This window comes from Rhinolophus ferrumequinum, chromosome 10 (assembly GCF_004115265.2).
Source record: "Rhinolophus ferrumequinum isolate MPI-CBG mRhiFer1 chromosome 10, mRhiFer1_v1.p, whole genome shotgun sequence".
Classification (NCBI taxonomy): Eukaryota; Metazoa; Chordata; class Mammalia; order Chiroptera; family Rhinolophidae; genus Rhinolophus; species Rhinolophus ferrumequinum.
The window spans coordinates 52,171,022-52,228,054 of NC_046293.1; the positions used below are offsets into that span (position 1 = coordinate 52,171,022).

The window sequence follows — 57,033 nt, forward strand, 5'->3', positions numbered from 1 at the left end:
TATCTGTCTTTGTGTCTTGTCTCTGACAAACTATTCCATATTTTCAACTGAGAGCTTACCTCTAAGTTCTTAAAGAAAAACCACGACATTTGCATAAGATCAGTCATTGCACAGATAATGATCCTATGCCTTCCCCCTCAAAGGCAAGGTATGGTATATAAGGGAAACTGAAGACACGTTTAGACCCACCCCTTTCCGCCTCTACAGACTCAAGGGAGGCAACAGAAGCCTCAAGTCCTGCCAAGTTCCCTCTCAGATGGTGGACTAGATAAGGGGCAGAGAGCTGATAAGGGGTAGAGATCCGAAGGCTTATCTTGAAGCAGGAAGTTGCTACACACTCTTCCAATGGAAGCAGAATTAAGGCTCTCTCCCTAGCTCCACAACCTGACTTTCTGCCTCCATCCACTTCCCTCTGAAACACCCACAGTATGTCCCTGGAGTGGCTTGAAACCATCCTAAGAGGCTTGGACACCCCAGCTTTCTCCAGCAGCTGGCAGATCCCACCATGCCTCGGTATAACCCTATTTCTGTTCCATGCTCAACTGCAAAGGATCAGAGTAGAAGATGTAGCACACTACAAGCAGCTCCCAATTTCTCCCTTGTATAGAAACCAGCCATGAAGCCCTTCTTTAGAGGACCCAGACATCCACCCGTAGGACATCATGGGCTCCAAAGTGGAGAGGGCAAGGTGGGGACAGGCTGCAGACTCAGGGAGAAGAGCCAGAAAGTGAGGAAGTGGGGGCTGGTGGGAGAGAGAACAGAAGGGTGATTATGGTCAAAACATGTCACTACCGTGTTTGTTTTTTCCTCTGGTGGAGAAGTGGGGCTGGCGGAAGGCATCCCTGCCGTCTTGAGCTGCCCTGAGCACCTGTGCCTGTGCCCCACATGCACCCCCAGCCTGGCCCAGGCATGCAGTGGGCATTTAGTAAATGCACACTAGAGCTGGTGGTTATGTTGATAAGATGACGGCACAGCACTCAGTCTGCGAAGTCCAGACTTCTGTCTCTCCCACCCCCTGGGAATTTCATAAATAAATCCCTGGATCAGTTCCAAGAAGAATTTCAAGGCTTCTCTGCGTGTGTGTGTGTTTCCAGAAACACAACAATTTTACATGCTGCCTGGTGTGCAAACTCCTAAGTAACTCAAGGTGGGGGGTGATGAGGGCTGGGCACAGCAATGAGAAGGTGGAGGCCGCATTGGGCCAGACTGGGTCAGGCAAGCAGCGGTTTACAGCGTAGGTTCCAGCTGGCTCTGCAGCTGGCTCCGATAACCTGCCTCCCAGACGCCCCGTCGGCCCCAGGCTCAGGTTGCTCAGCCTTCCCTCCCCCACCCTTTGGCTCTGGCAGTATTCTCCACCACGTTTTTTGCAAAGTGCTGGGGTCTTAAAATAGCATAAAGGCACACACACACACTCAGGCTATAGTGTCAATTCCTGTACCACAGAATGATCAAAAAGGATGGAGAATGGAGGGTACAGTGAGAACCCCAGGGCAGCTTCCTGAGCAGAGAGCAGTGTGAGTGTGAGGAGAGGCAGAAGACAGGGCTGGACACTTGGTGTGAAGAAGGGGAGGGAGGAATGGGGAGGACAAAATGAGACAGAGCCCATGTCTGTGTGTGTGTGACAATGTGACAAGGTTAATAGCCATGTCTGGAAGTCTGGAAGTGTGTGTGTGTGTGTGTGTGTGTGTGTGTGTGTGTGTGTGTGTCTGGGATCACGAAACCAAAGGCTGTGTTGGTGTGACCAGTTGGTCAAGGGTAATCTGGACTTCCCTCCTGGACTGTGAACTCCTACAGGGCAAGAAGTAAGAAGTTCATCTGAACCATTTCCAAGGCCCACTCCAGGGCCTGGCACATAGACGTTCAATACATGTGCCCAGGATAAATAAATGGTAGATGGAGGTGTGGATTTGCTAGAACATAAAATGATGGCAATAAAGATAGTCCAACTTCAGACGGTAAAATTAGAAGTAGGTGCCCCAAAGTCAGAAGATTCCATCAGTCAACAAGTATTCACTGAATGTGGGGAGGGAAATGGAAGCGGTGGGGTTGCTGATCTATAGCTGAGGAAGGAGAGATGAACATACCGGGCGGGGATGACGAGGGCACTTCCTGAAGGAGTCAGACCCTGAGCTTACTCTGAAGGGTAGGCAGAGTTCCTTGAGCTGGTGTTCTAGCCAGGGATCCATTCCTAGGTTACAAGACAAACACACTCAAACCAGTGAAAGTGAAAAGAGGATTTTCTGGAAAGATGCATGGGAATCTCAAAGAAACCAGTAGTGGAAAATACAGCCAGATCTCACAGGATCTGAGAAGACACTGGGCTGGGTGTGTGTTGAGGATAATTTGACTGTTAGAGTGGGTGAGGCTGGAGGGTGTGTGTGCGCACGCACCAGCAGGTACACCTGGGTAATCCCTCTCGCCTCTGCCTCTGCTTCTCCCTGTCTATGCACCCTCTCCTCTCCTGGCTCACCCTGCTGCCACATGGCCCAGCATGGCTTCCAGGTACTACTCTGTAGCATCTGCCACCATCTAAGTAACTTGTATTCCATGCCTCGTTAGTTCAAATGCTCATGAAAGAGCAGCTGAATAGCTTGGCCAGTCTATTTATTGCTTTCCCTTGGTTCAGATGCCCAACCCTGGTGCAATCATCTGTGGCCAGAAGGCAGACTGTGCACTCACCTAGGAGCAGGGGGTGTAGGCAGGTGAGAGTCATAGACTCTTGTGATCCAGATGGAAAAGAGGGAGCAGGGACTTTCCAGGCAAGGAAAGACTATGAGTAAGGATTTGGGGTGTGTGTGTATGTGTATGTGTGTGTGTTTAAGGGGAGGGGGAGAGATAGAGAGAGAGAGAGAGAGCGCCAGAACAATAGGAGAGCTGCCGGGACTGGGATTAGCTGGGTGACCTTGGGTCAGTTATTTAATCTCTCAATGCCTCAGTTCCTCATCTCTACAATGGGGTGAATGGTAGTACCTGTCTCCTGGGTTTGTTGTGAAGATTAAATAAATAATCCATGTAGAGCTCTTAGGAGAGTACATGGTCAGTCTCTGCACACTATTTTTTTTTATGTGTAGGGGAAGTAAGTCTGGATGGATATCACGTACAGGTCTTGACTGCCAGTTTGGGTTCCGTCCTAGACAAATCACTTATCATCTCTGGACCTCTATCTGTAACACAGACTAAATCGTTTCTCAAATCTCCTCCAGATTCAGAATGCCATACATTGGGCTGGGTGTTATGGGGCAAGAGGGGCCTGTGTGTTCTCAAGAAGTCAGATAACAAAATGATAGGGGCCTTCCCACAGTTATGCAGGGGCGTGCCTGCTGATTGCAGGGAGGCGTGGCCACGAGGTAGGGGGGTTGTAGGGCTAGCAGTACCAGAAATGTGTGGTATAAGGCTCTGGACTGTGGCCTCACTGAGACCATGGTGGTGGTGGTGGGGGGGGGGTGGGGAGGGGCAGCCAGATAGACAAAAGCTCAGAGGTCCACAACAAAAGGAGAATGACCAGGAGAACCATCCTGCGTGGCTACTGGGCATGCCTGGATAGAAACTGAAGTATGAATCATCAAGGCTGAGGGCACTGAGCCTGTTTACTAAGAAGGCGCTGGGGTAGAACAAGGTCAGTGTGAGGGTTAAAGAAAAGAAAGAAGCCTTGCCTCTAAGATCATGAAATGGCTTCTGGAGCAGAAAGCGAGAGAGAAATGCCTGGGGAGGGCTGTCTTCAAGAACACCCTCGCTCAGCACCATCCCAGGGGACCACTGGGCACAGACTGCATGCTGCTGACCACCTCGGGTCCCTGACGCTGCCTGGGTGACACGAGCATGTGGGCTGCTCAGGCCTGTAGCCGTCCCCTCCAGCCTTCCATCCTCAGCCACCGGGAACATCTCGTTCAAGTTCCCTCCATTGCCTAAGCTGCCCTCCTTTGGTTTCCCTCGACTCCCTGGCCCATCTCTTCCCCCACCAGCCCCTACACCCCACTCTCAACCCTTTCAGCCTCCAAACATCCCCTCTTCTGCTCCCACCCCGGGCTGCTGACCACTTCCAGAAGAAACTGCACCATCAAAGAGGCCTCTGCTTTCTGTCCTGCGGCCCTGGCCTACTGCCACTCTGACAATCCCCTTCTGCTTTTCTGGGTTCCTAGACACCACCCTCATGCTCCACCGTGCCTTTTACAAATTCTCACCACCCTCTTCAAGCACATCCACCATCACATGCCATCCTGTTTCCAGATCATATTGTGTTAAACAGGCGGCCATGACAGCTCCTTGACAGATCATCCAGGTGACCGGCTCATGCCTATAAATTTCTTTGTTCACCTGATTTCTCCAGCCTCTGACAAGGTCACTAATATTCTCCTCCAGGTCAAGGCTACTCCCCGTACCTCTTGGTCTGGATCCTGTGCCACTGTCCACCCGGGTTCTGGTGCTATCACTTATTCCTTCCTCTTCCTGTATTTTTGAGCAATTTTTGGCTCCCTTATAGCCATCTGAGTTGCAGTCTCTCCTTACTAAAGCAACAAAACAAAGAAAACACTTCTATGATCTTGTGTCCTTCTGGAAATCCCCTTTTCTTTCTCTTTCTTGTCTAGTCTGGAAATCTGTAATTTTAAATTGGATTATTTAGCCTATTTGTGTGATTATAATCATGGATGTATTTGAATTTATTTTCACCATCTCATTTTGTGCTTTCTATTTATCTCACTCTAATATTATCCTTTTTCTTTCCTTTCTCATCCTATTTTCTTCCTTCTTTTGGATTATTTTTTATCTCGTTCTCTTTCCTTCCCTCTCTTATCCTGGAAGTTATGTACTCTATTTCTCTTCTATTAGTGAATATCTGACAATTAGTAAAATATACATGAATTCATACACAAGTTACACATTTGTTTAGCCCTCAATTTTGTAAGACATTTTCTACGAACATACAATTCTAAGTTGACTGTTAATTTTTGGTTTTGGATTTTTGACTATGTAGATTATGTTTTTTGGAATTTTTGTCTGTGAGAAGTCTTTGTCGCCTGAGTTGAAGATGGAGACGATTTGTTCTTCTTCCTTCCAGGTACTACCAGGGGGTACTACCAGCCCAGGACCGCTTGTATATAAGTAGTGTATAGTTTTTCAGACCACCGAGGTAGAGTGAATTTGGAACGAGAACAAATCATAAAGGCCAGCTTGGGCTTATGAATCCTCAGGGAAGATATGCCCCCATTGTCACTCAGAGCCAAGGTTCAGGTCAGGAAATTTCCCTTGCAGTCGCCTCGAAGAGTGAATTATTCCTAGTTCACCCTTCGACTGAGTGTATTAGTCCCCTTGTGGGTCACAGCTTCGTGTGAAGGGTCGCTTAGTAGACAACCCACCTTGGGCAGACCTGGGTTTTGCATCCTGTCTCCTGTGTCCTGCCTGCTGTAGAAAACCAAAATTCAAGTTCACTAGGTATGTGAATATTCTTAAGGGGACAGCCAGCTTTGGTGCTTTGCTTTCCTCTCGTTGTTCCTTAGTTTTGAGTATTCTGCGCTTTCTTGGTAGTGTACTGAGCATTTTGAGTTGTTTATTCAGTAGAAGGTTTGCTCAGGGAAACTGGTCTATCATTCTGAAGAAAATCTCCCCTTTCCATCATGGCCAGGTTCTTTTAAAGAACAGATGATGCTCAGTCTTTCTAAGCCTTCACCTCCCATTCGCTTATAGCTCCCTCAGGTTAGGCCTCCACACCATTTTCCACTGAACCTGCTCAGGTAAACATCACCAATGGGCTTCAAGTTATTAAATCCTAGACACTCTTTGTTCTTCATCTTACTTGACCCCTTCTCAACTTTAGATACTACTGATTTCTTCAAACCCTCTCCCACCTTGATTTCTATGTTTCTATTCATTCCAGGTACTCTTCCTACTTCTCTGGTCCTTCTCGGTCTCCTCTTTCCTGCGGTATTGCTGTACTTCCAGAATTTGCTCACTCCCCGGAGATGTTTGAATAGCTATTATATGCTACTGACTTCCAAACCCATATTTCCAAGTACCTACAGGAGACCTTCAAACTCAGCAGCCCAACGGAGAGCTCATTATCTTCCTCCCAAACCTGCCGTTACTAACCTGCTGAATGGAGCCAAGGAGCCCATCACCCCACTCAGATTATCCTGGAATCATTTGGCGCCGTCCCATTTCCTCTTCACTTCCAATCAATCTTGTAGTTTCTATCTCTTTAAAATCTGTTGAATCTATTTCTCTTTCCCGTCTCCATTGCTGCTGCCTACGGTCTTGTCTGGGCCACTAGAATTGCCTCCTCTTTGGTTTCTTTACCACCAGTCTTGCCTTCCTCCAACCATCTGCACTAAGTTCAAGTTCATTTGGTTCAGCAAAGCGGTCTTTCTAAAACACAAATATGATCAATTTACCCCCTTGCTTACATCCCTTCTAAGTACACTGGAGAAAAGTACACTTCTATGTGCAGTTCCATGTCTATTTCTCCAACACTACCTTTCAACTCTATCACCAGTTCCCTTCACTCTGCACTCCCTGGGGGTACTGCCTTGCTGCTCTTGGTTTCCCTAAATGCCAGGCAATTTCACCTCAGCATCTTGCTCACACTGCTCCCTCTGCCAGCAACAATCTCCTGCCTTCCCTTGCCCCAGACAAGCCTGTCTATCTAGGGGACATTCTTTGCTCTTCCAACAGTCAGCTGTAGTATGGCCTGTTCGTGAGATCTTTCCCAGCTCCTCGGCTTGTCTCTGCAGAGTTGAATCATCCATGTCCTAAGTGCCCCCATGGACCCTCTACAGGTGTACACTATAGCAACACATTGTTGCTTTTTAAAATGCTTGTCTCTAGTAGATTGTAAGTTACATGAGGGCAAGGATCATGACTTACCTGTTTATATGTTGTGCTGGGTATGGTGTAGGTGTTTAACAAGTGTTTGTAGAATGGATGACGGAATATGAGCTGCTGCCTTCGTGGGATTAATGACCCTGCTGCTTGCTCACCAAGACAAACTGTGCTGGATCCCCTAGGAGGTGGGGTGTCTTGATGCACTGCAACCAAGATGGCAGCTGTACCACCAGGTGGTCTAGTCAGTGGAGCCTGGGGAGTAAGACTTTTTCCTGGAAAAGTGAGTCCTGGCAGCTCCGGGGAATCTCATGACAAAGGGACAGAACAGGGCTGACTAGAAGTTCATAGATTGTGATGTGGGTCCAGCCCTAAGATTAAAGGGACTTACAGAAATGGACACTTTGCTGAGGCCTTCAGGGATGGTAAGAGAGCCAGGCTGCACCAAGGAGCACAGGTAGATTGGACACTTTGTCCCCATGCAGCTTGGGACCTAAAAGGCAAGGTAGATGCACCACCTAGGAAAGCTCTGACTTGAGCAGATACCCCAAACTCTCAGGAATAAGATGTGAAGAATATAACAAACCTCCCTCTCCCACCCCATCAAGTCGAATTTCCCACCTTCAGCTGGCTCCTGAAGACCAGTCTCTGAACAAGCACGAGATGCTGCGATGTTGAAGAAGCACAGAACAGGTAGGCTGTGGCTTTAACACTTAATTATATGGGAGCCTGGGCAAGTCGCTTACCTTCCCTAGGTCTCAGTTGCCTCGCCCATAACTGTGCACACCCTGACATGCCTCAACCACTTCATAGGATTGTAGTGAAGGTCAAATCACCATCATAAGAATAGCAATTCTTTTTATATCACTTCCTGTGTGTCAGAGACTATGCTAGGTGCTTTACATACAATATCTTTATCCATCCTCACAGCCTATGAGATAGAACTATTATGATGAACTCCATTTTATACATGAGTGAATTGAGTTTTAGGGAGGTGAAATATCTTGCTAAAGTCAAATGCTAGCAAGTGGGCTGATGGAGGTGGCATTTGGTCTGTGGACCCAGCATTCTGGTTCCCTGGGCTGTATATTCAGGTACGCGGCTGACCTTGCAGTTTAGGAGGAAAGCTACTACAGGTGTCCTCTGGGATTCTTGGTCCTGCAGCCACAGTGGCAGCCCTTAGCAAGTTTAGGGAAGAACAGTCCCTTCCCCATGGCCTCAGAGTCATGCTCCTGAGGGGTCAGCTTTCTCTTCCCAACCACAGGGGTTGGTGAATAGACTGTTGAATAGCGTCCCCCCAAAATTCATGTCCACCCAGAACATGTGAATGTGATCTCATTTGGAAATAGGATCTTTACATATGTAGTCAAGCTATAATTACTTCAACTTGGGTGGCTGGTTAGCTCAGTTGGTTAGAGAGCAGTGCTCCTAACACCCAGGTCACCAGTTCGATTCCCACATGGGGCCGTGAGCTGCACCCTCTACAACTAGATTGAAAACAATGACTTGACTTGGAGCTGAGCTGCGCCTTCCACAACTAGATTGAATAAAAACAACGGCTTGACTTGGAGCTGAGGGTCCTGGAAAAACACACTGTTCCCCAATAAAAATTAAAAAAAAAATTACTTGAACTTGGGCCCTTATCCAATGACTAGTGTCTTTATAAGTAGAGAAAAATTTGTACAGAGATACAGACACAGAGGGAAGACGACCATGTAAAGACGGAGGCACAGATTGAAGTTATGCTTCCACAAGCCAAGGAACACCAAGGATTCTGGGAACCACCAGAAACTAGAAGAGACACGGAAGGATTCTTCCCTAGATCCTTTGGAGAGAACATGGGCCTGCTGACACCCTGGTTTCAGGTTTCTAGCCTCCAGCACTGTGAGAGAATACATTTCTGTTATTTTAAGCCAGCCAGTCTGTGGTGTTACAGCAGCTCTAGGACACTAACACCGTCACCTAGCACTGGGCCCACCACAGCTGGGAGCCCTAAGGGTGGGGTAGGGCAAAGTTTGGGAGATGAGTTAAATGGACTAGACAGAGGAGGTGCCCATGTGGGGGGCAGTGAGGGAGAACAGTATAAAAATAAGGTGTTTACTCATCCAGCTACACTGACCCACTTGTAGATAGTGCCTTTGCGCGACTTTGTACATGTGTCGGGGGGAGAAAGAGTTGTGTTTGGGGAGTGTGTCTGCAGTCTTGTGTATTTTCTGCTGAGGATGGGTGTTCTTCAATTGGTGACAGCTTACAAGTTGAGAACTCCATTTGAGAAACTCCTCCTACCACCCTGTTGTCATCATCATCTCCACCCCTACATCTTAGACAATGAAATTAGGCTTAAAGAGGTTAAAAACTTGCCCAAGTTTTCACAGCCAGTTAGTAAGAAAAGGAGAATTCAGATCCAGAACTGTGGCTCCAAAAACCTGACCCTTTTCACTATCTCAAGCTAAAGAAAGTGAACTCTTTTTCAGAAAGATATGGTGATTCAGCTTACTTTTCATAAGCATTTTTTTCTAAATTTGAAAGTAACACTTGTTTATTTATAAAATATTTAGGAAACACTGAAATGTTTAAAGAAAAAGTAAAAAATTATTCTGGCAATAGCTACTGATAATACTGGATAATTTCCTTCCGTTCTTTTTTGCATAAAGGTAGATATTATCAATAAAATTAGGCAAATATTGTAAACAGTTCTGTATTTTGCTTTTTCTTCTTAATTTTTATTACAGTTATCAGGGTGACATTCGTTAGTAAAATTATATAGGTTTCAAGTGTACATTTCTATAATACATCATCTATATATCACATTGTGTGCTCACCAGTGAGAGTCAGTTTTCCTACCATCACCATGTATTTGACCCCGTTTTCCCTCTTCCACCACCCCCTTCCATTTTGCTTTTATGTTTAACATGCTCTCATTTATCATTATCATTCAACATTTTCTCATGTCATTAGTTTTTATAAAAATAATTTTTAATTACTAAATACTACTCCATCATATGAATGGGCCGTAATTTGTCTTGTTATTGTCTACTTAAGTTTCTAGCTTTTTACAACGATACACATGCAACAGTTAACACTTTTAGTAAATATTTGTCCTCATCTCTATTATTTCTTGAAGACAGATAGGGGATAATACCAGGTATGAATATTTTAGGGCATTTGATACATAATGCCAAGTTGTTTATCAAAAGGGTTCTACCTGCCAGCAGGATAGAAGTGCCTCATAAGCACCCTTACCGAGACTAAGTACTATCATTAAAAAGCCTTGCTATGTTCTGGAAAGGGGCATCCCATGATTGATCACACAGGTTGCTGAGCGTCCAGAGGATTGCAGGGGGAAAATCAGTTAGCAGACGGTTGCGAGGATCCCGGTGGGACGTGAAAGGGCTCGGGGCTAAGCAGGAGGGGTGAAGGGAACGGAAAAATGCACGGGACTCGTAGAACATTCGATGCGGGGGAGGGGGTCGGTGCTGATAAGATAACCTGCGCTGGGTGGGGTGCAGAGGAGGGCCGAGGCTGCGCGTTCTGCTCCGCCTCCTCCGCGTCGCGCTCACACCCACCGGTGAAGGGGGTCGAGGGGCGCACCCCTCCCACCCCTTTAACAGGGACACTCCCCTTTAAGGCGGGCGCCCGCGCGCACCCGGCCCCGCCCTTCGGGGGCGCGCGCGGCGGCCGCAGCGCCGGCTCCGCCGGGAGCGCACGTGCAGGCGCCGGGCGGAGGAGCGGGAGGCGGGAGCGGGGCCGCGGGAGGAGGGGAGGCGCCGGGGGCGCGCGCGCGCGCGCTGGGCGCTGCTGGGCTGCGGCGGCGGCGGCGGCGGCGGCGGCGGCGGCGGTTACTATGGCGGAGTCGGCCGGAGCCTCCTCCTTCTTCCCCCTCGTCGTCCTGCTGCTCGCGGGCAGCGGCGGGTCCGGGCCCCGGGGGATCCAGGGTGAGTGCCGGGGCGGGGGGCGGGGGCCGGGATGGAGAGGGCCGGGCGAGGGCAAGGCCTCACGCCGCGGCGCCTGGGCTACAGCGCGCCCCCTCCCCACGCGCACAATATGGCCGGGCGGGGGGCGCGGAGGAGTCGGGGTGACCCCCCTGTGGCTTCTCCCGACCCCCCGAGGCTCGGCTGCCCAGCCGCGACCGAGCTCGCGCCGGACCCCTGGGGACCCGACCCTTCTTCCAGATGGAGCTGGATTCGGGGAGCTCTCGGGGGTCGCGCTCCCAGCACCCTCATGTTCCACAGAAGGGAGCGCAGGCTTCCTTCCCCCAAATTTGGAGATCATGTTTCTGCCCCTCCACTTGTCCAGGGGCGGCGGTCTTCATTCCCTACCTCCAGATGCTCCTGGGGGACGCCTTTTCTCCCGCCAAGATTGTGGGGCAGGGGCGATGGGGTCTTAGCTTCTCCGAGGTACCCTGATGTTGAGAATCCTTGGGCATCTCAAGTCAGAGTGGAAGGGGTCTCGAACCTTTCCTTCAGATCCTGCACTTGGGGCGTCTCTTCTCCCTCCTACCTCCCTCATGTTCTGGGGAAGGGAGTCACATTTCCCCTTCGCGCGGTCCCTTGAATTCAGTGGGGCAAACACCCCACCTCCAGTCCACACGCCCCGTGGAAGCTCTTTGGAGGAATAGGGACGAACAGGCCCCTCAGCCGTTTTGGAGCCTGCCTTTGGAGTCTCTCTCACCCTGGGAAACCTAGTTCCAGAACGGGCAATCAGCATCTAGGTGTATTTGCTTTCCATCTTGCCTCCCCCACCGCACCCTAGGGGGCCCATTCAGTTACTCACTTCATGGATGCCTTTGAATCCTAGAAATTCTAGAACCCGCCTTCAACCCCCAAGATTATTTAAAGATCCCACCTCTGGACGGGCTGCCTGGCCCCTGGTCAGTACTTATTTGCCTTCCCACACCATCCCTCTTCCCCACCCTTCTCCCCCCACCAAGTCCTCCCCCCTCCCCCAGCCTCACCTTACATCCCCCACAGCCGGCTCTCCATACCACCAGCCGCCAGCCCACTATGGAGGTGGTTACCTTTCTGTGGGACCCTCAGCTGGGTGTGTTGAAGAGGCTTTGGGGGCCTGAGAAGAGCAGATGAAATCCTAAAATATTTAATTGAAGAGAGTCGTCCCCAGTGTGTTTTGGCATTAGGGTAGCAGATGAAGGTTATATTTGGCGGTTATATTGAAATGATTATTGACCCACAGATGGATCTGGGAGAGACTGTCAGGATTGTATTCGCTCCGATGTACAAAGCCTGCTGCTTTGACTTCTCAGCAGCCCCTAGCCTTCCAGCAATGGGAGATGGAGTGTGTGTTCTGTGGCTCTCTTCGCCACTAAAAATAATGATTCTCAGGTGGGTTCAGGCTTCTTTAATAGACCAGACAATCAAGAAAAGACATTATCCCACTTTGGAGTCTCAAAAACAAGTTCATTATCTCCAGGTTTGATATTTGTTCCCAGTGGGGTAGCCTGTGCAGTGGGGTCTTTGTTCACTGGCTAATGCTTCTGTTAAGCACCTCGTGTGTGTGCCTGGGTTTCGCTGCTCTGTGCCTGGTAATATGCCATGGGTCTGATCAACATGGTGAAGGTGTGTGAACACAGCCTGACGATGGTGGGTAAGATCGTGGTTTTTGTGAATAATATTTGCTGGGCCTTATTGTGGGCCATGTTTTTGGAAAGGGTCATGTAATGTTATTTCTCTAGTGGGGTGGTAAATAAGGAGACTCGGCCTTCAGGTTGTCATTTCATATGAGTATGAATAAATCTTTAAATTCCTTCCATAGGAATTTTTATCTTGTCTCTACTATATCCAAGATTTTTAACAGCCATTTCTCTGTTGATTTAGTGTAGTGTCTGTGGGGCTTTTCTTGTTGTGAGCCTAGTTAAGAATGTTTAATTGATAATCCAGCTGGTTCTGAATAGGGCAGAGTTCATTTTTTTTGTAACCGTCCTAAAATGGATGTTTGTTGGGGTGAGGATGGGTGGTCATAAATAGGGAATTAGTTTCTTTTTTTGGTAAATTGGAAATTAGGTTGTGTGTCCAGCAAACATTCTCGAAGCCTTTAAACTTCTTGGCCAGACACTACAGTTTTTTCCGGGACACATCTAGTTGCCAATAGTGCATGCTACAGAGACCACTGTTGCAAAAGGCTTAAAATAAAACGTCAGTTCTGGGAAAATCGAGGCTGTGGGATAACAAGAAGTTGATTGCTTTCCTCCCCTGCATTTCCTCTGTCATGCTTCCCTAGGTGGGCTGGAGGAGTGGCAGAGCCAGGCAGCTGATGCCTGGTACTTGGACATGACATGAGGGCAGCAAGGGATAGGTGTTTCTATTAATTAGTGAATTAATTTCGACTTAGGAAAAGGCCAGTGATAAGGAGAATGAGTTCCAGGTTTTAAACAGCATCCATTTGATAGATGTATCGTGTTTTTAGGCCTAGCTTTGGAATTTTCACGTTACTATTTAAAAATGTAAAATTGCGTTAGTTAGTAGCAGGAGAGCATGACATTCATTTCTTAAGACAAAAGCAACAAGGGAGACATTTGAGGTTCTGATAGGAACATTTTGAATTTCTGTGAGCAGGCTAAACATCTCATTTCAGGCCAAGTCTTGTAATTTTGTTGAGTGGACATGGATTTGAAGTACAGTGAAAGTGAACTCTTAAAGAGAAAAGGGGAATCTCTGATTAGTTTTATTAAAAGAGCTCCTGGAACAGATATGATTAAAACATAGTAAGATGGTTAAAGGTTACAGCCAGATGGAGGGAGGAGGCTGGTTTTCCGCCCCAGAACTTCGCTCCCTTACAGGTTGTCCTTGAACAAGTCACTTAACCTTTCTGTGACTGCCTCGGTTTTCCCTCTGTAAAGTAAGGAAACAGTCTGTGTCGCTCTGATTGGGACGTTTGTGAGACTGACTTACTGATAGCCAGTTGGCTGGGAGGTATTTTTAGACATAGTTTCTGACTTCAGTGAACAAGCAATGCTGGGTTACTTTTTATCTTATGGGGCAGAATAACATACCCTGGGGATTAATGGAAGCACCACGTGTCACAGTGTGGTTAATTTCTTCTTATTTGTGCATTTCTGTAGACCGTGTCAGATTTCCTCCAGTTAATTTCTATCTTTTGACAGGCTCTTACATCGTAGACTGGGCAGCATACCTGTGCTAATCAAAGGCAGTCGGGAGGGAGTGACCTGCTTTAGGCTTTATTGGTTTGGCAACGTTTTAATTCTTACGCAACTCGGTATGTTTATGGCACTATGTAAATGTTACATAAGAACATGGAGGCTGAGAGGTGGCCGGAATGGTGCCTGTGAACACAGGAAGGTTAGACTGAGGACTTCAGCTGAAAGGACCTTGGGAACCTGCAGTCAGTACAGGAAGAAGCAGCACTTCATTTTCCTCTAAAAACCTTTTTAGATGATTGTGTCTTTCAGGTGGACTGCTGTGTTATAAATAGGTTTATTCTCCACTGGTGAGCTAATTGTAACCTTGCTACCAAAATATGAATCAGAAAACGAGGAGACATGCCGCTGCTTTCAGCATGTCCTGTTGGAGCTGCTTGTTGCATTTTGGAACATGAGTTGAATTGCGCTGCAGTCTGTTCTCATAATAACTCAGGAGTACAGGGTGTTGAGGTGGAGTGGAATTCTCAGCTCATGGCGCTTCAGATCTTCTTTATTTTTGAAGGTTAAATTGGAATACTGAAGTGGCTCTTTTGTTTTAATTCTGAAGTCCTTATTGTTTACTGTTCAGTTTTTGCTCAGAGCAGCAGTGAACATTAATTCTGGAATCCCACCTCTTTGTCTTGAATTCTTGTTGCTTGTCTATTATAGTGGGGGTTGATATAAGGGGTTGATATCTCATTTTCCTCTCTGTATTTATACGAAGAAAATCCTGAGTCCTCTTTCTCATCAACCCCACTGCTGCTGGAAGTGTAGCCGGCACCCGAAGCCCATGGGTTCTGCCTGGGCTGGGATTGCTGAGACCTTTTAAGGAATCAGCTCTTCAGACCCGACAGCCCCCCGCTGTCTAACTTGCATTTCTCTCTCTGCAGGCATTGCCTCCTGGCCAGGTTCAAAAACCTGCTCTTGATTTTTGCTGGCCTCAGTTTCTCTCCCACACATATGGCTTCACCTGAGCTTTGGCTCCAGAGGCACCATCTCTGCCCAGGTCTGTTCTGTCTGCTGGCTTCTCCATCATGGATAAATGGAACACCATGCGAAACTACTATTGCAGAGTGTATCTTTCTTTCCCTTACTCTGTAGAGTTGCCAGAGTTTAGCTGTGAAGTTTCTGACCCAGGTGATGTCCCTTGCTCTCTGTGTTCCAGAGACAGTGCCACTTCAGGCAGCTCTGGGGTTCTTTCTGGTTTTCTCTCTCCACTTAACCGTAATCTGCATTTGTCTTGCTAAATATTTTGAGTTTAACATCAGGAAAGTAACTGCCTTTCCCTTTTAAAGTATCGATCACCCCTAATATTTACACGATAACTATAGGAGAATTCTTTATTCATTTGGTTGGGTACATGCCTGGAGTGGTTCTTGGCATGGGGAAATAACAGAACAAGATGGACAAAGATCCCTAAATCCCTAACTGTTATGGAACTTACAACTGCAGTGGCTGAGACCGCGGATAAATAAGTACACACAGTTATCATTCATGAGTGTTGTGAAGAAAATAAACCAGGGTGATGTGCAGAGTGTGCCAGGAGCTGCCATTTCACATCTCTCAACTTCATTGTTCCATCTGTAAAATGGGGCTAATACAGTCGTCTTGTTATTCGTGGCTGTATGTTCTGTAACGTCAATTTGAACACTGTGAACACTGAATTAGTGAAGATTGACCCATTGCTTCTGGGAAAAATACATGGTTAGGGTCCTGTGAACCACTGGTCACGTTTTCATCAACCACTCAGTATGTAACCTTGTTTTACATGTATTTCCGTTTAGACACCTTGTGTAATATATATTGTTGATTATTTGGCATTGAACTCAAGGCCAATAGCACAGTAATGAACGCCTGAATGAAGCTTGTCTAATCTACGAATTTTCTCTGTAAGGCACATACATCACTGTCTTCTTTAGCATTTCAGCACTACACTTGGGAGCCATCTCGCTCTTTTTTTTTTTTTTTTTTTTAAGACTTTATTGGGGAAGGGGAACAGGACTTTATTGGGGAACAGTGTGTACTCCGGGACTTCTTTCCAAGTCGAGTTGTTGTCCTTTCAATCTTAATTGTGGAGGGTGCTCTTCAGCTTCAAGTTGTTGTCCTTTCAGTCTTGGTTGTGGAGGGCGCAGCTCAGCTCCAGGTCCAGTTGCCGTTGCTAGTTGCAGGGGGCACAGCCCACCATCCCCTGCGGGAGTCAAACCGGCAACCTTGTGGTTGAGAGGACGCGCTCCAACCAACTGAGCCATCCGGGAGGCAGCTCAGCTCAAGGTACCGTGTTCAATCTTAGTTGCAGGGGGCACAGCCCACCATTCCTTGTGGGACTCGAGGAATTGAACTGGCAACCTTGTGGTTGAGAGCCCAGGGGCCCATGTGGGAATCGAACCAGCAGCCTTCGGAGTTAGGAGCATGGAGCTCTAACTGCCTGAGCCACTGGGCCGGCCCCGGGAGCCATCTTAAACAGTGATATCACCATCACCAAAAACACAAAAAGGCAAAACACATGGCACTGACTAGACCGTGAAACGGGCACACCTTTACAGTAGGAAGGCTGGAACAAGGCAGAGTGTGGCCTTGGACCTCCTCAGCTAGTGCATGGGCATTGGGTGACTCAAGTTTTTCACCGCTCTGTGCATGTCGGCGAATGACCGTGAGAGCACTGAGAGTATTGATTTTGGAGTTACAAATACATTTTAGCAAGTGGGCAGAGGCACAAATACGGAATCCATGAATAATGAGGATCAATCATGTTTTGTTAAAGCCGTTCAAATAATTGTAGCAGAGAGAAAATTACATGAAATTCCAAGCACTCCTAAAGGTTTCACTGAACCAGAACTTTGTATATACAATTAGAAGTCCTATTTCCAGCCTGTAAACACACACACACACACACACACACACACACACACACACAACCGTGGTGATATAAAGAGTCCTTTAACACATGTTTATTGAGCTCCTACCATATACTAGGCACTGTTGTAGGCGCTAGGGATACAACAGTAAACAAAAGGAGACAAAAATGCCTTCCTTCATGAAGCTCACCTTCTGATAGGTGAGATAGGCAAAAAAGAAATCAAATGTAAGGTGATTTTGCCATCCTTAGCCCACCCTCTGTCCCCCTACCCCCAAGATTCCTGGCCTTTAGTATACACACCTCTTCCAGTTTTTCAATCCAACATGAATCTAGGTACTACTGGGAAGGGATTTTTAGATGTAATTAAGGTCCCAAATCAGTTGACCCTCAGATAGGGAGACTGTCACGATAGACAGGACCTCATCAAGCCCTTTGAAAGCAGACAGTTTTCTCAACTAATTGCAGAAGAGGAAGGCAGAGATACTCCCACCAGCTTGGAAGAAAGTAAACATCCGTGTGTGAACTGCCCAGGGAGCCATGCGGGCAGGAACTATCGGGCGATTCTAGGAGCTGAGAGCGGTCCCTGGCTGTCAGCAAGGGGGGAAACGGGGACCTCAGGTTTTCATCCATCAGGCAGTGGGTTTGCCATCAACCAGTAGGTTTGAAAGAGGTCCCAGCCCTAGGTGAGAAAGCAACCCCGGCTGATAGCCGTCATGCTGTGCCTGCACTTCCAGCCTGCAAAAACTGAGAGAGCAGATAGGTGCCGTTTTACAACAAACGTGTGTGGGGCGGGCAGGGGTAAGTCGGACGGTGATGTGAGGAGAGGGAAAGCAGGGTAGGCTGGAGGGTGCTTGAGACCTGGCACCCGGTCATCCCATCGATGGCCCTTGCATGTGACAAGTCCTTCGACCGTTTGTGGCTTCCATCTACTGCCTGTTAAACCTTTTCTTAGATATTTGTGAGTGTTTGGAAGAGAGAGGAGATTTGGGGTGCTTTGGACATAGTTTTTTTAAATGATTGTGATGTTTGAGTTGAGGAATCGGAATTGAAGCATGTTTTGTTTTTCGTAATTGCCCCAATTTAGCCTTGTGCCAAATCTTCATTTATCATCTTGGTATATATACGTTCTACGCTTAGGGTAGGTAAGATTGAATCAAATTCAGTGTTCATTTCTAATATCCAGGACGAAGCTGAATGTTGAGAGGGATACTAAGGAAAGAGTCTGTCCTTACCCTTTCGAAGTTGATACACAAATCGACTTTTCTTCTGTTTGTTGGAACCACAAAACTATGAAGAGTTCATACCCTTCTCGTTGACTGGGGTGACAGTAGTAATAAAAGCTTCTGATGGACCAAATGTTTCCTGTGTGCCCAAGCATTATGCTAAGCACTGAGTTACATCGTTTCCTCTACAAAGCCATTCTCTGAGACACTCATCCCCATTTCACAGGTGGAAAAACGGGCATACAGAGGTTCAGCAGTAGACCTGAGATCTACCTGACTCCAAGCATGTGCTCTAAATACTATATTATATACTCTGATGCCTATTTAAGTAATTTTCTAACCAGTCTCTGCCTCTAGTCTCCCACTTTTCCTCCATCCTACTGCTGGATTTAACTTGAGAAAATCCACCTCTGCGCCTGATTCCACTGCTTGTATGTGGCCTCCAGGACCAACCCCAGAGCCCTTAGCCAGTCAGTCTAATCTGGCCTAGTCTCCCTTACTGCCCTGTCTCTCCCTGGAACCTGGTATTGTTACAACTGTCCATTCAGTGAGGACCTAACATGCCTTGTGCTTTTCTGGGCCTTGGCCGCCTCTTCTTAGCCAAATCCAGCATCCTCCAGTGTGGGCCCTTCTTTGTCCTCCTGTCTTCCCCCAGTCAATGATTCCATCCTCTCCACTTTGCTCTTTGGTCCTTATTTGTAGTATAGAGATTCACACTAGTTTATAGTCGTCTGCTCATACCATTCTCCCACCCTCGATCCCCTAAAAATGGATGCTAGGCACTGGCTTATTTTTCTTTGTATGGCTGTGTCCTGTCACAGAGCTTTGCGTATTTTAAGTACTTAATATATTTGTTTAATTGAATTCCTTCATTTCTGTCCTCTCAGCAAAATCCTAGGTAAATAATTCCAACTCTGTCCTGCTATAATTTTATTATCTCCTGTCTATACAGATTTTTATCCCGGTCCCTCAAAAATGCTACGAACTTTTGTGAGTTACTTGGAACATCATACTCTCTCTTCCTACCTCACCTCTTTCATCTCTGTTTCTTCTACCACCTACCCATTTTATTCCAGCCAAATGAACTCGATCTCAATCTCATGAGTGTTATGCTCAGCCCCGGCTGAATTTTTTTCCCCTCTTTCATTGTCCCAGTTGCCAGAAACAACCGTTCTTATCCGTTTTTTCACTCAAAACTGCTGTACACTGTCTCGTCTCCTCTGACCCATAGTATAGTAAATAGGTCAGGAAGCAGATACAAAATACCACTGATAAATGTCTTCCCCGGCCCTAAAGAGCCACAAATATGTCTGTTTAAATACAACAAACAAAGAAAACAATGCTTTTGCATGTTCGTTATAAACTAAGTAAAGGAGAAATACCGAATTCCCAGTAGATAGTCTAAATGTGGCGCGCGTCTATATGGGCTCATTGGACACGCTCTGTCATCCTGATGCCACTCGTTCCAGTTTTACCTTGCCATTCTCCTGGGCAGCAGGTGGGCCCTTGCTCGATGTTCAGGTATTTACAGTCAGCCATAAATTAAGTTGCAGTGACAGGTCTCCTTAGCATAAACATCAAACGTCTCTTTTGAGTGAGAACAAAGCTTTCATTCTCTAGACCTGAGGCTTAGGGGTGAACTTGTTTAAACAGCTCTCTGGGGTTGGGTTTGTCTCCAAGTAGAATGTCAGAAAGGCAGTTTGTAGAATAGATATAGTGTGAAGCTGGCTTTTCAAACACCTTTCTCTTATGCAAACCCCATTCTGAGACCTTTTCCCAGATTGGAATTAAATACCAAGCTTATCAAGTGTCTTATTGTTAAATCTGTGGGTTTTTTCCCTCCTCATACAAACAGCTTCCTTTATTAAGTCAGTTATATTTTGTTCATAAGTGCTTTTTACTAGTACAGTTTTCGGGGTTTTTTTTAGGTACCACCAGCTACCCATGTAAAATTTGACTTTATTGTGGCTCTTGGGTACTTGAGAGTTTTTGTTTGGTTTTGTGCTAATGTATTTTTACAATCTAATTTTGATGATTGAGAAAGGTGAAGGTGTAACTTGAGTCTTTTTTTACCAATAGCATCTGATAGCTTTACTTTAAAGCTGCAAGATGTCTCTGCTTAGTTTAGTTAGCACTTTGGCTGCTGGTACAGTGTCAGTTACCAGTTACTGTCCCCCTATCCCACCCCCACGAGGACCAAGTATTACCTCTGTTTTGTGACAGTTCAGTGCCAGACGTCTCCACTTTTTAATCTGATTCAGGATTTTCAGAAACATATTTGTAGTTGTGTAGATTAATAATTACTGAACAACTGTTTGCTTTCTTTTTAAAGCAGTGGAATCCTTTTTAAAATGAAAATGTAGAAACGTGTATAAAGTGGATGAAAGCTGACCCCCTCTGGCAGAGCCCCGTTCCCTTTCCAGTTCCTGGGCTGAGATTTATGGAACGAGAATCATGACACACAGTGCTGTTCGCTAGCACTGTGGCTGCTGGTACAGTGTTCGTTATCAGTTACTGTCCCTCTCACTTTGCCAGTGAGAAAATGGTGAAGAAAAGGGGGACACTGGTTCCCTCCTCGTGGAGTTCAGAGGTTCCTGGGACATCTTGGGGAGCCCAGAGGTTGAGGGAGAACACAGTCTGAAGAACGCTGTACTTCCAGGTTTTTTTCCTGTGCACGTGTTAGGTTTTTGTTTTATAATTGAGATTATATTGTTTTACAAAGATGTGTGGTATTTTCAAAATTGAGATTAAAACATATAATGTTTTTCACCATTTGAAAGTGTACATGCAATTCAGTGGCATTAAGGACCTTCACAATGTTATACAAACCGTCAGCACTGTCTAATTCCAGAACTTTACCCCCGAGGAAGCGCAGAAACCCAGGTCAGTAGTTACTCCCCGTCCTCCTTCGCACCCAGCCCCTGACAACCACTGATTTGCTTTCTGGGTATTTAATGTAAATGGAATCATACAACATGTGGCTTCTTTCCCTTAACATAGTGTGTTCCGAGTTTATCCGTATTGTAGTATATGTATATCGGTAGTTGATTCATTTTTATGGCTGAATAATACTCCATCGTGTGAATATAGCACATTTTGTTTATCCATTCATTATTTGATGGACATTTGAGTTTCCACTTTTTGACTTTTGTGAATAGTGCAGTTATGAGCTTTAGTGTACAAGTTTTTGTTTTCAACATTTGTTTCCAATCTTTTGGATATATACCTATAAGCGAAATTGCTGGGTTATATGGTGATTCAGTGTTGAACTTAATCCAGGAACCATCGAACTGTTTTCCGCAGTAATCCTACCGGCAAAGGCCGAGGGTTCCAGTTTCTCTGAGTCTTCACCAGTACTTGTTATTTTTCTTTTTCATTTTCTTGTGGCCTTCCTAGTGGGTATGAAGTGCTATCTCATGTGGGTTTTATTTGCATTTAAATTGAAATTCATTTGCATTTGAGTTGATGTTGAACACCTTTTCATATGCTTGGCCATTTGCGTATTCGGGAAATGTCTATTCAGATTCTTTGCCCATTTTTAAGTTATTTTTTGTTGTTGAGTTGTAAGAGTTCTTTACATAGTCTATATATTAGACCATTATTAGATACATGATTTGCAAGTATTTTCTTTCATTCTGTAGGTTGTTTTTTCACTTTCTTGATACTGTCCTTTGGTGTACAAAAGTTTTTAATTTTGTTGAAAGCCAACTTATGTATTATTGTTTTGTTGCTGTGCTTTTGGTGTGATATCTAAGAGACCATTGCCAAATCCAAGGTCATGAAGATTTACCCGTTTTCTAAAGTTTTAGAAGTTTTACAATATAAGTTTCAGCTCTTATATTTAGGTCTTTGATCCATTGTGAGTTAATTTTTGTATATGGGGGGAAGTAAGGGTTCGATGTCATTCTTTTGCATATGGATATCCAGTTGTCCAGCACCATTTATTGAAGACTTTCCCCCTGAAGGTTCTAGACATTCTTGTCAAAAATCAGTTGATCATACATATATAGGTTTGTTTCTGGACTCTCAGTTCTATTCCATTGATTTATATGCCTATACTTGTGCCAGTAGTAAGTTTTGAAATCAGGAAGTGTGAGTCCTCCAACTTTGTGTTTTTTGTTTGTTTTTTTGTGTGTTTTTCAAGATCATTTTGGCTATTCAGGACCACAGAGTTATGTAGAGTTGTGGTCTTTGTTCTATCCTAAGGAAGCTGTAGGGGGGTTGGATAAGATCCAGGGAAGAATAATTAAAATAATCATGGGTTGTAATAAGCTATTCTTATCAGTCTGGCCTGTCTGATGGATGCTGTTATCTGGGAGGCTGAGGGCTGAGAGGCAGTTTATGATCAACTTGTAAAGTCATGCAGAGTAAGGGCAGCACAGGCTTATTTGGGCACCAAATCTTAGATGCTCTGGAATCGGAAGGCTGCCTGGGGAAGTTTGGAAGTGTGAAGTTTAGTGCACAGGACACACAAGGACTAAATTGATGAAACTTATTATCCCCCAGGAACACTTCGTATAAGCGAAATATCATAAATGCTGTAGCTTGAAAACGTTTTGGAACATGCGTGGCCATTTCTCCCAGGACACACGTGCGTGTTGTGCAGTGTCCCTCTTACCTTTGGAGTCGGAGCCACCACCCTGCACTCCCCCCAACCCGGGCCCTGGGGCTGTGGTCTCAGGCCCGTGGGGCTGTGGTGTGAGTCTAGCCTATGTGGTGGTTCCTAGGAATTCTCGCTGAGCCATGGCCTGGCCGAGTGCCCTCCCAGTGTCTGCCAGTGGGTCAGAGAGGGGACCTGACCAGCGCCCTGCCTACCCTGAGGTCGTCTTGCTGAGCCCCGGCTGTCGTAGTGCCGCCCTGGCATGCAGCTACACCGAGTCTGCCTAAGCGGGGACTTGTCAGCCTTCCTCAAAACACAGCTTCTCTCAGGAATCAAATTTGCATTTACTTCCCACCGCAGACCACTTTCTAATCATACTTGGGAATCGTGTTCAAATCCTGCCAAAGTGGTTTTGTTTTTAGTACAGGTTTGACTAGTTTCTTAATAACAAAATGCTGTGTTAGTGGGAATTGCATTCTGACCACTTTGTAACTTGCTGGCGTGTAAAGTGATTGTGTCACTCCTCTGTGATTGGTTTTCCTGTGTTATTGCTACTACCTACGTAACTCTTAGGTGTGTATTGTTTATATACATGTGTGTAGACGGATTTCATTTGATGATGAGTCACTGTGAAACAGTATAAAGGGCTGTTAATGTTAATCCAGATTTAGCTTTTCAGAGACATTGAAATTTAGGTTTGTGATTTAGTGTACTAGTAAATTTATGGTAAATTCAGATGGTTTTATAATTTTATTATCACTTCTTTTGATAATACAAAAAATGTATATTAACAGAATATTAGCCGTTTGTCTGTCTTTAAAATTCAGAAAAAGGTATATAAAGTTTAAAGCAGAACATCCCAGTGTGGAATCAATGATGCAAACAGTATGAATTTAGAAAGACACTAGATTCAGATTTCAGCTGGACGGTTTTAGAGGTCATCTAGTTTAGTCCCTTCTTTCTAGTTGATCATGAGGAAAATGAGGTTCAGGGAGGTTAAGTGACTTGCCCAAAGCCGCACGGCTCGTTACTGGCAGAGCTGAGACTCAAACAGCCATTTCTTGCTGTGGTCATGCTGTAACTTGCCACTTCCTAATAAGTGTTTCAAGGGACACATGTTAACGTATGTGTGTTTGAATTTTATATCGAGAGGAGAGATGAAAATTGATTGAGCACCTATTTGCTGAACACTTTTTTTATCTCATGTAATTCTTACATAGTCCTGTGATGTAATTATTAACAGTCCCACTTTACAGATTAGGAAACCAGGGTGCGGCTGGAAGGTTCCTGACTTGCTCAAGGTCATGTGATTAGTATTAGAGCTGGTATTTGAGCCTTAGGTCTTTCTGACCTGTTCCTGCCATGATACCTTGCTGTGGCTCCAGTGATAGTAACGGAAACCTTTTCAGGGGTGTGGGCAGTGATGATGGTTATCTTCAAAAGAGGTCTTTTTCAGACTCTCACTCACTGTACAATATATAGACGTACACAGATGGGTGCAGAGAGTCTTTCTCAGAGTACCCGCAGCACTTAGTGGATGCTTGGCTCATCTTTACCCATTCTGTAAGATAAATGGTATTTTCTGGTTGGGCGGCCGAGGCCCAGAGACAGTCAGGGACTTGCTCAATTCCTTATCACAAACCCACATGGCCCTGCTCCCAGTTCCGTTCTTAGTCCTGTCTAGCATAGATTTCACCACTTTTGTTCTTTCCTGTCTTACACCAAGATTGTTTAAGTACTTCCCAAAAATAATGAGCCACGTGTGGATGTGTTCATTCTCCAGAATGAATCACTGTGAAAGGGGCCGTGAACCAATGAAAGGAGACTAAGTATCTGGAATCAGAGACTCCTGGCTCCCCTGCCTGCTAATTGACGGATTCTGAAGTGAGCCTTTTTCCCAAAGGCGGCTGTGGGTCTGGCCTGTGTGTCCCACTGTGCTCAGAATAGCCTCTTGGAGTTGTTGGCTTTCCCTTCTCGCTTCCCAAAATAGACCCAATGCTGTTCTCTTTGCTGGACGTCCTGGCGCATGTATTGAGAGGTGTGTGCTCCATGGGGAACCCTTCTGTGCCTGAGTGTCCCCGCTGACACAAAGGGGTGTGGGCATTAGCTTTCCTGGATTAACAGTCAGGACTCCAGCCTGAGGAAAAGAGGTTTGGATTGCGTAACTGGAAGGTCACAGAAGTTAATTTAAGTTAGCAACAGGAATAAAAGAGGGAGCAAATAAATGAGGAGTTTCCTTAGTCGCCCTTGTGTCTAAAAGGGTTGGAATTTAAATTTAGGAGGAATTTACTTTTAAAATTCCTTTTATGGTTTGGATTCTAGTCTAAAGGGTACCTGCTCTAAACTTCTGCCTTTAAAATGTAACACTACCCAAACCCTTCTGCAGGTAGCTGCATGTTTTGGAATTTCTCCCAGAAGAAAGGGATCTGATCAAATACTGTGAAAAAAATACCACAAGCCATATACTGAAGACGTACACTGCCGTTTACCTGTCAGCGCTGTCTCTCCTTTGTTTCCTTGGGTGGGAATGTCAAGGGATTGTGTCATTTATAGAAAGCCTAAGGAAGGAGGGGTTGGACACTGAGATATTTCAAATCTGTCTTTGGATTTGAAAGGCCAAGAGATGCCTTCCAGTGTATCGGAGGAAGAGACAAAGATAAAGATAGACTGTTTACAGCCTAGAGGGGTGCGTTGCCACAGACTAGTTTTTCGTGGGACTGGTCATACATGTCTCTTCTCTAGGGGCCTCAGTTTGCATGTAGTCCCACTTGGTATGCAGGTGGGATTCATTTAGTGTCCAGTCTGGGACCTGGGAGGGCCCTACCACCTCCATCCCCTGACGGACAAGTGCTTCGTTCAGAGCTGTGAGTCCCAGCCGAAGTATTCTGGAGGCTACAGGCCCCGCTCCTGCCCCTCCCAAGGGTCAGGGCTAGGTTAGGCTCGTGGGAGACAGCGTTGGGGAGAACCAACTGCTGCTGTCTGTGCTATTCTTGTTAGACAGATAAATAAAGGATTTCAGACTCCAGGGCTGCTGAACTAGCTTTCAGAGGCACCAAATTCATTTACAGTAATTTCCTGTCAACAGTGCACACTTATGTATAATACACACCCAGCACAACTCAGAGATGTTTAGTCCCAGAGATGACTGTGTATACTATTTGAAAAAAAAAGGAAAAAATATTTTTTACGTGTGTGTGTGTGTGTAAAATATTCTTTAAAGTGATATTCATGGGCTTTTCAGAGTGGGTTAAATTTATTGAGCACGTTTTACGCATTAGCTCATTTAATCCTCACAATATTTATGAGGTAGCGACCAAAATCCTCTTTGGAGGATATTTTTGCCCCTCATGAGAAGGGCGCTTCTGCCATGGACTAAAGGAAGAGGGTTTTAAAGGATTTGTAGGAATTAGCCAGGAAAAGGTGCATTGCAGCAAAAGAATGTAAGAGAGCATGCATACTGTGTCCAGGAAACCGGGGTGATGAAGGCTCCTGGGAACCCCAGATGGTTTGGGATGGAGTTTGTGTCTGTGTGGTGGGGGCAGAGACCTATATTCTCCAAAGAGAGGGTGCCTTCCTCTCATGCTCAGGCATCTAAATTTAAAGGAAAGCCTTGCCGAGTCACAAAGTAATTTGTAAGAAGTCTAAGTCAAAGTTCAAAGAGTAGTTTCTCTGTGTCTTATAGGCATAAAGTAGAGCACTTAAAGAAAATAGTGGGACCTAGAAAGCCTTGTTTGGGAGCTGAATAACCAAGTAAAAAGGTTGTGCCCTCCTTGAGGATATCTTTCTGGCCCCATCTCCATAAAAGCTACTTATTTTGGAACAAGTGTGCTAAGGGATAATATTCTAAGTCTGGAAAAGGACCCAGGGTAAGAGCTGATCGTTGATGTCAGTGTCTCCTCCCAACTTTCCTGCAGCTCTGCTGTGTACGTGCACCAGCTGCCTACAGGCCAACTACACGTGTGAAACAGATGGGGCCTGCATGGTTTCCATCTTCAACCTGGATGGGATGGAGCACCACGTGCGCACCTGCATCCCCAAAGTGGAGCTAGTCCCCGCTGGAAAGCCCTTCTACTGCCTGAGCTCCGAGGATCTGCGCAACACCCACTGCTGCTACACCGACTTCTGCAACAAGATTGACCTGAGGGTGCCCAGTGGTGAGTGGACACCCTTGTTGGACTATTGGCTCGGTGTGGAGGTAGGGCATTCCTGTCATTTTGTCCTTCTCTACTCTCCCCCAGTCCCTTTGCGATGATAGGTAAAGGTACCTTTTTTACATTCCCCAACAGGACAAGGGATGGGATTCCTCCCGCATCAGGTTTGTAGATTAGAGGGTGAGGGACACAGGTTATTAAGCTGGTCCCAGAGGTGAAAGCTGCATTTTGGATAGTGGCTGAGCAGCCACAGGCAGCTGTGGAGTAGGGATCCCGGGGAGGGTGTGGGGCTGGTCCTGAAGGAGGCAGCCCCAGGGCTGTGTGAAGGGAGCTGCTGGGGTGGGGGTTGAGGGCCCAACGGGAAGAGGGGCTAGAATTGGGCAATAAGGACAGTGATCAAGGCTGAAGAGTATTAGATCCCACCCCTTTGCAAATCTAGCAGTTAGAAGGTAATAGTGGGGAGATCAGAGAAGGAGAGAGACCAGAGCAGAGCTGGCAGAAGCTGTTACAAATTGAAGAGTAGAACCTGGCATCTGTCTGGGGCCCTGAGTGGGAATAGTACCATGAAATGCTGTGACATTATAATACAAAGTAGGCTGTGGGTTTGACTGCTGCAAAGGGCTCCTGACCTGAGAGGTTTGCATTTGAGAGCATGCTGGCAAAGGAGCCCAGTAAGACCAGAGGGCAAGGACGCTGCGCACATGTGGAGAAGGACAGGGCGTTTCCACGTGGAGGGAGGTGTGGGGGATTAATGAGGCCGACGCGTTCTTGTTTTTACTCTTGGTTCTTTCCCTCTCCTCTCTCCCTTGACCCAGGTCATCTCAAGGAGCCTGAGCACCCTTCCATGTGGGGCCCCGTGGAGCTGGTCGGCATCATTGCGGGCCCAGTGTTCCTCCTGTTTCTCATCATCATCATTGTTTTCCTTGTCATTAACTATCATCAGCGTGTCTATCACAACCGCCAGAGGCTGGACATGGAGGATCCCTCATGTGAGATGTGTCTTTCCAAAGACAAGACGCTCCAGGATCTTGTCTACGATCTCTCCACGTCGGGGTCTGGCTCAGGTACTGAGTTCTTCAGGCCTCGTGTCTTTTGTTGGCCTTCATCACTGCTTCCCAGCAGGATAGTGTTTACGTAAAAGGCTGGGCTTTGCACTTGTTTCTAGCAGCCCTGAGTCATTTGGTTTCATACTTCCCCTTCTTTTGGAGTCTGACATGTAATAAGATAAGATAGTGGGTTCACAGAAAATCTTTCATTCCCTGGGATTCCAAAGGTCAAATGCAAAACTCTCCATTCCAGAAACCATGCCTCTTTTCAAGTCTGTAGCCATACAGCTACTAAAATTGACCTGGTTCCACCTGAGCAGTGGCGTGCTCAATTGAAGGGCCCCTTTTGAGAAACAGGAGTGTGCCGAGTTCCTGTGAGGTGGTGACAGCTAATCATTGATCTCTGAGCAACCACAAGGGGAGTTTAAGGACACCGAGTAAAGCTGATAGCTGGGGTTTGGTGAATCATTGACTTGTACCAGTTGCCCAGGGGTTTTTGGTGGGGGGTTAAATACAGGCAGCTTGGGTTTCCAGCATGGCATCAGCACCATTTCCTGTACTGCTTGTTGGTAACCAAGTCTTTCTTAGATGAGAGGATTGAACCAAACAGTGGACCTTGATGTGAGACCAGATTTTAAGATAAAGGGAATTGGGTTGTTCAGGTCTCAGGGTATATAGCTCAGCTAGCTATTAGATGTAAATATGACTGCAAAAGAGCCTCTTTTTTGAAGATAAACAACTATTTTAGTGATGGCAGTATTCTGTTCTTGTTTAAAAAGAAAAATCATCCGCAGAGATCGTTATTGCCATTCTAGCTAAAACATATAGAATCATTTTTGTGAGGATTTTGTGTTTATGTATGTTTCCTTGCCACGTGACAAGACTTCTGTAGGGAAATGATGCCATCAGCCATGGTTATACATTCCTCCTTGAACACAAGGAATACTTTGAGCTTTGACAACTTTTGATTTTAAAAACTGCATATTTTTAGGAAGAGAGAAAATATATGGCTAGTTGTTTGCTGAAAGAGGTAGGGCAGTGGTTGAAACTGGGTGACTGATTCTGTGACTTTGCTGCTAGAGGAGGGTATCTCGGGTTTTCTGGAGTCTTTTTTTTTTTTTTTTTTTTAAGATCAGAACTGGCTGAGATTCGGGAATGTCCACGGCGGTTACTTAACTGGAATAAAATGATTAATAACTATTTCTCTGGATGGTTTAGTCCATTCTTAGTTCAGAATATACAGAGCTTCCAAGGTGTTGGGAGTTTTAATACTGTGGATTTAAAGTAAATAAGTCCTTGCTGCTTATGTGACTTGCAGTTCACATGAACAAATATATGTTGAATACCCTCTTGGTGATACAGGGTAAGCAAAGATGAGAAGGAGGCTGAGCCAGAGTTGGATAAAAGAGACAGGGATTGTTGAGAAGGGTCTCACAGGGGAGGATGCATTTTAAAGGATCTTGAAGACTGAGTTCAAAGTTTTAAGAGAGAGGAGAGGGCAGGGGACATTCCGGGCCAAGGAAAATCCCTTGAGCAAAAGGACAAAAAGGTATGAAAGTTCACCGAGTGTTTAGGAAATGATAAAAAGGTCGCATGGCATGCCCACACTGGGGGTGGAGAGCGACAGGCTGACGAAGGTGGAAAGGACCGTGGGTCACATGCTTTATCTCACAGGGTCAGAGGCATCTACTGAAAGTTTTCGTGTGGGAAAAGAAATGTTCGTATTTTCCTGTGGAAGGAGTTCTAGCAGTGGTTTGGAGGATGAATTCATTCATTTGCCACCCTCCTGGTAGGAAGGGCAGGGTGAGGCGTGGCTGTGTGTGGGTTGCAGGGCAGGAGCAGGGTGAGCTGGGAGGTAGAAAGACCAGTTGGAAGTGTTTTAAAGAAGAGCTAGGACTAGGACAGGCACAAAGGGGATGGGGAGAGGAGGCCTCATTTGAGAAGTTTTTCCGTGGTTCTGTGCTGTGGTAGTTAAAAGAACTTTGGAGTCAGTACTAGATTTGAATCCCTACTTTGCCACTTACTGCTTGTATGAATTTGAACGAGTTGGTTAACCTTCTCCTTTTGAGCCTTAGTTTTCTTATCTGTTATATGGGGATAATAACAATACCCACCTTATAGGTGGTTGTGAGGAAATGAGGTAATTCATGTAAAGACCTTAGCATAGTGCCTAATGCGTGGTAAGCATAGTTCATATCCACAAGAGTTAGGGATTAATAGCATTTATTTATTTATTTATTTATTTATTGGTGAGGGAGAGGAAGTGAGAGAGTTGAGTCAGTCGTGATGGTAAGAGTGATTGGATAGATTGGGAGACACTGAATGAGTCAAATGAGGCAACAAATGAGTCCTATAAAGACAGTAAAATTAATCTTAGACTAAGCATGGGTAGTCTTCCATTCTGCATCTGGAGCTCCGCCTATGAGCAGAACTTTGATCTGTTTGAAGAGGGAGGAACCTTATATGCCCTGTCCACAATTTGGCTTTCATGGGCCACACAGCACCGCCCTCTAGTGGCCAAGGAGCAGAGCTGCCAGAAGGCGGTCCCAGTGCTCAAGCCCTCACTTTAATCTTTTCTGCCCTCTTTCCTCTTCCAACAGCATGAAGCAGATATGGGTGGATTGGCCTATAGGAGGCTGGCTGCAAAGTTGGTAAATCTGGTTAGACATTTAGACTCAAACCTGTCATCCACACTGAGAGGAAAAGCTTAGATCAGGAACAGCTAATCCCATGCATTTCCCTTTGTGTGTTCACTCACTCTGTCACTGCTTGGCTTAGCCCTCTGGTAGACTACCTGGACATGGTACAGGGCGGCTGCAGTTCTCCACGGTCAGTGGCCCACTGCAGCCTGAGGCACTGTGGGTAAGGGCTTCTCCAGTGTGGTGGTGATTGAAAGTGGGAGTTCCAAAGTTCAGCCAATTTACAAATCAGCTTTCTTTCCATCCTTTGGTCCGTAGGGTTACCCCTTTTTGTCCAGCGTACCGTTGCCCGAACCATCGTTTTACAGGAGATTATTGGCAAGGGCCGGTTTGGAGAAGTGTGGCGTGGCCGCTGGAGGGGTGGTGACGTGGCTGTGAAAATTTTCTCTTCTCGTGAAGAACGGTCTTGGTTCCGGGAAGCAGAGATCTACCAGACAGTCATGCTGCGCCATGAAAACATCCTTGGATTTATTGCTGCTGACAATAAAGGTAAAGGGCTGAGTGTGGATACAGGGGTCCTAAAGCCAACCCTATTCCCAAATGGAGGGGGTAACTGGGGCTAGCGCGGCTCTGTTTGCCTCCATAGGTATTGCCCGTAGAAAGGAAAGTCTAAATACGGGAATAGTTTTCAAAGTTTTCTTCTACAAAAAGCTTATACAGAAACCCAGGTTACTTAGCAAGTAAATGAGCAGTTATTAAGCAGATAAACAAGATCAACCTCTGGCCCTATCTGCTCACTTTCCCTTCCATGACATTCTCAAACCCACCCCCAAGCTAGTCCCTGAAGGACCCCAGGAGAGGATGGCCCCAGAAAAGCGTGTAGTTCACATTCTGTGACATCCCAGCAGCATGCACACTTCTGTAGTGGAGCGGGCACGTCAGAGGGGTGACCTCTCTGCCCCCAAAGTGCTACCTCATGGCCTCCGAGCTCAGCTTTGGGTTTACTTGTACCCTAGCCTGCCTTATTTCCTCCTCCTCCTCTCTTCTGTTTTTGTTTTGGTTTTCGAATCTCCCTTGTATGGCCAGGCACATCCTCGTTTTTGAGGACCTCACTGACTAGTAAAGAGACAAAGTAATGATTAATTATAGGAAGTAGTCAAACAAGCTGTTCTAGTGAGCACAGTTGGGGGTGAGATGAGGGACAAGGAGGTCACACCTGAGTTTGATTGAGGCAAAGGTGGCAGGAGTTGGTCAGGAAGAAAAGCCAGTGGAAGGGCACTCCTGACGCATGTGCAAAGGTGAAGTGTGTTTGGGGACGTGCAGATGATTCGGGATGGTTATGTTACAGAAGACATTGGAGAGGTCATGGAGGCCAGATCATGAGGGCCTTTTTGACAGGATTGTATGTGATTCTGAGGTAGTGGGTAGGAACTGAAATTTCATTCATTCATTCAATAATACTATTGAGCACTGTGGGCCAGGACTTCTGCCAGCTGCTTGGATCATCACTCATAAGAATAGGACATGGAGGGCGGCCGGTTGGCTCAGTTGGTTAGAATGCGGTGCTCTTAGCAACAAGGGCAACAAGATTGCCAGTTCGATCCCCACATGGGCCACTGTGAGCTGCGCCCTCCACAACTAGACTAAAACAACTACTTGACTTGGAGCTGATGGGTCCTGGAAAAACACACTTAAAAAAAAAAAAAAAAAAGAACAGGACACAGTCCCTGCCCTCACAGCTCCCGGGAAGCGTGGACAACAGACCCGTGGGCAGGCAGTCCACGTGAAGTCAAAGACCATGAGGTGATGGGCTTCCCATTGTAGACTGGCAGTCACAGCACACTGTGCTCCCACAGTGATTGTTAGAAGTTCTGTCTACAAAGCCTATGGAAGATGCTAAGTATTTATTTTTCCTTCCTAAAACAACAGACTGCTCATTCCTCACGTTGCTGTGGGGCTTTGTAGTGACCTCAGCTGCCCCCATGCTGAAGAGTCTTGGACTCGGACACAAGGGAAGAAGGGAAAGAGAGAATTTTTTACGCCTTCTGAATAAGCTGTTCCTTTTTAAAACAGCATCACCTTTTGATAAAGTTTAAATCTGACATATGTTTCAAAGGATCATAAGATGTCCTCCCTTTTAATTTACTGGCAGGGCCCTCAGGACTTCGGGCTAGTTGGAGTATAAGAGGGGTGTGTTGGAAAGACCCCTGGTTCATAATCAGGAACGCCAAAATTGGTGCTTTTCCGGGAGCCACTCCCTTTATTGGTTCTGGCAGCTGTGTGAATAGGGATCCGGCTGTTGAACCCACATTGGGGCCAGGGGAGGAGAAAAATCCGACTCCTTTGTTCTTGCCTTTTTAACACAATATATGTAGTGTAGTGTAAATGTAGCACCAGCCTGGAATTTGGGAGATCTGAGTTCAATTTCCTATTTTCCTATTGACCACATCATAGCCTAATTCGATTACCAGCTTTTGGTTTTTCTTTTTCTCCCTCTCTTCCTTCCCCTCCTCCTTTCCACTGCATGTGTGCACGGGGTGGGGGGGGGGGGAGGGGGGAGAGAGAGAGGGAGAGAGAGACACACACACACACGCACACCACCCCCACCCCCACCCCCAATGTGTAAAAGTGTGTGCTGTCCGCCTTCCATTGTTCTGAGGATAAGATGACCTCTCTGGAATATTTGGACATGTGCTCTTCATACGTTGAAGTGTTTTTTTGGCCTGGAATACAATAATGCACAAAGGAGCCCTTTCCTACTCACAGAGAGCGCATAGCCCGGTAAGAGTAAAATGGACTTAGGAAAGAACTGCTACAAATGAGACGGGCGTCGGGGCAGGCTGTGCTGAAAGGCACTCGGACCCAGAGGAGGGTCTGCGAAGCCTTCCTCTTCGGTGGCGGTGGATGCAGCCACTCCTGGCTGCTAGTATGTTGAAGAGCAGGTCTTGTCAGCTTCAGAGGCAGTGCTGCAGACGTTACCTGTTCCTTTCCCTAAACATACACTTCCGCTTCTCCTGGATGCCTCATTTTCCAAATTTGGTGTAATAGTGGAACAGTGTTCAGAATCCCTACCTACAAGAAATAAGGGAGCAAGCCTAGGAAAGAAATGCTGTTCTGTCCTTCCTGGAGCCTAAAACTAGTAGACACGTGTGGATGAACTAAGCATGAAGGTGACCTCGGGACATGTGGAGACGAGAAGCAGGAATTCAGGAGTCGAATTGGAGTCTGTGTGGTACACATAGGATTCCTTTTCTGCCTTAACCTCTCTGGTTGTGCCTTTTCTCTAACTCCTCTGTGGTTCTCTGCAGATAATGGCACCTGGACCCAGCTGTGGCTCGTCTCGGACTATCACGAGCATGGCTCCCTGTTTGATTATCTTAACCGGTACACAGTGACAATTGAGGGGATGATTAAGCTGGCCTTGTCTGCTGCCAGTGGGCTGGCACACCTGCACATGGAGATTGTGGGCACCCAAGGTGAGTGGACCCATCTGAGGGGCAGTGAAGTTGGGTAGACTTGAAAAACTTGTACCATCCTGATTTAGTTTCCAGAACTCCTTTTTACTGAGAAAGTTGGAGCTGGGCCTCAGGAACTGGAATCTAAAGGAGAGAGGTTTGAACTTGACTGGAATGAGGACAGGAGGTCTCCAGGGGGTTCTCTCCACCTGTCTTCATCACTCCGTTAGGGACTCTAATGCAGATGTCCAGTTATTTTTCATTCCATGGCCTGACAAGTTGTGGTGGGTGAGCTAGAGGTCGTGAGTGATCCTCTCAGAAGCCCACAGTGCACATGTGCAAGAGTGGAACTAAGAAAGCTCAGCACTCTCATGGGACAGGAAGGAGCCTCAGTTTAATTACTTCTCACATTCATTGTTGGGGACGGCTGGCTAAAGACTGCTTGGTGGAGGAGACACTGGGCTTTGCTAATCGAGGAAAGTTTTCCTGGAGGAAAAAGATCTTGAGCATTCCTGCTTATGGACTGTAACCTCGCCTTCTGGGAAGTCCTGGATCTCGTCGTGGGAGCAGCTGTGCTCCCTGATGTCTGCCTGCCCAGGGCACCCAAACTTGCTGGCCGTGACAGGAAATCAGCCACTAAAGTTTGGTCCTGTTCCCAGCCTCTGTGGTGATACTAGCAGCCCTTATTAATTAGTGATTTTATTTGATTCTGAGAACCTAGCCAGTGCAGCAACTTTTCTTTGAATTCCTCAGCAATTCAATACTGGAGCATATTAGTTCAGGGAAGGCAAGTAGTAGTAGTAGTAATATAAAAGTACTAGCTAATACACATGCCCCTCTCAGCTCTTCAGTTACCTACATTCATGCATTTAATCCTCACAACATTCCCATGAAACAAGTACTGGTGTTAGTCTTGTTTTATGGATGAGAAGACCAAGGCACAGAGGGGTTAAGTTGCTTTTCCTGGGTTACTAGGTTAGTGGAAATCAAAGCCAGGACTCGAACCCACGCAGTCTGGCTGCAGTCTGTGCTTTTAACATTTTTTGCTCTCTTTCTTTAAAGATCCCTGTTTTGTTCTCTCCCAGGGAAGCCTGGAATTGCTCATCGAGACTTAAAGTCGAAGAACATCCTGGTGAAGAAAAACGGCATGTGCGCCATCGCAGACCTGGGCCTGGCTGTCCGGCACGATGCGGTCACTGACACCATTGACATTGCCCCAAATCAGAGGGTGGGGACCAAACGGTAGGAAGGGCCTGGGTCTCTGCCCTTGTCCTGTGCTTGGACCTAGTAGCCCGTGTGTGCCCTTTCCCATGGCACAGGAGTCGGTGTAGGAAAAGGAGGTGTGGGCCTGGCTCTCGGGCAGCCAAAAGTTGACTTGAACACGCCTTCCCCGCATGGAAAGGCACACAGTTACATCTAACAGATGTAAGTGCCAAGAGCACAGCTCCAGAGAACTGGGTACATGGAGGTGTTGGGCAGGGAGAGAAGGCAGCAGAGGAAGAATCTGGGGCAAGATTTGGAGGGGGCGTGGGCACCAGGCTTGTTTGAGGGAAGGGGGGAGTGTTGCTGTCCAAAGGGGTGGATTGTGCAGAGGCCTCTGAGAGGGCAGGGGTGTGTGTTTGGCTTGGGGTTCAGAGAGCAGGTTTGCCAGGCCCGAGCAGAGGTATCTAGGGTGGAGATTGGGATTATAGGTCTGCCTTCGCTTTATTCAGAAGTAAGGAATTGTGATTGCAGATTGACTTCCCGGGTTGGAAATGGAACTAACTGTCTTTTAATACGATGGAAGAGGAGCTCCATTTATCTGCTGAATCTCAGTGAATTTCTCTGCATTGTGCTGCTGTCTTTTTGCCTGCCTTTTGACCTGAATGAGTGACCCAGGCCCCAAAATATGAGGCCTGAGGGATCCCCTGATTTGCCTTCCTGTGTGTGTGTAGAGGGGGGTGGCTCCAGTAGTGCTGATTAGCTGAAGGGGACTTAGATGACTATCTAGAATTAGTTTTCACGTATCTGCAATTAGGTAAGATAACAAAAGAAACGCAGAATGAAATTGAAGCTCCACCCATCACTGTGGCTGCATTTAATAAAGTCCAGGACCTCGGTAGCAATCAGATATTATGTACTGTTGACGGCCCTGCGACCCTAGTACAAGTACCTCTGCCAGGAAATCAAAGCATGCCAAAAATCATCTTGTTGGTTAAAAAGTAGAGGTACAAATAAGAGTAGCCTAGTATCACCAAACCTATGCTGAAGTGTTTAGATTCTAATCCAAAACACACGGGAGTTTGCAATAAAGAGAATTGATCACTTTCTCCTCCCCAAGGGGCTTTCTTGAGGTGATGCTCACCCACATTCAAAGGGCCCCTGAACCAGTACTTTGACTTAAGGGGAGAAGTCATCTTTTTCTAGGCGTGATCATGTTTCTTTTGCTGTTGCAGATACATGGCCCCTGAAGTACTTGATGAAACCATTAACATGAAGCACTTTGACTCCTTTAAATGTGCTGATATCTATGCCCTCGGGCTTGTATATTGGGAGATTGCCCGAAGATGCAATTCTGGAGGTACCTACCTTTCTTTTTTGCGTTCTCTTGCTCCTGCCTCCCAGTCCAGGAGGCTGGGTCACCTGAGCATGCTGGTGTTCTCCTGCCTCCTTTTGTTTCACAACCTGTTGGGTGCCTAGTGCTAGAGCCCATCACATCACACTTAGGGTTCTCATCAAAGATGAGGGACCTTGGAGTCAGCCGTGCTAAGGGTGTGTTTACTCTTTGGACCAGCTTCTAAAATAGTGTTTTACATTGTGGTAACCATTCTGGAGGCTTACTGGCTTTTTTTTTTTTTAACACACTTTTTTTTTTAAATTGGTCTGTGGCGGTTGGGGAAGCCCTGGGCAGGAATAGGTCAGGACTACTACAGGGGTCTCCTTTATACAGGAGGCAGGCAGTATATGCTAACACACTGGCTCTCCAGCTACGTTCCGGGGAACGTGGGGTTTCATTGATAAAATAATAGTGGCAATTTCTCAATTTGTAGGAGAAGGCTTAATGTGTAGGATTTTCTCAAAATGGATTTTTTCTCCTGTATTTCCTTTTTAAAATCTTTGGACTGTGCAACTACTTGCTCATGTCAGAGTTCAGTAAAAAAAAGGTTGTGTCATATTTAGCAGAAAACATTTTTATCATTCGTATAATAACATCAGTATTTTACAATGACTTTCAAGTATTCTATCACGTGACCAAGTTCAAAACCTAGAACCCTGCCCTCAGCCATTTATCTCTGACGTAAGAGATTACAGGTCAATGGAAGTGAATTAGATTAAATTAAAAATAAATAAAAAGAACAAGTGAGTCTTCCAGCAGAACCCTTTTTTATATTATTGCCTTTTTCATCTATGATATGTTTGGTAAAATGCAAATTATGGAGAAGGAATCCAGGTATTATTCATGGAATTACACGTTTTAAATTTTGATCATTATGTACAGAAAGCAGATTAAGTAAAATCTGGTCACACGGGTCTTAAACTGAATAACTTAATTTTTTCTTCCTCATATTATCTAGAAATTGGGGTTAAGTGTATAATAATGCTAACATTCACTGTTTGTTATATATAAATTCATTTACTCTTTATTATAAACCTATAAAGTGGGTACTATTGTCACCATTTTGCAGATGAAGAAAACTTTCACAGAGAGATTAGGTAATTTGTCCAAGGTCACACGGCTAATAAACTAGGATTCAAACTCTGGCAGACTGAGGCCAGAGCTTAAACTAAACTCTTAACTAACCCTTAGATAATTACCAAGTCAGATTCTATTTAAAAATCTTTCCTGTTAGCTCAGGACAGCAGAATTTTTCCTGGAAAAAGGCGCAAGAAAGCTATATTGGATTTTTTAAATTAATTTTTTATTATGGAAAATATTTTAGTTTGTAGGTCTCAAAGCTAAGAACTTTAAAAATATATTACTCTTATCACACTTTAAAACACAAACATTAATTCTTGATATCATTGAACATCAGTGTTGAGTGTTCCCCAATTATTTCCTAAATTTTTTTTTTTTTAACAATTTGTTCAAGTCAGGATTCAAATAATGTTCGTCCATTGTAGTAGTTGATTGATGCACGTCTTACGTCTCTTATAATCTACAGGTTCCACTTCCAGGTTTTTTCTTTTTTAATTGGACAATCCAGTCATTGGTCCTGTAAAGTTTTCCTGTCTGGATTTTGCTGGTTGCCTTTTCGTGGAGTTCACGTGGCCTACTGTTCCTGTGAATTTCTAGTGATAGTTAGGTCCATCAACTAGAATCAGATATTTTTTTTCTCCAAAATCCTTCTGTTACAAGGCACATAATGCCAGTTATCTCTCTTTTTGTGATTTAACAGCCATTGATGACCATTGTCCAAATCCAAATTCAGTAGAGGTTGAAAAATACCAATATTCCGATTCTGTCAATCTTCATGTATTAGCTAGATTTCTTCTTGAAAGAGAAACTTCCCCTAATTACCTGTTTGGTTACCAAGATGTATAGTTTGAATAGGAGAGGCAAGAAAAATATTTAATTTCCATTTATTTACCATTTTTCAAAATCATGAGTTTATTCCCTATCATCCTACAAAGGTGACTGAGATTTTGGGGGGCTTTTGTTGTGTAGTATCATTATGGACTGGTGGATTTCTTTTTTTTTTCTTTTCTTTTTTGGCAGTGGTGAAAGAACAATTTATTAGAAGCGAAAGTATGTTCCAAAAGGATAGGAGTGGGCCCAGCAAAAGAGTGGCTCAAAAGGCCTGGACTGGTGGATTTTAAATATTTGATTCCATTGAAGTTATTAGTCTTACTGTTGCTTAAATGTTCTCGTCTTTAGCCAGTTGGGAGCTTTTCAAGTTGGTGCCTTTTGACTTGACCTCAGTAGTCTTTGATAGTTTTCTTGCTTTTTGGTATGAGAAAGATGTCCCTGGCTAATCTCGTATATCTCGTGTCCCACACCTAGATCAGCCAAGCTCTCCAAGGAGCCGTGGTTCCTCTTAGTGGGAAGTAGTATTTACAGATCACAGTGTGGTGGTTCTCATTGGCTTTTGAGTCATCTCTTCCTTCTGCTGGTAACTCAGGTGGATGTTTTCTTTTCTTCCAGGAGTCCATGAAGAATATCAGCTGCCATATTACGACTTAGTGCCCTCTGACCCTTCCATTGAGGAAATGCGAAAGGTCGTATGCGACCAGAAGCTACGTCCCAACATCCCCAACTGGTGGCAGAGTTATGAGGTAGGGAGCATCCCTGCCTGGTGCCGCTTTTCCCTCGACTTGATTTCTCTGCCCTACCTGACAATGGGGCCAACCTCCAAGGTAACCCTAAGTGTGTCAGTTATGATACACCACTATGTGCTATTACATACTAAGCCCTAAGGGACCACAGTCCCTCGTCCTGGGCTCTGTAGGGTCCCCTTTGGAATAGACAGCCTAGTAGAAGCAAAAGGTCCCCAGGACACCGCTAAGAGAGGTGGTCAACGAGAAACAAACAGAAAACTGAGCAGGAGCTGTTAGACCTGTCTAACTAGAAAATGGCTCTGGAGCCACCGGGCTGAGCTGAGTGCTGTGGCCAAGTGAAGAAGAGGCGTTCGTGAAGGGTGTAGAAGGATGAGGACTGGACGCAGGGAGGGCACGTCTGTGAGGGAGGGGCCTTTCAAACAACTCAGAAGGGAGGAGAGTGTGGAGAGTTGGCATTTGGTAGAGATGGCAGGTGAAGTGGGGAGAGGACAACATTTTGTGGAAAGAATTGATATGAGGACAAATTTATGGTACCGATTGCTAATAAACATGCAGTTCTGGGATCTTAGCGTCTTCAGGAGAAGTGAGGTTTGCCTGGCCAGGTGCACTTGGCCTCCTTTTCTCTCAGGGCTCCGCTTTTAAGGACTATAACCACTAGAGGGCGTTTCTGCATTGAAGAACAGAATGCCTTAGTTCACATTTCAGGTGATATCTTCTCATTGCATAATAGAGCAGCGTTTTCCAAAATGTTCCTTGGAACCCCTGGGTTGGGTTTACTTCAGAGGGTGAATGTGAGGCTGTGGAAGAGCTGGTGTTACTGCCCTGCCCCACTCCCTCTTCAGGCAGCGCTCTTTATATGTTGGGACTCCACTTACACCAGTGGGTTCCACTGCTAAAATGAATTTGGAAAACCAGTGGTCTAGGGCAGCAATTGGGGAACTTGGTAGCCCTCAAAAACCAGTAGCGGTCCCTAGGTGACCTTCCATATCACCTGTGGTCCGACCACAGCGGTCGCCTATGTCATCTAGGCAGTGGCAGTGTAGCTTTCTGCCTCTGACAAGATTGCTTTCAGGGCCTACTTTCCTCCTTCTTCACCACCCCACCTCTCTGCATATGAACCACAGGATGACAACCAGGTGCGTGCATGTGCCACGGTGTGTCCCTGGTTCACATGCTACTTTTTAAAAGAACAGTTAGTGAACAGTCATAAAAATGGATTCTCAAACCTGACAGAAATGATTTTCAGATCAGGCTGTTGCGGGTATTTCTTTCAAGATTACCAGATGGTGGAGAAAGGCTGACTGTACTTGCAGAGAAGGTCTCTCCTCTCCAGACTACAGCTTTCTCCTTTCGCCTACACAACCTGTCCTCTAAGGAAGGGTGAGCCAAGGGAGGGGGAAGTTTGCAAAGTGTTTCCCTCAGGTCAGAGTGGGGGAGGAGATGCTGACAGACTGCACTGAGAAGTGAGTCCGGGCCGAGGGACCAGAAAGCTTCCACACGGCCGGGTGGGATTGACACCCTCTGGGTCTCTGCACAGGCGCTACGAGTGATGGGGAAGATGATGCGGGAGTGTTGGTACGCCAACGGCGCCGCCCGCCTCACCGCTCTGCGCATCAAGAAGACCCTCTCCCAGCTCAGCGTGCAGGAAGACGTGAAGATCTAACCCTGCTTGCCTCCCCCGACATGCAACCCTGGGCAGCGAGGACTACACACACAGCTGCCATGTTGAGCGTACGATGGAGGCCTACCTCTCGTTTCTGCCCAGCCCTCTGGCCAGAAGCCCTGGCCCGCAAGAGGGACAGAGCCCGGGAGACCCACCCCTCCCACATTGGGTTTGAGACACAGACACCTTTTATATTTACCTCCTAATGGCATGGAGACTCTGAGAGCGAATGGTATAGAGAACTCAGTGCCACAACTCGAACTGGTTGTAGTAGGAAGTCCTGCAAAGCCCGGTGCATCTGGCGTGTAGCCAGGAGTGGTGACCGGGTGGCCTGGGAGGGCCCAGGCGAAGCCGAGTGTCGCCCGTGCTAAGCAGCACGGAGCGCTTTCCTCCAGGGACCAACCTCAGCACACCAAGGTGGCCCCGAGGAAGCAGAAGCGCAGCCCCTCTCGCAGGCAGCTCTGGGCCCCGTGCTCCGCCCTCACGGACATCCAGAGGGACTGCCAATGGACAGAATCTGCTGCCTGTCTGTCCAGCGTGTGTGCATGTGCCGAGGTGCGTCCCCTGTTGTGCCTGGTCATGCCACGCCCTTACGTGTGTGTGTGTGTGTGTGTGTGTGTGTGTCTGTCGGTGCGTACTTCCCTGCTTGAGCTTTCTGTGCATGTGCAGGTCTGGGGTGTGGTTGTCATGCCGTCTCTGCGTGCTGGTGCCTCTGTTCAGTCGTGAGCAGTGTCTCGTGTCCTGGTGCCCTCCCTGTCCCCTCCCCCTGGAATCTTGAGCCACGGTGGTCCTTCCTTCCCAGCAGGCTACTCTGCCCACCTTGTGTCAACACCACTCTCCTCTGTTTCAGACGGTGGAACCAAAGATGCCTCGGTTGTCCATGGCAGGCGAGGCTTTTGGGTCCAAACGTGAGGGAGGGGTGGGCTGGGCAGGGAAAGCATCCTGGCGGAAGTCTCGGGTGTTGTGGGCAGCGGCAACCGTGGGAAATGAGCCAGCCCAGGGCACCCTCAGCAGCATCGAGGAAGGGCCAAGGAATTTGAAGCCCAGATCTTGGGACTCAGATTGGAATGTCACATCTGTCTTTCATATCCCAGATTCTGGAAACAGCAGTGTATATTTTTGGTGGTGGTGGGTTTAGGGTGGGAAAAGGAAAGGGGGGCAAGAAGTGGGGAGGGAGTGGGGGTGGGAGGGAGGCATCTGCATGGGTCTTTTACTGGATTCTCTGATCACGGTGGAGGGAAGATGTGAGGCTTGCACCCACTTTAGGGGCCTACTAAAGGGAACAGCCTGAGCCAAACCTGATATTTAACCTGAGTGTAGTATTTAACGACGTCTAGAAGCACGGTTGTGGGTGGTGGTTTGGTCAGCATATCTTAGGTATATAATAACTTTGAAGCCATAACTTTTAACTGGAGTGGTTTTTTTTGTTTTTTGTTTTTTGTTTTTGTTTTTAATTTTATTGGGAGGGTCTGGATTTTAACTTTTTTTAATATTATTAAGTTTTTATAAAAGGAAAACCATCTCTGTGATAATTACCTCTCAATCTCTTTGTTTTTAAAGAAATCCCTACAAAAACAACCACAAAAAAAAATGCTCCAATCAAACGCACATAGCTCAATCACACTGGAAATGTCTGTCCTTGCACCTGAGCCTATTCCCCCTCCGCAGTGAGAGGCCCTCCTTGCCCTGGGGGTTAGTCTCTCTTGCACTCTGCCCATCCCCCCAATTCCATGAATGGTGTTTGCGCTAGGGCCCTGTCTTTTGTGCATTGTCCCGCTGGTCGCACCTTCTCCCCCAGGCATTTACTCAACAAAAGTTTGTTGAGTGAATGCTGGGTGCCAGGCATTGCACTAGGCGCCAGGAATACAGCTGTGAACAAGACAGGCTTGGGTCCTATTCTTGGAGCACTGAAGAAGGAGCTGATCCAAGTTAATGGGTGCCTGTTTTGAGACCAGAAGTTTTCCTAACAGTACTTGGTTCTGAGAGCCTTTTGAGCCTGGAGTGATTGCTGTTACAGAAGACCACCGAGGAGCAAGGATGCCCCCCACGCCAAAGAGACCGGTGGTGGGCATGAGAGACCCAATCACTGCACTCATTATGAGCCCCCTTTCTGTCCCCAGGGAGCATATTTTGGATGCAGCCTCAGAGCACCCCTGCCTCCAGCCCAGCGATTCTCTGCCAAAGCTTGTGGAGGAGGGGGAAAGCCCTCTCCCTGCTTACATGTCTCCCCCGTGCCCCTGGCCTTCCTATTTATTTTCCTGATGTATTGCCTCTTTCCTTGTGTTAAAGGAGATCTTCCCCTAACCCTTTGGGCCAATTTACTGGCTACAGATTAATTTTCCTTGAATACCAATTGTGTCATCAGGGGAACCTTTCCCCACTCCTGCGGGCCCCCCACCTCTCCGCCCTGCAGCAGAACCTGGCGGTTTCTAGGTGGTAATGGGACTTAGACTCCCTGTGCTCGTCACAATCAGCCTCTGGGGTCTGCCAGTACTCCTCAACCCAGGGACTCCCAAGCCACTAGCCCACTCCCCAGGTGGTCCCTCTGTCCCAACCATACAGTCCAGTTCCTCCACCCCGGGGAATACTGAGCAGTTTTTTGGGAAGCTTCCACCCTCACCCCCGTCACTCTTGACACCAAGAGTTAGGAGTTAGAGTTGGGGAGAAACTACAGCCTGAAGCCGTGGTGTTTGGCCCCGTGAGGCTAACCCTGATCTTAGGGCTACTGCACCTCCGGATTCTGGGTTCACAGACCAAGTCCAAGCCCGTTCTTAAGTCGCCATCAAGGCCCCTGAACGGCATTCTCGGTACTTTTGTTTGTTTTTGTACATTTTATTAGAAAGGACTGTAAAATAGCCACTTAGACACTTTACCTCTTCAGTATGCAAATGTAAATAAGTTGTAATATAGGAAATCTTTTGTTTTAATATAAGAATGAGCCTGTCCAATTTCTGCTGTACATTATTAAAGTTTTATTCACAGAACTGTCCTGGTGCCATGTTTCCATCTGTGACTGCCCAGCTGTTGTCAGGGGACTTGGGCAGGGGCAGATGTTCTCAGTGTGTCTACCTCCCACTTGCTGGGGCCTGATGTCAACGCCAGTCGCAGCAGGTCCCATCAGAAGAGAAGCTGATCTGCTCATGTCGGTCTCCCTGAGACTGTTCCTCTGTGTCTCAGAGGGAGGAAGGCCTAGCTTGTGAGGGAGCAGGAAGCACCTTTTCTTGGGCTTTGTCTGTATTTTGTCTTTTACCGTTTTTCTCTTTATACAAAAGAGGGTCTTGATCCTGCTTAGTCACAAACCCCCTAGTCTTGAAAACAGCCTAAGAGCTCGCCTCACTTTTTTTTTTTTTTTTTTGTAAGGAGGGCACAGCTCATAGTGGCCCATGTGGGGATCGAACCGGCAACCTTGGTGTTATCAGCACCACGCTCTAACCAACTGAGCTAACCGGCCACCCAAGCTCTTCTCAGTTTTTGTTTCCCTCTCCTAAATTGGGGTATAAATGTGAATTTTGGGGTGCTTAGGTGACTTGGACATAGAAGTCTCCAGTGGTTCCCCCAATATTTTCAGTGTGGGGGTGGCTGTGAATTCCTTTCTGCCTCTAGGCTGATGGAACCTGGGATAAAGTCCTAGAATCCTAGAATCTCACGTTTAGGTGGGACCCTAGAGGTCGCCCAGTCTGCCACTTGGTGGTGGGCTCGTGCTGTGACATTCAGCACTACAACTTCCGCCTGCAGGAGGTCTGTGCTGTAGAAATCTCTTACGTGGAACCAGGCGACCTCCATGTGGCTTCTATCCACAGGCAATTCAGAACAGCTCTCTCTCTTCCATATAAGGTCCCTTAAAAGACTTGAAGACAGCTGTCATGTTATCATGAATCTGGCAAAGCTTTTAGAGTTTCTTTAGTTAATATTAGCAAATACCGAACACTTAATGTGTGCTAAGCAATGTGCCAACATTTGCTTTACGTGTATTAACTGCTTTGATCCTAAAACAGCATATGAGGTGGGCATATTATCCTCTTTATGGATTAGGAAATTGAGGGGTAGAGAAGTCAAGTAAATTGCCAATAAATCAAACAAACGTAGCTCAGCGGGGTGGAAAAGACCTTGGGTTTAGGCTGTCTGGCCACGGACGGCAACCCTTTAGCCTTTACAACATTCGGCCTCCATGATTCCATGTTCTTCTTCCATGCCGGCTGCTCTCTGCTGAACCTGGCTTGAGCCTGGAGCCAGCAAGGGCTGTCACGTTCCACCCTCACATTAACTGGCAACACAGGCCAGAACAAGAACCCCAGACTGCGTGACACCTGCAGGTCACATCCCAGGGCCTGCATCTCATGTCTTGGGTTGAGTAACATCCAGCCACTTTCTTCTTCCTCCATCCTGTATAAGGGAAGTTGAACTCAAGTGCCGGATCTCATATATTTATCCTGTTAAATTTTACCATAGAACCTGCCCATTGCTCCAGCCTGTCAGTATTTTGAAATTCTGATTGTTACCCAGACTTTTCCACTGTTCTCCCATCTGAGACTGTTAGCTGGAGAAAATCAAGTAACTTAACCTCTAGAAGTTGGCTTTAAGTTTGGCATATATCCCAATAACCCAGATTAGCTGCTAATTGTCCTTGTACCCTGGCTATAATTCTTTCATGCACAAAGATAACAGCAAAAGCCCAGGTAGTTTGCTGAGTGGCAGGTCGTATGGCTGCTGCATCACTTTGATCTACCCGTCCGCTGGAAGGAAAGGTGAGGTGGCTTTCAGCTAATCTTAGCCCAGTTCAAAAGCCATCTGTGAGTAATCACTCATCGTGCCAGGCGTGGACCTATGGTTCACTAGGGTATGGACTGCAGGTTCAACTTCATTCTGGAAATCAGAATGCCAACCATTCTGGTACCTCTTTATGTGCCCTGGAAGGTCACTAATAGTGTTTCACCTTTGTAAGGCCCATGACGGGAGACCTGAATTCACCTGAATGGTGTGTCACTTGGGTTTTTGTTTCACATATCTTAAGTTTCTGTTCCCCCAGGCCATGTCTTCTGATCTTTGCAGTCTGGAAAACATGCTTGCTAAATACAACCAAAACAAAATTAGGAGTAGGGTAGCAGCAGTCAAGAGGCACTCAGCAACATGAGGGTTGCAGAATGAAGGTGGCAGGAGGGGAGAAAGTTTTGGATCAAGCCAGGAATGGTGTATTAGGGAAAGAACCAATAAGATGGAGAGATAGAGAAAGAGATTTGAAGGAACTGACAAGATTGCGGGTTCTGGCAAATCTGAAACCAGGCCGACAAGCTAGAGTCAAGGAAGAACTGACGTTTCAGTCTTGTGTCCAAAGGAAGTCTGGAGGCAGCATTCCTTCTTCCTCAGGGAGCTGTCTTTTAAGACTTTCAACTGATTGGATGAGGCCCATCCACATTATGGAGAGTCATCTGCTTTACTCAGACTCGACTGATATAAATATGAATCACATCTAAAACGTACCTTCACAGCAACATCTAGACTGGTGTTTGCCCAAATAACTGGCACCATACCCAAGTGAAAGTTGGTGGACATCCCATGGTCAGACAGTATGGGATTGAAGGAATATGGCAAGTAGCCTTGGGTCTGTGTGGGAATGCTCTGGAAGCCAAGGGTGGGGGCTAATGGGGTAGGAAGGTTTAAGGAACAATTGGATAGACTGGGCTCTAAACAGATCATTATTCAATAATAAGCATCTGTTGAGCCACTTCTGTGTAAAGCAGTAGGCAGAATACAAAGATGAACAATCTAGTTCCTGCTCTTCAGGGCAGAGAGCGAGGATCTTGACAGAACAACAAGGCAGGTTTTGTCAAGTCCCATTACAGCAATACATGGAAGCCCAGATGAAGTGCCTAGGGGAATAAAGGATGGTCCCTGCCCTCCAGGAGCTCCTAGCTGGTGGAATGGACTAGTACATACCGTAGGTAACTACCATGGGCTGAGATATGTGCTAGCATAGGGGTAGACACATGTCCTGGGAACACAGGACAGGAGGTTGGGTCAAGAGAGGTGAGATCTATCTTGGTAGACTGAGTAGAGGTTTTAGTGAAAAAGGAGTGTGTCACCATTCAAGAACCACAGATGTTGAGTATAACTAGAGCCAGGGAGCAAGGGGTGCAAAGAGGGAACCTGTTGGAGCTGTCATGTGCTGAGAAGGTGAGGCTTCATCCTGGGAGGCCACCAATGCCATCACTTCCCCTGTGACAGTTCCCCCAGACGGTGCTCATCTATCGTAATTTTTCCTCTTGAGTCTGGACGTGGTCTCCCAATTTTCCTCAACAGCCTGCTTAGGTGGAGTTGAGCCATAAAACCTTTGTCATTCCTGATGTAGGGAATAAGCCATGTAAAGCAGGGTTTTAAGCAGGGGAGTGATGTGATCCTATATATGTTTGGGGACAATCACAGCGTTGACTTGAGGAGGAAATTGCAGTGGTGGTAGCAGGAGCAGCTGGAGGAAAGGGAGAGATGGTAGAACTCACAGGTTTGGGGCATGAGCAAATAAATGCAAACGGTGAGGGAAAGAGGGGAGCTGACCCATTTAGAGTACACAGGATAAGGGAGCCTGTTGCACAACGCTGTCCCGGGGCAGAGGGAACGAGGGATGAACCACCAGAGCACCAGAGGGCCGAAATCTGGGGAGTGTGGGGCCCTAAGAGCTGCCATTTTTCTGTCCTGTCTGTACCTGTTCTGACATGAGGCAGGGTGAAATAATACATCCCCTCTGTCCTAGAAGTGGTGTGCAGATGTAAGGAAAGCTGGAGAGGTAACCATTCCTTCCTTCTGCCAGTCTAACATGTTCAAGCCAGCAACACCTTGCCACGCCCACCCAACAGACAAGATGGTCCCTCGCCTCTGGGTGGGACTAGACTCAGAGGCCACCCATACCCAACATAAATGGACTGCCACATCTGCTTTGTCCCTACTCCCACACCTCTTAGAATCAAGTCTTTGGGTTGTAATGAATCCCCTCTGCTCCTGGGCTCCCATGGGCCCCAATACCACCCATAGACACTATGCCATGGAAACTTGAGCAATAGGAGCCGTTAAGAAACACAATCACTCCCTGCCCGTCAGCTGCCACCGGCTGTCCATGTCTCCCTCCGTGTCATGCAACTGGAGGCCCAACCCCTCATTCCTGACCGGAAAGCCAGCTGAGCCCCAGGCCGGCTCCCTCCCACCTCCCCCACTTAGAAGCCCTCCTCTGTGGCAGTGCCCACAGAGGAGCCTGCGTGGCAGACTACTCATCCCTTCCAGTTCTGAGATGGAATGGCTGTGCCAGAGCTCTGCCACTGAGCGAGCCTCCACAGGGTCCTGAGCTGGAGCCCTTGCCCCTGGTGCCGCAATAGCCCTAGAGCTTGAGCAGCTCTCTCCATTTCCTCCGTGGGAGACTGCTGACTGTTAGATATGTGGGTAAGGACTTGTGCCAAAGAGAAGGGGTTTTACCTCGCCCTTGTCCATCAGCCGAGCCCCTGCTGTCTGTGCCCCCAACACTGGCCAAGCCCTATCCTGAGCGCTGGGAGCCGGAGCAGTTAGGGCCAAAGGAAGCCAAATCTGGGGAGCTCGTTCTGAAAGACAGGGACTTGCTCTCAGGAATAAGGTACAGACTGAGTGCAGCTGTCTGAGGAGCCAGAGCAATGCGGCTTTTGTGATGCTTCCCAGAGAGAGGAGGAAGGAGGCAGAGGGGTCCTGGTCGCTGGCGGCGAGCAGCGTGCTGCCTCCCTGCCCCTTAAGGAGATGTAGAAGATCTGATGAGAACAGATGCTAAACAAGAGACTCGGGCTTAGGAGGAAGTTGTGCAGGGTTGGGAAAGGCAAAGCTTTAGGGGCCTCGTGTGCTGTCTGGCGCGCGGAGGTATAGCACTGAGGCGGCTTACCAGCTGTCTGCCCTCCCGATGAAGTTCACCTGCGTGAGGGCAGCGCTGACTGAGATCCAAACACAACTTTCTAACTGTGACAGGTGTGAGATTCCAGAAGTTGGGTGATTAAAGTGGAGCTTGGCATCTCGGGTGAACACAGACCCTCTGGGGTGGGAGAGGACTTGTGGGAGATCTGTAGACGGGCTGGGAGTCCAGGTGGAGGAGTCAGGCAGCAGCCCCTTCAATCTGAGTTGGATTTTCCACCAAGAGACTCATGACCACCAGAGGGCATCATCACCCCATGATGTGGCGTCCTGGGCTCACCATCGCCTCCCTGGGGGAGGAAGCAGGCTTGGGTCTCTGAGCTCTCAGGGGAGTTGAGTTCCCTGCAGCTGAATTAAACAGTCTCTGGAGTCAGGAAACCTGGGGTCTAGTGGATTATAGTGCCTGTTCTGGCACCATCTTTACCTCTGTGGCCCCAGGTTGCCTCCTCTGTTAAATGAGGGCTTGGACCACTACATGGTATCCTTCCTGACCACAAGGCCCTTTCCAGCTCTGAAATTCCAGGATTTGGGGAAATCATGCAATGAGCCTGAAAGAAGTTGCATCTCCTGGGCCCACTCTTATTCTGGGGTTCTCTGCCTAGCAGGAAGAGGAGACTTGTGTGACCTTCAAGTTTGTCTGGTGGTGGTCTCTCACTTGCTGACATGGAGGAAGACGACCCGTGTATTGAGGGGAAGGCTGCCTCCACTGCGGCCTGGAGGAACAATGTCTCAACAGGGCTGCCCAACACGGGTGCTATGACGCCCAGGGCATCCGCTTCTCCAGGTTTCGGGCAAGGAGGTGTCAGGTAGGTACGGTGATAGTCCTTCCCCAAAGAGTTTGTACAGTATGCCCTCTTGCAGGGCCCTTTAGGGATAAGCATGGGAGTGAAGAGAATAGAAACCATTGCCTTTCCTGCCTTTGCTTGCTTCCCCACCCCCACCCCACCCCCAGCACAGATGCCGTCTGTCAGGAACAGGCAACAGACGGTCCAGGGGTCCATCTGTGCGAATGCTTCACAATAGAGTCCCATGTTTCCCCACCGACACCCCCTCGGCCCCTCAGCTGATGGCCACTTGGTGGTGCCAAGGGGAGAAATGGGAGGAGGGAAAGGAAGGCATGGAGGGAAGGGAGTTAGCTCTTTGCTCCCAGCAGTCCCCAGCCCACCCCCTGCTCCCCACCCAACAAGCATCCTGCCATCTGGACTTGTGTAATCACTGAGGGGTGGAGAAGCACCCCCTCCCACCCACACCTCCTGTGGGGCTGGAGCCCCAGGGGACTGGGGGTGGGGAAGAGACAGACACAGAAAGTCAAGGAGACAAGGAAGGCAGGAGGCTGAGACAGACCGCTGAATGAGATAGACGCGAAACAGAAAGCCTTTCTTGACTGCCCAAGTGGATAGGGTTATTTGTCCCTCTGTACCCCTCATGCCAGCTGCCTAACATTGCACGTGTACATGTATGTACCACTCCCTCCCAGACAAAAAACCTCTAACCCCAGTGCCTAGCTAGGACCTGGCACAGAACAGATCTTAAAAGTAGGGTGAGTGAAGAACTGAAGAAGATAGCTTCACGTAGTGTTTGATTGCAGGTGTGGAACCAGGCTGCCTGGGTTTGAATCTCAGCGCTACCACTGAGTAGCGCACAGTAAGGTAAAGTTACTTAACCTTTCTGGACCTCAGTTTCCTCATCTGGAAGGGATGATAATGATACCTATTTCATAGGGTTGTTATGAGGACCAAATGTAAAAGCGCATACAGAACAGTATGCATGGCACACGGTAAATGTTCAATGAATGTTAGCGATAAAGCCATAACACTGATTTGGGAAGATGGGAGGAGGGGACAGTCAGGGACAGTGTATCCCAGGCCTCTATTTCGTGGATGATGTCGTGACCTGGAGCCCCCAGCTTGTGATGCTGATGCCCTGTGGTGGCTAGCTGCTCTTCAGACACTTCCACTTCTTCTTCTCACTTCTTATTTGGGCACCACTGACGGCAGAGGCTTCAGCTAGGCCATTCCCGTCTCCCCCATGACCTGGCCACCACAGGAGCACAGCCTTGGGGATGGTCCCTAAGATAGGCTGAGAATGGCTGAGCACACCCGAACCCTGAGCAGCCGCTCAGTTCAGGCACCTCCTCTTCCCCGTGAGTCAACTCCATAGCAGGGATCTGTCTGCTGGGAAAGGGGTATCTGAGCTCCAACAGCAGGAGCTGAGGAGAGGTTTATCCAGGAGGGACCACTCCTGCCTTCTGGGTATCGACTGCTTCCCTTACCCCTTGACTTGAGAGGAGGAGGCAGCCTCTTTCACCTCTGCTGGGGCAGCTGCGTAAAGGGGAAATCCTGGGCCCTCTCACTCCCTGGAGGCTTCTGCAGTCTGTTCTGGGGCATCTCTTCCCTCCAGGGACCTCCCCTCACCCCACCATACTCCTTCCCCTGCACAGCCCTGTTACCTCTCTCCTCTTGACTAAAGTCTCCTGCAGTGTCCAGGATCTCCTAGAATCTTCCCCCTGGGTCTCCAAAGCTGCTCACAATGACTCCTTACTGTCCCCTCCATCACCAGATGCTCCACGAGTCTCCAAAGCTATTCATTCCCAAATTTTCAAATCTCACCCACAAGTCCCTTCACAGACACGAGCCCCCCACCCTCTCCCCCTGCACCCGCCTTCCCTAGGTATTACGGAGACCCTGGCCCCGCCTAGGTATGCCCTGTTTTCCACCTCCCTCCCCCGCGGCTAGATTTTCACCCCTTTGAGCGCTCAGGCCTGGAGACTTTCCCGAGCCTAGCGGGATGTCGGACGCCGTGGGCGGGGCTCCAGGCAGCGGATCCCCCCCCCCCGAGGCGGGGCCTGCCGCTCCGGGGGCGAGGCCAACGGGAGGCTGTTCTCCTCCCGCCGCCCCCACCCCCCGGGTCCGCCCAGCTCGTCCATCCTATAAAGGGAGGCGACCCGCCACCCGCCCAGCGGGCATCCTGGAGCTGTCGCCCTCCCTGTTGCGCGGAGCGAGCGCCGCCTCCGAGGGGCGCCGGAGCCATGACCCTCCGCCGACTCAGGAAGCTGCAGCAGAAGGAGGAGGCGGCGGCCGCTCCGGACCCCGCCGCCGGGGCTCCCGACTCGGAAGTCGCTCCCGCCCGGACCCCAGCCTCGGGCCCCCCTGCCGCAGCTGCCAGCTCTGGGCCCCCCGGGGAGGAGCTGTACGCGGCGCTGGAAGACTATCACCCGGCCGAGCTCTACCGTGCGCTCGCCGTGTCCGGGGGCACCCTGCCCCGCCGAAAGGTACGTCTCCCACTCTCCAATAACCGCGGCCCCAACACTCGGTACCCCGGTGTCCCTTCCTCCGGACCCGCTCAACCCTGCAACTTGCTAACCCCCAACATTCTACTCGGGGTCCACCGAGCCCCTCACGTTCTTCCCCAGCCCACTGACCCCCCCATGGCCACCTTCAGAACCTGCTGAGTCCCCTCGGCCCTCTCCTCGGAAGGCGCCAGCCTCTGGCCCCTGCGGCCCCCTCCTCCACGCCGCCCCAGTCTTAGGGCTCTTCACTCCGCTCCCCACATGCCGCCGCCCTGTCAAGCTCTTCTCCTTCTTGATCCCCCAGCACTCTCTTCTCCTCGCCCATCTGGCCGGCAGCCTCCGCGCCCCGCCTTCCCGTGCCCAGGTGTGTCGAGGCCCCCAAGACCCCTCGCTCATGCTCCTCTAGTTGGAGCGGGGAGGCGGAGCGCTGGGGTCCCACCGCTCGCCCAGACCAGTGGAGGGTCCGAGTGCTCCTGGTGGAGAGGGAAGGCGGTGGATGCGCCGCGTGGGAGAGAGTGCTAGCCCCTCCGAGGGGACGGCTGGATAGATACCTGGGCTTGGGGCCTGCCGACTGCCCCAGAGTCTGAGGTGCGGGGTGCCCGGCCACCGCTCCCTGGACTTCGGCCACGACCGGACACAGTGGGAGGGGTCGTAGGGCGCCCGCGGGGCAGGAAGGATGCGGGCCGCGCCCGCTCTCTGAGTCTCCCCTTCCTCCGCGGGCTCTTCCTCTGGCCCGAGGGGAGTTCGAGCTCTCAGGAGGGGGGACACAAGACCCAGGTTAAGGAGAGGGGGCTGGTGGCCTTTTCTCACCCAGCCCCCCTCCTCCTCCCCTGGCCCTTGACTCCCCCCACACAATGAACAGCTTGTTGAGAATTTGCATTTTATGAAAATAGGGTGGAAAGACAAAGGGGTCTCTCTATGCTGCCCAGTCCTTCCTCCCAGGCCCATTTGGGAACTGTCCCCACCCTTGAGGCCAATCCTTGGTTCTGGAGAAAGAGGGCCCCCTTCTCTTCCTAGCCTTGGGGCATCTTGGGGGGAGGGTTAACAAGGGCACCCAGCAGGAAGGCCCTGGGCTCTCTGGGGCACATGGGACAAGGGCTGGTTTGGGACAGGGCTTCTTCCAAGGACCAATAATTTAGGAAGGGAAACTGCTTTAGTTTCTCAAGGACCCTAAAGAAGCAGGAACCCTCAGCTGTCATTCCCCCCCCCAGCCCATAAAATAAAAAGAACTCTCAATCTCTCTCCTTAAGTATAGTGAGACTTTTGAGATGTAAGATTTTTTTGTCCCGAAAACAACAAATATATGGCAATGTCAAGATACCCAGGTGGAGCTGGCAACAGCTGGCCACCTGCAGCTGGGAACCACAGTTGGTCTCTGAAACAGCCTGTACTTTGGGGAAGGAGGCTTGGCCCCTCTGTCCCCAGCTTTTCCACGTTCAGGCTGGGATTGCCGGCCCTCCAGACCTGGGCCTCTGACCCCAGCTTCCCCAAGCCACTGTCTGTGGCCGAGACATTAGGAGAGACCTGACTAGTAGGGGGTCTCTGGAGTGCCCCTGCCCCTTTTTGGGAACATCTGGGAGGAGCCCCTGCCTTAGCCTGAGGGGTCTGGGAGGCCTAAGCAAGCCCTTGCAGACAGGCACCCTGGGGGTGGAAACTATTCTATCTAGATTAATGAACACCCACACACACACTGGCCCCCAGACTGGGTTTAGAGGTTCATGCATCTGAACCCAGGAGGACTGTTGTGTTCCTGAAGTCCCAATTATAGGGATAAAGCCTAGGGAGAAAGCTATGGAGTGATACTGAAGTAGTTATACCAGCACCAAAGCAGGTATGCAACGGGGACCAGACAGACAGGCAACAGGGAGGGAGGTGCTGGGTCCAGGGCTGGAGCCCAGGTGAGGGACCTCCCAGAGTAGGGCTTTCAGCATCATCTCAAGGACGACACCTTTCTCTCCTGTTCCTTCCTAACTCCATCGTCCTGCCCAGGGCTCTGGGTTCCGCTGGAAGAATCTCAGCCAGAGTCCTGAACAGCAGCGGTGAGTCACCATCACCCCAGCCCCTGCCCTGGTCCAAAGGGTGAGGTCCCCAGGGAGGGGTGGGGGGCAGCGCGACACAGCATCTCAGCTCAACCAGGGGGCGTCATTCTCCCACTCTCTTAGCACAGCTCCCTCACTAGGAGTGAGGGGCGTGTGGGGTGGTGGGCTGTGTGAAGGGGGTGGCAGGGAAAGGAGGTAGGGACTTTTGAGTCATCAGGTGCTCCTCAATCCAGGGCTTGCCAGTTCCCCCTTCCTGGGCAGATCTGGATATGGGAGGTGGAGGAAATAAGAGAAGTTTGCAGGGCCCTGAGCCCTCCCAGCCCCAGCAAACCCCAAGGGCCCAGACCGTAGCCCAGCCACGTCCAGCTGCTTGCATCTGGCTGCCCCTGCCTCCAGAGCCCATTCTGTGGCTGCCCTCTTAGGAAGGATCTCAGGTGAGAGTAGACGGAAGTGCTGCCCTCAGGCCCCACTCTGCCATGTCCCATCCTGATTTGGGCCTGACTTCTAAAATGGATCAACAGACTATGGCTTGCGGGCCAGATTGGCCTGTTTGGCCCTTGAGCTAAGAGTTGTTTTTATGTTTCTAAAGGGTTGTTAAAATAACAACAGAGAACAATATGACGGAGGCTGAATGGGCCCCAAACAGAAAGCCTAAAATATTTACTGTCTGACCCTTTGCAGACAAGTTTGCCAAGTCTTCCAGAAAACCAGAGCACGGGGGTAAACACAGAATGTTCAGTCATCCTGCTCCCCGCCCCAACACACACAGAGGGGGAAAGGCCTACAGGCAAAGTGGGGAAGAGCTCAGGTAGAGGCTGGGAGTTACCGCTCAGCATTGGGAGGTTATCTGGGTCAGACTGAGAGCTGGGGACCTGGGTCTCCAAGGCCTTTCAGAGGCTTTGAGACTTGAAGGGGCCTTTGGCAGCTGCTTTAACTCTGCTTCTGGCTGGGAGGGAAGGAAGGGGGTGGGGTGGGCAGAGGAAACTCTGGGCTCCCCCAGCAGGCGAGGATTTGGAGTAGCTCCAGACCATTGTGTCCAGGGGGCAGGCCTTCAGTGCGGGAAGGGGCGGCCTTGAGGTTCCCCTCCCCCCAGCCCTCACATCTGGTGGGCTGGCCCCACCGCAGCTGGGAGGAGCAGCTGTGGTCTGGACTGAGCCTCGTGACTGGCCTCTGGGGGTGGGGCCAGCCCTCTCCCCAAGGCTGTGGAACAGAGGAAGCTCCATGCTGAGCCTGAATTTGGGACCTTAGCTGCTCAGTAAGTGGTATTCTAGGGCTCACTAGAAAGCACGGACTGGCTGAAAAATTCAGCTAGTCTACCCACGGGTGGGGGGGCGACATTCCCATTGCCTCCCCACACCAGAGGCTGGATTGATTCTGTGCGCCTGGATGAAGCTGACTGTGGCTAGGTATGGGGAGGGACATTACAGCAACCTGTGAGGAGAGTGAGTTGTCGCAGAAGACAATGAGCCCTGCCTGGATGTTGTAGAACAGACTCCAGCATCAGTGGAGGGCCACGCTATGGGACTGCCAAGCTCCTTTAAATTCTGACAGTCTTAATGAGATGGCCCCTGTGTCTCCTACAGGAAAGTGCTGACTTTGGAGAAAGAGGAAAACCAGACCTTCGGCTTTGAGATCCAGGTGGGAGAAGCTGGGTGCAGAATAAATGAGGGGTTGGGAGGCCAGTCTGAAGTATGGATGTACCCCACTCCCCCACCCCAAGGGCTAAGGGTCCCCTTTTTTGTTACAGACTTATGGCCTTCACCACCGGGAGGAGCAGCGTGTGGAGATGGTGACTTTTGTCTGCCGGGTTCATGAGTCCAGCCCTGCCCAGCGGGCTGGGCTCACACCAGGTGGGGCCTGAGCCCAGGACACAGGGCTCTGGGAAAGGGGTATGACCTACTCACAGGCAGAGTGGGGGGCGAGAAATCGCTTCTCAAATCAGTTCCCCTCTTTTGTCGTATTTTGGGAAGGCCAGAAAAAATGGATAGACTCCAGGCTTTGGATCCAGGCAAGTTTGCCATGTACTGTGTGGGCTTGAGCAGTCTCATCTGTAAATGGGGGTGATAACGTGTCCTCACATCACAGTGTGGTGAGGGGTTCCCTGGACACAGGGCCTGGTAAATGCCAGATGTTGCTGCAGCTGTTCTACCTCCTGGCAATCTGGCAATCACCTGGGCAAGAGTTGGGGAAGGAGCAACATTCCATTAGACCTGCCTGATACTGGGATCAGGGCCTATCCTGCACCGGACCTGGACCAACTCTGGGGTACCTGTATTGCTTCCTCTAACGAGGAAATGATGCCTCCAGTAGGAGACCCTTGGGATCGGCCAAATCTAGAGTCCCAAGTCCCAGGAAGAGGCAGCCTGAGACTGCATGAATCGACACCACCCCCCCCAATTCTATCTCTATTTTCTTCCCTAAGCCCTCACCTCCTTGCCCACTTACCAGTACCGCTTACCAGTAGTCCCTGGTAGCCAAGTGGTATATTGTTGCAACTTTGCAAAGTAGTTTCACGTCCACTCTGCATCCTGATCCCCAAGGTAGCCTCAGCAGGGATCCACGCCCCCCTTTTACAGATGGGGAATGAACCCTCAGAGATGGTGGCTTGTCCTGCCTGAGGTCAGGAGGCTTTGCAGTGGCACAGGATATCAGAAGCTGAGGCCGCTCGTGCTTGGGGCCAGCGATAATTCTTAGCTTGGTGTCACTCTGCCCCCTTCCTGTCTTGGCTGGGTCTCATGATAGCCTGTGGGCTGGACCATAATAACTAACTCTGGGGGCCACCCAGGGTTGCTGGGAGGTCTCAGCCTTTGGGGACAGAACTTCCTGAGGGTGAAGTGATTCCTAGGCTGGCGTGCTGGGTCTGGACAAGATCTCCCCAGAACCATGAGGAGTAGGGCGGGGTGGGCGGAGGGAGTTCAGGAGTATTCTGTGGGGG

At 48.4% G+C, this 57,033-nt stretch overlaps 2 protein-coding genes across 2 annotated transcripts in view; both read left to right on the forward strand.

Moving 5' to 3' along the window:
• The first annotated feature begins 10,577 nt into the window (after positions 1 to 10,577).
• Positions 10,578 to 43,840, forward strand: ACVR1B (activin A receptor type 1B). Its single transcript, XM_033117369.1, has 9 exons — positions 10,578 to 10,748; positions 26,561 to 26,800; positions 27,613 to 27,861; positions 30,801 to 31,031; positions 33,791 to 33,958; positions 35,023 to 35,179; positions 36,373 to 36,497; positions 39,060 to 39,190; positions 40,731 to 43,840. Exons 1-9 carry the CDS (start codon positions 10,658 to 10,660, stop codon positions 40,854 to 40,856), a joined length of 1,518 nt encoding a protein of 505 aa, XP_032973260.1. The 5' UTR covers positions 10,578 to 10,657; the 3' UTR covers positions 40,857 to 43,840.
• Positions 43,841 to 51,717: 7,877 nt separating this feature from the next.
• TAMALIN (trafficking regulator and scaffold protein tamalin) overlaps positions 51,718 to 57,033 on the forward strand; it is a 7,633-nt gene continuing 2,317 nt past the window's right edge. The window contains exons 1-4 of the mRNA XM_033116073.1: positions 51,718 to 52,041; positions 54,049 to 54,098; positions 55,682 to 55,736; positions 55,846 to 55,948. Of these exons, the coding sequence (XP_032971964.1) occupies positions 51,799 to 52,041; positions 54,049 to 54,098; positions 55,682 to 55,736; positions 55,846 to 55,948 (451 nt within the window). The 5' untranslated portion in view covers positions 51,718 to 51,798. The remainder of the gene's footprint in view (positions 52,042 to 54,048; positions 54,099 to 55,681; positions 55,737 to 55,845; positions 55,949 to 57,033) is intronic.

Excerpts from the sequence above, each read along its gene's own strand:
- ACVR1B (XM_033117369.1), top strand. The coding sequence starts at position 10,658 with ATGGCGGAGTCGGCCGGAGCCTCCTCCTTCTTCCCCCTCGTCGTCCTG. Across the intron at positions 10,749-26,560 it reads CGGGCCCCGGGGGATCCAGG|CTCTGCTGTGTACGTGCACC; the intron begins GTGAGTGCCGGG and ends ACTTTCCTGCAG. Across the intron at positions 27,862-30,800 it reads CACGTCGGGGTCTGGCTCAG|GGTTACCCCTTTTTGTCCAG; the intron begins GTACTGAGTTCT and ends TTTGGTCCGTAG.